Source organism: Mixophyes fleayi, chromosome 5, assembly GCF_038048845.1.
Source record: "Mixophyes fleayi isolate aMixFle1 chromosome 5, aMixFle1.hap1, whole genome shotgun sequence".
In the NCBI taxonomy this organism is placed as follows: domain Eukaryota; kingdom Metazoa; phylum Chordata; class Amphibia; order Anura; family Limnodynastidae; genus Mixophyes; species Mixophyes fleayi.
In genome coordinates this window covers 36,605,215-36,677,303 of record NC_134406.1, presented here as the reverse complement: position 1 = coordinate 36,677,303, position 72,089 = coordinate 36,605,215, and the positions used below count along the sequence as shown (strand labels likewise).

Sequence of the window (72,089 nt, the reverse complement as noted above, 5' to 3'; positions counted from 1 at the left end):
AGAGAAAAGGAATTCAAGTTCAGCTTTAGTCCTGCGGAGGGCTGTCAGGGAGGCGGGCTCAGGGGTCGCTTTGTGTTTTGTTTTTAGGGCTTGAAGTTTAATAGATAGCTCATTAGTCTTGGTGACAGATTCTCTTTTTTTTCTAGAGGCTTAGCTGAACAGGTGTCAACTCAGGACTGCTTTGTGCACCATTCAAAGTGTGGTTTTGGAGACTTCCGGGCAATCGTTCAGCTCAAAGTTACACCCACATTGTGGAGTAAGGAATCATTAAGGCGCCAAGTCATAGAGTGAGGTCGGGCTAGAAGGACAATAAGGTTGATGAAGACAGGTGGCGTGGACAGACCAGATCAATGGGTGGACCCTGGCCACCTGGAGGTTCAAGGCCAGATCATGACTGAGCAGGAGCATATTGATGTGAGAATATGTGTGGTGAGGTGGGGTTGAATGTGTACTTGTGGGTGGACGGTTTCTTCAGTCTCCAAGAATCATAGAGAAGCTGAGATTTCATGAGACCAAGGAGGGATTTGGAAGATTGTGAGTCCAGCGGATTTGGGGCAACACCCACAGGGGCAGAGTGGTCCATAGAGCTGTTCAGAACAGTACTAAAGTCTCTTGCTACAATGAGCTCTCACTGTCTGACTCAAGTCAGCAGAGTGCACAATTTAGCAAAGAACAGCTTTTGGCGTTGGTTCAAGGCATATACATTAGCGAATGTGCAAAGTTTATTATTAAACCTGCCCACTAGGATAAGATAGCGTTCATCTCTGTCTATGGGAGTCTATGGATTTGAAGGTGAGGTGCCGCACAACCAGGATCGTGAATCCCTGTTTCTTTATTAAGTGGTCGCATGCATGGTGTATGTCAGGATACAGTTTGGAGCAGAGCTCAGGGTGGCAGTTATGTATAAAGTGTGTCTCTTGTAAGAAGATCAGGTCACCTGCATGAAGTTTGAGAGTAGTGAAAAGGTAGGGCAGTACAGTGGCTTAGTGGTTAGCACTTCTGCCTCACAGCACTGAGGTCATGAGTTTGATTCCCAACCATGGCCTTATCTTTGTGGAGTTTGTATGTTCTCCCCCTGTTTAAGTGGGTTTCCTCCGGGTACTCCAGTTTCCTCCCACACTCCAAAAACATATTAGTACGATAATTGGCTGCTATCAAAAATTGACCCTAGTATGTTAGGGAATTTAGACTGTAAGCTCCAATGGAGCAGGAACTGATGTGAGTGAGTTCTCTGTACAGCGCTGCGGAATTAGTGGTGCTATATAAATAGCTGCTGATGTTGATGATGATGAAAAGTTTTCCTCGCCTCTGGGAGCTATTTAGTTCCTTTACATTAATAGATAGGACTTGGAGACCCATGTGCGGTGAACAGGGGAAAGATGGTAAGAAAACGCAGGGGAAACAGAGGGTGCTGAGAGTAGATCTGAGGCGATGTTGGAGGGGTACTCGAAGCTTGTTAGGGGGCAAATAAGTAACCAAGATATGTTGCGGTCAGTTGGGGCAAGGGAGGTAAATTGGCGAGAGACCGAGAGGGGAGGGGAGGTAGGTTGGTCACATGGCAGAGTAGGCAAGGACCTGTGGTGCCGACAGTGGGGAAGGTTACTATATGCCAGGAAGGTACATAGATCAGCTGGGGAGCTAAGAGATGCAAGGGGGCGTGGTGAGGCATCAGGAGGATGCATTCGAGTGGTTGATGGAGGATTGAGGTGGTGCCTCTCTCTCTCTCTCTCGAGGTACCTGAGGTAGTGGTCTGGGCATGAGAGTTGTTATGGGTAGTGAGCGGAGCAGTTGGGTGGAAGGGAGGGGAGAGGGGCTGTGGAGAAGCAATGAGTGGGAGAGTGGTTCGCGATGGATGTAAGTGGAAGTGAGATTGTAGTGGTAGGGAACAGTAGTGTAGTGTACCCACAACAATGCAACAGTTCAGCTGAGCTAGGCAATAGAGAATGTACACAGTAACATATATAGCAGACTAGCCATATTTTGTAATATGGTGCTCTTATGTGACACCCCACAGGTGGCAAGAAGAAAGTGGCAGGAGGGTGCAGGGGGACAAAGCGAATACCACATTGGCCGTCTGGGCGGCAAATATAGTGGGGTGGTGTGAGCAGAGAGCACCCAGCGAAGACAAGGGACATAAGGTAGAGCATCATGAACCTGGAGGGTGACCCTTCAATGGAGGGTGACAACCTACATGGTCCAGTGCTTTGGGGACAGCAACAATTACCAACAACAGAACAATGTTGGAAAATTGCACAAAACAGGTGTGACAAGAATGGTTTAAACAAAGGATGATGCTCCCATGTGTCACATCTAGGCGGTACAAAGAGCACCAACTGGAGGCGGAAGTGGTCATTTGGGTATAAAAATGGCAGCCTAGAGAGGTGTGAGAAAGACAGTAACCCAGAGAATAAGTGAAACCAAAAGTATAATGTAAGTTAGGGCATCAAGAACCTAAAGTGTGGCCCCTCGGTAGAGGAAAACAACCGACAGTAAGGTAAGGGGAGTCAACTGCTCTGTCGGTTGTATCTCAGGACCAGGTGAGACGGGAGAGCATGTTCAGGCCAGGTTCATCCCTGGTTGTTGTGACATAGTCGCGGGAAGGGGACACAAGGGGTCCAAGTGTGTGGGTTTTGTAGCTTCAAAGGTTGCACCAGAAGATTGAACTCCGTCTCAGATGGTCCAGTGTCAGAGTAAAGGTGAGGGATTCACAGGCAAAGTAGAAATAGTCAGGAGAAGGAAATGGTGACAGGCACCCAAGGGGTTGACAGCGCAGTACTCTGAAGCAGCCACCGGGTTACAACAGCACAATGGGCCAGTGTGTGGATCTAGATTGGCGAACAGTGATATTTTAGTGTCAGGTCGGGGCCTGGTGGTGCCGTCGGGCTGTAGAGGGTGTAGAAGTATCTACTCTGTTGAAGTAGCCCTGAGGTCATGGTGTAGCAAGTCCTTGCTCAGATTTGTGGCACCTTGCTTAATCCTACGGTCAGAAGGAAGCCAAGTGGTGAATGAGATTAGTGCCCGTGGGTGTCTGCTTACTGGGCTGCCCGAGAGTCTGATTTGAGGGTTCATGGGTCACTGGCACAATTGCGAGTGCTGTGGATGTGTGTCAGGTCTCGGTGCTTGGATCTCTCAATAGCAGTGTGTTTGGTAGAATAGCTGGTAGAGTAAGTGGCACCCACCTCCAGATGGTTGCAGCTGTGTTCAGGCTGGGGCAGGAACAGTGTCCCCTCCGCACACCGGGTCCTTCTTGTTAATGATCCCTGTTAGGCTACTGATACATACTTACCAACTTTCTGTTGGTGAAATCCGGGAGCCTGCAGAGGAGGTGGGCGTGACGGGGGGGGGGGGGGGGCTCCAAGTGACGTCATTTTGGACCTGCCCCCATGACGTGATGATGCAAAATGCGTCATTTGACAGCGGGGGGCGGGGCCAAACGCCGCGATTCACCGGGAATCGCGGCGTTTGGGACTTAATTCTGCCCACTTCACTAGGAAGTGGGCAGAATTATCCAGATGCGGGGGATTGCCACACTCGCCCGGGAGCCCGGGAGACTCTCGCAAAATGCGGGAGTCTCCCGGATATTTCGGGAGAGTTGGCAAGTCTGCTGATAGGCACCAAGAGACACTCAGAGCTCCTGAGTATTTGTGCAGCACTGTGAGAACGGGGCTGTGAGAGAACTGCTGTCCTGAGGCACTGCGACCTCACACAGGGCAGGATAACTGGGTAGGTGCAGGGGTAACGTCATGGAGGAGGCAGCTGCTGGGAAACTGTGTGGCTGTGTGCAGCAGTCCTCGGGTGACGAACCGGAGGTAGGTCGTGTCAGTGGGTAGATATACTACAGGCCAGGGATTCTGGCCCACAGGATGAAAATTGGACCAGGGGAAGCAAGGGTGAGGGTCCCGGGTAACACACCCCTGGTAGGCCGCAGGCAGCGGTGTGGTACAGGTTGCATCCTGGAGTTCTGGGGTGAAACAGAGCGGGGCACACCAGTTGAGGGGTGAGCCAACTACTCGGCAGGAACCCGGACAGGTGGAAAGAAAGGCCTCACATTTATAATATTGGGTCTTGAAGAAAAGAACTTGTTGTGAGTGTGCCTTCCCAATATGGCACCCAAGCCATGCCCCCATGTACAGCAGTTTTATACATGATACTAGCATGATGGGATGGTACTTTCTAATTATATCAGAAAACACACCAGTGTAGGAGCACCTGCTTTCAATATACGCTGTTTTACTTACAGAGGTTATGTACATACTGGATAAAGAATAAAAGTTACCTCAGGTGCAGTTGAATCCAGATAATGCGGCCTCCATACTCACTAAGGGCAGGAAGTACCTGAAATGCAGTTTGTATTATTTTTATATGGATTTGGAGGTCTCATTACCAGAGATCAATGATTTTTATAATGCGGTGTTGCAGCATTGTCCACCATGCAGTAATTGTAAAATTCTCATGTTTTATTCACTCGTGTTTTTGTTGTGTACCAGTCCATACTCCAGTGTTTACTTTGCCTGTAGTTCCAGTAGCAGTTGTAGTGTTGGATTTCTATTCTTTTTTTAACAAATTGTGTGTAAGGCTGGGTACACAGTACAGGGTTTTCAGACGATTATTGGGCCAAACACACGATAAACGACCGGTCGGCCCGACCGCATTAGAGTGTACACTGCAACAAGAACTGATTTTCGTTCTAAAGCTTATATTGTTTCATTTTATTTTTAAACTGAACTAAAAATCTTGTTCAGCGATGGAACAATGTTATTACAATCCTGCAGTGTGTATGCATTCATGACTGGTAGAGTCCATAGATCTCTATGGAGTGTGCAGAGTCACCATCTTTTCAGTCGCTGGTTATAACAGATGAAGAGCACAGATCTGAAGGTAAATTGTGTAAAATGTGTTTAGTGTGTACACATGAATCAGCATGCTGTTCAAGACTTTTTTTTTTTTTAATTGTTGGTAAAATCGTTAAGGATATTGCACCAGGAGAAATTTTGTATAGTGTGTACCCAGCCTTAGTCTGGTGTTACAGCTGCCTCAAGGGTTAAAGCTCAGACATTAATGTCTGCTAGACTTTGTAACTTCTTGATTAGATATCCAAGTCAGTATTGTAAGAGGTTATCTGGGTTTTAAGAAAAAAATAAATTGTGTGTGTCTTGATGCTATTTGTCTGCAAGCAAACATTAACTTTACAGTCTGTTGCACTAGATGTCTGTGGTTATTTATTTAGTGAATACAATAAAAAGGAACTTTCATATGGACAGATGATAGAGTCGCTAGAACATAATATTACGTTATACATTTACTAGACACTTTCTTATTTCATTTATGATATTTTTTTTTATATATATTTTTAGGTTTATTAAAAAGAGTGAATTAGAGTAGTCAGGCGATCATCCACAGAACTGCAAATTGAGTAAATCGCCCAAGAAAGACATAACACTTTACATCCCAAGGTTCAATTGTTGCAGACATACAGATCAGAGGGCGCTGGATGATACATAAAGGAGAGTCCAATAGATCAAGTGGTGCTAAATAAAATCGACACTCGCACATTACATGAGGAACTCTCAGCATAAAAGATTTTATAAGGGTCTAGGGCTGCTCTGTCTCACAGCAGTCTAGACTATACTTACCAACTCCCGGAACAAGTTTCCGGGAGAGGGGGCGTGACTGGAGGGCAGGAGGGGGCGGGACGAGGCCAATCGCATCATTTTGGCCCCCCCGCGAAAACATAATTTGCGGGGGCAGGGTCAAAATGACGCGATTGGCCTCGTCCTGCCCCCTCCCGCCCTCTCAAATGTCGCGATTCTCGGTGTGAGATTGGGATGCGGGAGAAATGCCAGCTTGCCCGGGAGACTGACCCGAATTTCGGGAGTCTCCCGGACTTTCCGGGAGAGTTGGCATGTATGGTCTAGACCCGTTCAATCAGGAAGGCAAAGAACAAGCAGTACAATGCGCTGCAAGATATAAAATATCTTCTGCAGGCTCCTTAAGTAATGCAACTTAATTATGTGACAATATGAAAACAGATGTTGAAAAGATCTAGATATCCAGTCATAGACAGCTAATGAGGGGAATAGATACCATCTCCTGGAGTAGATGGTAGCGAACAACAGCAATGAATCATCAGCCAGTTTTATTAAAACCCTCTCTCAAGTCTGAGACCTTGTGCCCCAGACACATACCAAACATAAGGATATTTGCTCACCATTAGCCATTTCTCAGGAGACATTCAGCCTCCTCCCCAGGTCAGAGAGAGCCAGAGTGCACAGTCTAACTGCATTTTAACAGCAGCTCCCCATGTTCAACTCCCGATTAGCCTGCTGTGAGACAGGGAGGCCTTATGTATGGAGCCCACCGTGCCCTCTCCATAAAAAACACCAGGAACCCATACCAACTTTTCCTGAAGCTGAACAAACTCTTTTGAAATCTCCTTTCTCTACAAAACAATCTCCCTGGGTTTAAAAGCATGTAAGACAGATAGCGTGGACATGGATACCTGACATTCAGTATCAACCCAGTGACTCTGGGCCTGATTTATTAAAGAAAGTTATGCAAAAGTAAGTAAATAATGCAAAACCATGTTGCATTGGAGGGGGAGGTAAATTTAAAACGTGATGGCAGATTTATAATTGGGGCAGGGCATATCCTAGATCAACTTTTAAATTTCAGTGTACAAAAGTACTATCAAGTATTTGTGTGATACATGAAAAAACAGCCAGTATTTTCCTTATGTGCAAAATAATAAACTCATTTGCACCCTTTGCATTGCAACATGGTTTTGTCCAGAAAACTTGAGTAAGCAAACTTACTCAATTTTTTGCTTAGCTTTCCTTCATAAGTCAGGCCCTCTGTATATATATATATATATATATATATATATATATATATATATATATATTAAATACCCATAAGGATATATATGCTCAATTACGTGATGGAGCTGTAGCATGATACATGAGTACGGGCAGTACGGTGGCGTGGTGGTTAGCACTTCTGCCTCACAGCACTGGGGTCATGAGTTCAATTCCCGACCATGGCCTTATCTGTGTGGAGTTTATATGTTCTCCCTGTGTTTGTGTGGGTTTCCTCCGGGTGCTCCGGTTTCCTCCCACACTCCAAAATAAAAACATACTAGTAGGTTAATTGGCTGCTATCAAAATTGACCCTAGTCTCTACCTGTCTGTCTCCCTCTTTGTCTGTCTGTATGAGTCTGTCTGTGAGTGTGTGTCTATCTTAGGGAATTTACATTGTAAGCTCCAATGGAGCAGGGACAGATGTGAATGAGTTCTCTGTACAGCGCTGCAGAATCAGTGGTGCTATATAAATAAATGGTGATGATGATGAGTAATGGATTCTGAGATGAATTAAAAGATAATACCCATGGGAATACCATTAACCCTTTCTGACTATGAAAAAAAACTACGAAGCAACATAAATTGGAGGCTTTCCAAGTGCACCATCTTCTCCTGAGCATCATTGGGTCACAGAGAGACAAGGAGTGCATCACATTTCTGCTCAGACCTCCCCAGAACGATAAAGGGACAAGCATTGATGCAAAGAATCCTGGGGGTTTCCAAGTGTACCAACCTTTCCTGAGCATCAATGGGCCACAGAGGGACAAGGGGAAAATCACACTGATGCTCTTGCCTCCCCCAGGGTCACAGTTGGACAAGGAGAGAATCACATTACTGTTAAGTCCTCCTCTAAGGTCTCAGAGGGACAAGGGGAGAATCACATTGATGCTCAGTCTTTCCCCAGAACGATGATTCTTTAGTATGCAGGAGACGCAGTTCTCAGATCTGGGCTAGAGCGTAAAGCATGAAATCTGTTCCGTGTACTGCCATCAAGTATTTCTGTCACCTCCACACGTTAAGGATAAAGGGATACTTTGACTGGGCAACATGGACCCCAGGAGGGCAAAAAATATTTCTTGTCATTAATATGGTACTGATAGCGAATTGCCCTTTGTTTTAAATATTTGTCAAAAGGCAACTATAAATATTATAAATTAAAGATTAGCACTACTATGCATCCCAGATCAATCAAAACGTACAAGACTCTGGTGCAAAAATGACAGCATGATCTCTCCTCAACCAATATGTAAATGACCAGAGATCCGGATCCAGAAGAAGACAGCAGGAGGCCACATAAAAATGGCTGCAAATTATATCACAGTTAAGCATTAGTTAGCTTCCCCTTTTATATGTCTGTCTGTCCTTCAATAAAGCTTCGGACCTGTGATCTCTCCCCTCCCCTCCCCCCTTCACCTACCTCCCCCCTAACATCCATTGCTTATTTGAATCTGTTGTGTTGTGAAAGTGATGCCTGGTTAGTGCAGTACCTAATGTATACTGTAGGATGTCATATCTTGTGCCTTATGTCTTGTATTGTACTGAAAAGTGTGTCCGATTATGTTTCACGGTGTATTGTGCTTACAGCTGCGCTTTGACGCAGTATACTTCAATGTAATGAAGTATGTTTTTTGCACGGGATCGGTAAAGCATGCCGATAATGGGGCCTGCTGCCGCCACCTCCCCGTCCATTAAAAATAAGTAAATATATATATATATATATATATATATATATATATATAATTATCAAATAAGCGGCGCCTGGGATCCGGCATCTTCCTCGCTGCTCACTCTTCCCTGTTCCCTTCTCATTGACTGTCGGGCGTGACATCATCACGTCCAGCATTTTCAGTGAAGAGTGGCGCAGAGAGGAGCCACAAGCATGAAGACAGGAGACAGAAGAGAAAGAGAAGGAAGAAGGCCAAGTAAAAGGTAAGTAAAGGTACAGAGGCAGTGGGCACAGTGTAATAAAAGGGAAACTGTGATGGAGGGCACAGTGTGATACAGAAGGGGTCCAGGGACACAGTGTGATACAGAAAGGTGCCAGGGGCACAGTGTGGTACAGAAGGAGGCCATGAGCACAGTGTGATACAGGCGGGGCACAGAATGATACAGAAGAGGCACAGTGTGATACAGAAAGGTGCCAGGAGCACAGTGTGATACAGAAGGAGGCCATGAGCACAGTGTGATACAGAAGGAGGCCATGAGCACAGTGTGATTCAGAGGGGGCACAGAGTGATACAGAAGGGGTCCAGGGATACAGTGTGATACAGAAAGGTGCCAGGGGCACAGGGTGATACAGAAGGGGGCAGGAGCACAGCGTGATGCAGAAAGGGTCCGGGGCAAAGTGTGATACAGAAGAGGCAAAGTGTGATACAGAATGAGGCGATGAGCACAGTGTGATACAGAAGGGGCAGCAGAGGCACGTTATATATTTATATTTCTTATACTTGAAATTTGAAGTAAACAAAACAAAAAGATACTATAATTTTTTGTGTGTGAGTGTGTGTGTGTTTTGCACCTGGACCCACAATTCGCAAGTTCTGGTTAAGCTCATGCTATGGACTAAAAGTTCTTCTTGCACCGTCCTTGGTAGCTGCCCTTGTGATAAGAGAAGGGTGATGTGTTGGCTAATTCTGACTTCATAGGTGGCCAGTATCCTATTGCATCAAACCCACCCCCTTCAAAAATGGATAGACAAGCAGGGGCGCACGCAAGATTGTCAGGGGGGGGGGGGGTTCCCCCCCACTGACCAAAAAAACAACAAAAAAACACGAGAGAGAGCTGCTGCGCATGCACCCGCGCATGCGCAGCAGCTCCGTTTCAGCAGCGCTGTCCTATACAGCAGCCGCGGCGCTGCCAAAGAAGCATCCGCGGCGGTGCTGTATACAATACAGCACCACCGCGGACGCTTCTTTGACAGCGCCGCGGCTGCTGTATAGGACAGTGCCGATATGGTGGGCACTGAGTTAGCGCATGGGGGTTTTCTGGAGACTCAGAAACCCCCCCTACGTGCGCCACTGACAAGGATGTGTAGAATATGATAAAATGATTATGCTCTGTCTCTAGTCAAATGCAAATTCCAAAGGATGATAGAAGTGTACATCTAAGCCTAAAACATAACTGCAGGGAATTATTTAGTATTTACAAGTGTAAGTTGGTTGACTTTTTTTTGTTTCTAACTTACGGAGTTATGTAATTTGATATTTAGAAATATTTCAAGTTCCAGTCCCAAGTAAGTTAATTGTCCTTAGGATTTGTAGAGCTATTTACAGGCTTGAAATATAGTCGATCTGCAACTGTTTCAGCCACTGGAATTTGAGCCATGATTCATAGCTTCCATTGTAATGCAAAAATACACATCTATTCATAAGTGCAGCTTATGTTTAGAATACTATCTTGAGCTATTAATAAATGCAAAGTTGCAATTTTAATATAAAATGTAATTAAATATGAGCACATATACAAATTAAATTAAATAAAAATTAAATAGCATCTTTTGTTTTCCACTTTATAAAGGAAATAGGATTTTTTCTAAAACTTATTCCATCCAAATAGCGAATGTGTATTTCGCCATCAAAGCCAAAGTTTAAAAATTGTATCTGATGTGTTTCATGTAGACCTGTACACAACTTGTGATTCGCCAAACTTTGCATATTTGTGCAATTGCATTTGTTTGTGAACACATTTGAGGTCTGCATTTTTTTTTAACGCAAATGCGTTAAAATTCAGCATCAGCCCCATAGTATTACTTATTGATGATGCAGTATTCTTCCAATCTGACATTTACCCTGATGCTTCTATCGATCCGGCACTGCTCTACTTTAAGTTTTGGGCCCAGTTCTCCTTGCTTTGCCAATTTGGCGACTCCTCTGGTCCATCAATGCAGCTATCCCACAGCAATAGGGAACACCAGACACACAAGTCCGGCCATCATCCCTTGCAGCATTGAAAGCTGGTTTGTCATTCAAATACATGCATGGTCCTCAAATACAATTTTGTGACTTTATACTTGCAGGGCCTCTGTGATGTCACAGACGAGGGGTTGTTTTATCAAACCTTCTAAAAAGGAAAGGTTGAGGTGCTGCCTATAACAACCAATCAGATTCTAGCTATAATTTATCTAGTATATTCTAGAAGATGAATACTATGGGCCTGATTCATTAAGGATCTTAACTTAAGAAACTTCTTATTTCAGTCATCTGGACAAAACCATATAACAACGCAAGCGGTGCAAATTAGAATTCTATTTTGCACATAAATTAAATACTGACTGTTTTTTCATGTAACACACAAATATCAACTTTAAATTTCAGTGTACAAATAAGCTATCAAGAATTTGTGCGCTACATGAAAAAACAGTCAGTATTTAACTTATGTGCAAAACAGAAATCTAATTTGCACCCATTGCATTGTAACATGGTTTTGTCCAGGAGAGTTAAATAAGAAGTTTCTTAAGTTAAGATTCTTAATGAATCAGGCCCTAGAATCTGATTGGTTGCAATACGCAACTCCTCCACTTTTCCATTTTTGAAGATTTGATAAATCTACACCATGATGTTCTCTTGTGCTACTCATACAATTCATATATGACTTCCACCGAGGCCTAATGGGAGCACCGGTCTGAGTGGTAAACATTGGTTTGCTATATCCACCCTACCTGTAATATGTTGTAAAATAAAAGTGTACATTACTGTTATTTCAACATTTGCATAGTTATCCGTTTATTTTGCTGTTATGCTGTGTATTTATGGAGACTGTTTGTCTGAATCAGTAAAACAGTGGTACCTGTACAATATAAGTAACAGACCAAATAAAGCCACAAGTGTAGGAGCAACACAACAAATCAATAGATATTAAAACAGTGTGTATCTCTCTAACTGTATAAACATTCATGTATATTTAATTTTATGTAATACATTCACATTAAAGGAAATTTACTCTTAAGGAAATATCCCTCTAAAAAATGAATTACTTACTGATGCCTCCCTGCCTTCAATTTTAACCAAATCAACCTAAAATTTTCATAACCTGCGCCCCCCTTCAGCATTGTGCCCTGGGCGGTCGCTCCTCTTATACGGTTACGGTCAGGCCTGTATGTATATTGATGCTGAGCCTTTCAGATCTCATAATATTGGAGCATTAGCATTATGTTTTTGTTTTCTGGGGGGGATGGGGGGATATAGGTGGCCCCACAATGCGCCATGTTGACCTAGGTTCTCCTTTATGGAGTCCCAATTTATTCAAGAGTCCCCTCCAGGGCAGAGGCATGGGTGCCAGGTGCGAGATTACCATCATACTGGTATGGGCATGGTGGAAAGGGGTAATTCATTTTTAAAAGGGACATTTGTGAAAGTAGAACTGTCCTTTAATTATTTAAATATACCATTTATTTTAGTTTGATAACACTGTCTAATAAGACAACATACACGTGTTTATTGCATTCTATTTATTACAAATAGATCACCATCAAACAACAACGTTGTGAACCACATTAAAAGAGAACTGTTCAATATTTTTTTTAATTATTTATGTTCATTACTTTAAAAAACTGCTAACTCAGTTATTCTAATGTCTTTGCATAACTTGGCTTTAAAACCAAATTGATGACAGTTTGAAAATGTGCATTACAGATCATGGAGCTGCTGGCACCTGATTTCCAGTACAAGATCAATACACCTACATCTTTTGTATATAAAAAAGTTCAGTTTCTTTTCATGCCTGCCCGTCTATGGGTAGTGGTACCAAAGTATGTAAATACTGTAATTATATCATCAGTTGCCGACATTCTTTTTCAATTAAATGTAATAGACCAATAGGTTACATTTTTCAAACACAACTGTCTATGTAGATGGAATCATTGGTTAGATACACTCTATAGTGCATTATACGTTTTGTGCTGTACAATTCAAACCTCTTGACGATGGGCTGGTGATGTGACAGTGGGAGCAGAAGGTATACATAACTACACTATATGGACAAAAGTATTCAGACGCTTGACCATTACACCAACAGGGACTGTAATGACACTGAATTCAAATACATATACTTTAATATGAAGTTGGTCCCCCTTTTGCAGCAATAACAGCTCCCACTCTTCTTGGACGGCTTTCCACAAGATCTTGGAGTGTTTCTGTGGCCATTCATTCTATAGAGCATTTATGATATGTTGGATATGCTGATGTTGGACATGAAGGCCTGGCTCGCAATCTCCGTTCCAGTTCATCCCAAAGGTGTTTAATGGGATTGAGGTCAGGGCTCTGTGCAGGCCAGTCAAGTTCTTCCACACCGAACTCATCAATCCATGTCTTTGTAGTCCTTGCTTTGTGCACTGGGGCACAATCATGTTGGAATAGAAAAGGGCCTTCCCCAAACTGTTGCCACAAAATTGGAAGCATAGCATTGTCCAAAATGACTTGGTATGTTGAAGCATTAAATTGCCCTTCACTGGAGATAAGGGGCCTAGCCCAAACCCTGAAAAACAGCCCCATACCATTTTCCCTTCTCCACCAAACTTTACAGTTGGCATAATGCAGTCAGGCAGGATACATTCTCCCGGCATCCGCTAAAGCCAGATTCGCCCATCTGACTGCCAAACAGAGAAACGTGATATGTCATTCCACTGCTCCACTGTCCAGTGGTGGTGTGCTTTACTGTACTCCATCCGATGCTTGGCATTGGTCTTGGTGATGTGAGGCTTGCATGCAGCCCCTCGGCCATGGAAAACCATTCCATTAAGCTCCTGCTGCACAGTTTTTGTGCTTACATTAATGAGAGTGGAAGTTTGGAACTCTCTAGCTATGGAATCAGCAAAGCATTGGCGACTTTTAAGCACCATGCGCCTTAGTAGTCGTTGACCCCGTTCTGTGATGTTACGTGGTCTTCGGCTTCGTGGCTGAGTTGCTGTTCTTCCTAAACGCTTCCACTTTCTACGAACATCAATTACAGTTGACCGTGGAATATCCAGCAAGAATGAAATAACACAAACCTTCTTATTGCAAAGACTGCATAGCTAGGTGCTTGATTTTATATAGGGATGTACACTGGCCACTTTTGGTGTCTCGTGTTTTGTGTTTTGGATTCGGATTTGTTTGAGGTTTTGGGTTCGGATTTGTTTCGCAAAACACCTGACGATAGGTTTTGGTTTGGATTTAAGGTTTTGGATTCGGATTTATTTTGAAAAAAGCATAAAAAGTTCCAAAATCAAGTTTTTTGGTTTATTTTCACTCCTACGCTATTATTAACCTCAATAACATTCAATAACAATCATTCTTTTTTTTATAATTATTATTTTTTTTTTAATTTTCTTATAACTTGGGAATAATGGGGAAATAACAATGCCCTTAGAAGGACAGAGCACAGGACACAGCACCACTGGACTGAGCACAGCACAGCACAGCACGAGATATAGCAGGACAGAGGACCACCTAACACAACCTCCCTCTACCCTGATCAATGCCCGAGTGAAGATGGCGGCGGCTAGCAGGGAATTTATAGAATACGAGTATCGCGAGATCCGACAGCGGGATTATGACTCAGAGCCTCGGTTTCAGTTTTGCAATTGGCGGGAATACCCGGATCTGTCTCGGATCGGCACCGTTCGGGTGGGCTCGGATTTCAGATATCCGAGCCCGCTCATCTCTAATTTTATACACCTCTGGCAACAGGTCTGATTGAAACACCTCTATTCAATAATTAACAGGTGTGGGCAAATACTTTTGTCCATTAGTATACATGAATGGAATTTCTTAGTTTTACAATGAAAGCAGCAAAAGAAGTGACGGTATGGCATACCACCATATCTAAGGCCACTTCAACCACTGTATTGGCTCATACTGAAAATTTGGGTTGTAAACAGACAGATTAGAATGAAAGATGGATGGGGGACTTGGGTAGAAAAGAAAGGCACATCAGTTACCATGCCAATTCCAAGCATACTTCTACTTCCTTGCATCATTTGAATCTGAAATTATATTCTTGTACTCCTATGACATCAGGATTTCAACATTTGTTCCACTTATAGATTATAGAATAAACTGTCATAAAACAGTTGGCAAATATGGTATAAAAAAAGGAAAATAAATAAAAATAACACATTTACACCTAATACATCTTCATAGATACTGCAAGATATATTTTTTACAATTGACATTTCTCCTTGAGCCATGGGCTGCTGGGAGACTGGACTACGTCTTGCATTGGTCCCTAAATCACTTGACTGGCCCATGTGTATACATGGAAAAAATCTGTATACAATCATTGGATTAACATTTTTATTAAGCCTCCACTCACTCCAAGTAACCAACTGCCTCATTCCACTCATAGGTTCATAACAGGAGACATTTTACTGTAGACTTGTATGTTAGCGTTAATGACGTTTGGTCTCCGGAAGAATGGCCTCTAATGCTAATACCTGGGCACTGATATCATCGGTGCTTTCCTTCTGACAGTGCTGTCACTGGAGTTCTACAGTCTCTCATCCTCCGCCCTTTCTAGGCTGGACGTCTAGCCCACTTACGCGCATGCGCGGCACGCTCTAGGGCGATCCTAGTGTGGGCGAAGATTACGTCATTGCCACTAAACAGCCGGCTGGAGGGGAGGAGCCGAGAGCGTCACCACCGGCCTCCGCCATGGCTGCCATATTGAATGGGAAGTGAGTCTCATCCCTCCGCCCACTGAGCTTGGCGGCGCACGGACGGGGGCTGGAGACTGGTGGCGGATCCAGCTCATTGACTCTGTATTACACATCACCCGGCCCCCGCCAGCCCTTGGTATACACGCCGCGGGCCTGAGGCGGAGAAGGAAGCCGACAAGATGGCCGACCCGGCGGAGTGCAGCATCAAAGTAATGTGCCGCTTCAGGCCTCTCAACGACTCCGAGGTGGTGCGAGGGGACAAGTACGTGGCTAAGTTCCAAGGAGAAGACACGGTGATCATCACGGTGAGTGTAGGGGGGGAGTGACCAGACAGCGCCCGCAGTGTAACTTCAAAGCTGCCTGTCAAGTGCCCCTGTGGCCCCCCCATCAGGCGTGACTGGTGCCCCTGTGGCCCCCCATCAGGCGTGACTGTCGCCCCTGTGGCCCCCCATCAGGCGTGACTGTCGCCCCTGTGGCCCCCCATCAGGCGTGACTGTCGCCCCTGTGGCCCCTCATCAGGCGTGACTGGTGCCCCTGTGGGCCCCGGCTGCCGTGACTGGTGCCCCTGTCAGTCTCTGACAGTGTTAGTATAGGTGATGGGGTACACTATAGAATTGTAAGAGTCATGGTAATGACTGGCTCCACCACACTGTCACCAGTCCTGATTGGTGTCATTGTAGCTGCACCAGTCTACTAATACTCTCATATAGTGTCTGCTATACTAATGTTTCTATTAGTTGGATTTTAACTTGGCTCTGAAGGTTTCTAAATGCCCTATTTAAGCAATACTGGGTTTTGTTGTTTTTTTTTTTTTTTTTTTTTATACATATTTTGCTGTACTAAATTATGTATTTTTTCTTCCAAGATCCCACAGTTTACTAAATGTAAGAAATTCTTAGATGGGAGGAAGTGGTCTGTCAACCGTATCAATTGTATGGTTATTGGCATATAATGGGTCAATATTGCAAATATAAAATCTGTGTTTATGGCATTGTTTATTACTGCAAGTATGACAAGCACTAATCAGTTCCAGTTCCACAACAGCTAGAGAGAGGTCTGCTGGTTGTCTGATTGCTCTAAAGAATAAATGCTTATGGAAAACAATTGTATTTCTTATGAGTTTTCTCATCTGGTTAAGCATTACTCTTCTTTTAATGTTAAGTAGTGTTTTAACAAATGTTCTGCTGAAAGCCATTCTTAAACTTCAAAAGGTATCCATTTTCCTCTTACTGAGGCCTACATCTCTTGCAGATGTGTCCTGTGTTTTGGGCTGTAACCAGCTATATTTGATTTAGCTATTGTGTTAACATGAGTAGTCAGTGATGTATTTAACCTTCCCTGATTTATTTTCTAATGATGTGGACTGGTTGTACTGTGGAGGGAGGTATTCAAGTTAGCAATCTATTTTTGTTATGTTGTGATGCATATGATCTTGTGATCAAGCATTTGTTACATTTAAAGTCACTGTTAGGAGATTCACTAACTAACTTGGGGCATAAAAGGAAACCAGACTGCACTCACATGTATCTTAGTACAGTACTATACAGTTGGGGTTTTTCTGCTGTCAGTATATAATATTTATAATATCTATAATTAGGATAAATCTAACTTGACAGTATACAAGGGTGTAACTACCATAGGTGCTGGGTGCAGCTGCAATGGGTCCTTCCCTGGTTTTCACCATTGGGTGGTACACAGGGGCTCTTACAAATGTTTGCCATGGGACCCACAAATGTTTAATTACACCCCTGGCTGGACATACTGCTCTGTAGTGTTAAATAAGACCATGAGGGAGTGAAAAGATGAAAGATTAAAAAATGAACTTTTTTTTTTCTTTTTTAATAGAAAAAACTCAAAATTGACTGAAAACAATGTTATTTTAAACTTGTTAAACAGCAGAAGCAGTTAAAAAATTAATTTTGTAGCTAAAAATTGGTTATGGTTTGTGATGTTTTTTGTACCCTTGTACATTTCCATAGCACCAGGATATTGGTAGAACAGCAGCATTATGCATCCGTCATGTATATTTTCTGTCTGATTTGTGCATCAATGCAAAATTTAATAGGTATGTAGTCAGGTAGAATGTGAGCGTTTATTATGGGTACACTTATTTATTTATTTTTTATGAAAATTCACAATCATGGTGTTTCATTATTTGAAAACCAATAACTGCATAATATAAACAGAAGATGACATGCAGATTTTAACAAATTATTTATCTTCCTTTGGTTAGTGCTATGAAGGAGATTATGTGCTCGGAGGAATAACAAATTGTGCTTTATCTGGTGTGGGCAGGATAGACTGAGGTTTTTAGATAAAGTGTATGTTCCAATAATGTAAAGAAAACAATGAAAACCACTTTATTGCTGTATGATATGTGCACACATGTGTATGAATGTTAATGATGTATGCATCAGTAATGTAGATTGCTAAAGCTTCTACTGAATGTGAAAGTATTGGTTTTTGGAAGCATACAAATTTTTTATTAGTCTAAACTGTAAATATGTAATCCTTTTAATGCTGCTTAACTATAAGTGCTAACATATTTAGTTAGCACTGAGAAACCTTTTAATAAATACCACTTTCTTACTACCGCCCAGGCAATATCCTGGGTAAATGAACCCGGGATATTGCTGAGGAGGAGGGGGGGCAGGCAGAGGCTCCCCCAGAGTCAAAATCCCAGGTAGACCGTGTTCATACTGAACACGGGTCTGCCTGGGGTCTCCATGGCAACATCACAAGAGGAGCTCTGATTGGCTCCTCCTTGTGATGTTGTGTTTTTTGTTTTTTTTTAACTTTGTCTGTTGAGGCCCAGCTTGATAAACCCGGGTCGCACCATTCAAAGTGCAGGCTTCCCAGGGCAGACCCGGGGATTACACCACCAAAATACCTGGGTCTGATGACCCGGGAATTAGATCTGGGACCATTCATATTGCACCTCGACTCGAGTCGTCAGGGCTTGCCCTGGCAAAAAACCCGGATTTTTGGTGCAGTATAAGACATGTCTAGTATATATTACATATTCTTTGTGGGAAGCTTTGTTACTTTATTATTGTTGTTTGAGTCTGTGAATAGCAAGTGTCACCCATGGGATTTTATGATCTCTCTGTATTTTCGCTGTACAGTTCTGAGAGCTGATGAGCTATAGTATCTGGGTGTGTTTGTCTTTGTTAGTCATCTCTCTCATCCTGCTTATTCTTGTGGAGTCAATGTTCAAAAAGCCTTATACTTGGCTGATCTCCTCAAAATGATTCTAGAGCTGATGGTGACTTTAACTTAGTTAAAGCACAATACTTCTAGGTATATTTGTGTTTACAGAGAAAGCTCAGTAATAATTCTGGTAAGGTTTATGGCTCCTTAAGGACCAATATTCTCTTTAAGTAAAGCAGGATTTATATGGATAATTGATTTTGAAAATAGACCATCACAGTGTTTTTTTTTTTATTGCACTGTTCAATTTTAGTTTCCCTGTGATTTTTTTTAAATACAGATCTTGACTGTAGTTTAACATTTAGTTCCTGATATTTGGTCTGTTGCACAACAAATTTGACTGTAGCTCCCCTCCAGTACCATTTGTCTGCGTTCAGCTGTGTGTATTGATTCATGACAGCAGCTTGAATGGATCTGATCATTGATTTAAAGGGTTCTGTCAGTAACTGCTGACATTTGTTTCATACTGTAGCCAAACCTGACTTTTTTTTTCCTAAAAGCACCATCATTATAATGCAAGTTTTATTTTCCATCCTTTACTTGGAAATTGCAGTATTCTCATTTCCTCGCCTTTTCACCACCCTGCAGAGTTTTTCCATATCCTTCCTTAACTTGAGGAATAATGTCACAAGATTGGTTCAGTTGAAATAATTAACTTGTTTTTTTTCCTAAACCAGCTGTGAAAGTAAATGTAAATGCTGTTGACAAGACCTTGTGGAATTGTAAAGGTTTACTTGTAAGCTATAGTCACAAATAATTCTCTTCATCAAACATGCTCTTTTAATGTTTAGGTGTGACATACTTTGATATGGCCTAGTTTATTGGAAATGTCTTTTTGTATTTGTCATGCAGCATTAAAGGGCCATTATAATGAAGTTTTAAGAATAAGTGTGTAATATTAAACAAGTGTTCACCTGTCTTATGTTGCTGTGTTTGTTTAAATCGAATTGCCTGTTAAAAACCAAGAATGTACATCACCACCACCTTTTAATTTTGTATAAGGCAGCATGGTTGCAATTCCCACTAGTTTCAATAAGGACAATATGACCAAATAATGGAATAACCTCTGAACTGGTTTGCAGAAAAGCAAATGGTAATAAACCCTACTTATACTATATATTATCTTTAATATATATATAATGGAGATATTGTATTCCATATCTACCTGGGCTGTCATGCTTTTGTGGAAATTGACCTACTTGTAATGGCATGATGACGCTGCTCTCTGTGGATAGATATAAGTAAAGATTTGAGAGACACATTCTGTTTTATAATGTTATATACCTAGACACATGATAGGTAGGTCCTTATGACAGCTATTGGCCACAGTGTGCATTTGATCTGCATGTGGGAAACGCCTGCATACAAGTAACAAGGCTCTTGAACATAACATTTATGTATCCACCTCTAGCTATAGAAGAAAGTTTACTCTCCTTACTTACCGAACCTGTTATTGGCACCATTACTCAAATTGCATGTTCTACACACAGACTTTTACTTACAGAATATAGCAAGGTGCTTTGATGCAACTGACATTTAGGTCTAGGTAAAATTGCAATTGTAGAAAAATAAAAGACATAGACTTGCTGTAATGGACACCAGATATTTTCAAGTACTTTGCTTCATTTAGACAAGAAGCTAATAGCAATTTGCAGCACAGTGTATAACATACTCAAGTGTTGGAGTGGAGCACACTAACTGCTAACTTCTGTTTTGAGTAATGCCCCTGGTGAACAACTTTGTTTTTGCTTCAGTTAAGCCTGTTTTGTGGACACTGTTACTTTTTGAATATATTGGCTACAGTGTATGACATTCAGATGGCGATATCAGAGGAGTTCACTGGTGATTTCTTATAAGGAGTCCTTAAGTCCTGAGTGTTGCAGTATTTTATGTACCGAAACCCAAATTCACTTTCAATATATAAGCATTTTTCCCTGGTGAGGAAATAACCATGTGTTGTTGTTTGTTTTTTTCCTTGACATAAAGATTACTTTGTCTGCTATTAAAACAGAATTAAATAGCTTGTATAAATATATATGTATTTTTACAAAGCACAGTTAAAATAAAAAAAAATGCAGAAACCCTTTCCCCGGAGATCCTTAAGGTATCTTCCGTTCAGAAAACTTGTTAAGTCTATGGACCTGATTCATTAAGGAAAGTAAGGCAACAAAATTAGTAAGTTTTCTCCTGGACAAAAAACATGTTACAATGCAAGGGGTGCATATTTATTATTTTGCACACAAGGAAAATACTGGATGTTTTTTCATGTTCGGATTCAAATACTTGATAGCTTTATTTTTACACAGACATTAAAAGTTGATCTAGGACATGCCCTACCCCCAATTATAAATATGTCCTCTCATTTTAAATGTAGTTGCCCCTCCAATTCAACATGGGTTTTGCCAAGGTTCAAAGATAATCTTTTTTTTATTTTTTTTTATTTTTATTTGCTTTACTTTCCATAATGAATCAGGCCATATATGTATTACCTGTATTCACCCATGCAAATGTCTATTGCATGGTGTCTAAAAAAGTGTGTCACTCATTCTCAAGTGTTTGTGGCGTATGGGCATCTTTGTTACGTAAAATCAGTTGGCAATATGTACTGTGCCAGCTGCTCTGTGGCAAAGATCTATATACACTTTGTTCACTATAGTCATATGTAAATAGCCTTCTGACAATCCATTTTCTAATAAATTCTTATAACATGTATAAATAGCTGTATAATGTTGCAAATATATTATAAATACCTTATTGGGGGGCCTCTAAACTATTAAAAGGAACCACTGTATAACAGGGGACAGGTTTTAGAAAGTAAAGGAACTTGTGCTGTTTTTTCAGATCTATAAGGTGTATTTTCCCCCTCTCTTCTCCCCTACTGGTCACTTTTCTTATATTCCTGTATAACCTATTTGTTTACTGTTACTTAATCTCTTGTCTATTTCCTACCTCCTCTACAAGATATTTCCGTAATTGACCCCTGCCTTCTAGAAATGCTTGGTGCTATTTTAGGGGAAGGTCGTCTACGAATAAAAAGTTAGTGTGGAGCAATCGGTTTAACCTTCTTTGATTATGGTATTTCTCTTAAGGTAAGGGTGTGCCTTTGAGTTAGAATGTAATTGTCTACTAAATCCTGACTAAGCAAGTTTGTGTGTGTAATATAACTGACTCAAGACTTGGGCGCTGAGAATGATCTTTGTGTGTGATGGCACAATCACCTAGCTTTGTTATCCTTATGGAATTGTTGATTACATGGAGCAAGTTTGTCTGTAAAGGTGAATGTAGATTCTGCCACATGCGAACGCAGATGCGATCTGACAGCCGTCAGTATAATGTCAATTCCATATTTTATAGAAATTGGCTGTGTAGCAATACTCCACATTTACTTCTAAAAGCAGTTGAAAAATCCAGATATTAAATGAGTGACTACTGTTAACACACAATGGTATGCATAGAAAGGAGTGACTGGAAATACTTTTAAATGGATTTTTCTTCTCTATACATATTTGTGTGTGTGTATATATATATATATATATATATATATATATATATATATATATATTTGCCACCTTACAGTATAATTTTTACTGCTTTAACATTATAAAGACACTAATTGAATTATTCATATCTCTGAATTGACTATAGATCAATTTGCTCTTAATGCACTTAGTTTTTGTGATCGTACTTGCAGTACCACTATTTGGCAGAAATGTTTCAGTTTGGCCTAACAAGCCTCTCACAAGTGGAACCTTTCTAGTCCCTGACTTGACTTTGAAACAGCTTAAAACGTATGGCCATAATATCCTATTAAAGATACTGAATATCTTTTGTCATCTCTATAGGTCCTTTAGTCCTTGGAGCATATCACATGAAGCACATTATTAATTGCATGCGTATTTTATACCATCTAGATTAGTGTGTTGATCTATTACAATGATTATATGTATTTTTTTATTATATTAAAGGCTATTTCGCTGAGTGTGTCTGGCACAGCCTGAAGATTAACTTTTGTTTAATTGTTAGGAGGTATTACAGTGCCTCATTCCTCAATCTGCGACCTCGCATCTGATAACTGAAGCTTTTTTAGAGTATTACCTTTTTTAGCGCCATTTCAATTTTCCTCTATAAACATGTTTGCCCTAACTGTGTCACTTTTTAATTTCTGTGAGCAGGAAAGTGACGGGGGACAGCTTTTACTTGCAGTCTTTTGTTTTCATAAATATTACTTCAAGAGGAAGGCTCTGTCTACAAAGGAAAGGGAGGATAGTTGGTTAAACTGTGTAAAGAAAGCATTTTTTATACAGTTGACTGACATGTATTGTAGACTTTAAAGTACATTCAAGAAAGCCAAGTGAGAAAATGTTCCCCCCCCCCCCCCCTTTTTTTTGGACCAGAAATATACCTTCTGATGTACCAATATGACTCATTTTTTCACAGTATTATCAGTATCTGTCTACATAAACCGCATGCTGTCTGTCTGTAAACACTTCATTTTGGATAGCTAGTTTGTCCATTTTTTTATTTGGCTGATCATGGTCTGCTGCCCAGTCCTAACGGATCAAAATTGAGATACTAACAGCATCTGTTGGTGTGTGTGAGATTGCTGGCTAAACCGGAAGTGAAGGTGAGACCAGTGTGTCCAAATACATAGTGCGATCTCGTAGCTCAATGTTAGGCCTGGTCATATGCAACAATATTGGTCATTTGGCCTCATAGTGCAGTGTACGTGTTTGTTCCAAAACAAATCTGTTAAGTCGATCAAAATATATTGGATCATTATTGAGCATGTTGGTAAATGCAGTTGCAAGATGAGTTATTGGCCTATGTGCAATCATTTTTTTCATTACATTAACAAGGCCCATAGATCCTTGAAGGGATTGGACCACTAAGTCATAGAAAGACATCACACAGGGAGACTACAAGGAGGTGAGGTCCCCATACTAAGAACTGTTGTTGCTGTTATTAAACCTTAATGTTAGTTGGTTGTCTGTTAAAAAGTTCTTATTAAAATTCAAATAAATGGATGAAAGTTAACAGACCTTGCCAGACGTACCTTATTTTTTTTATATAATTAGGAATTGGTAAGATGCATTTTCTTGTTTTTTTTTTTTATTGTTTGTTTTACAAATAGCTGGATTAGGCAAAAACACAATTTTAGTATAGATTTTAATAGATATAAACTAAAGAAACTATTCAAAGGCTTTAGATAACTAGAGCTTACTGTTGAAAAAAGCTGACCTAATGTCATAAGGTAGAAACCACTGACAATGCAAAAGTTATACAATGACTACACTGATGTAAGGAGGGAGCCATGCAAGCAAAGGAGATCAGTCAGACACGCAGCATAATCCAGCCACCGCTGCCAGACTTTCATGAGTTTATTTGGACACCACATCTTTGTAAATATGAGTACTAAAATAGAAGGTAAGCATTTACTAATTACAAGTAATTTGTTCAATGTTGGAGTTCCAGGCAGGAGCCATCTAAGAGCTATAGCTGTCCTAGCGAAGTACAAGAGCACCTGGGGTTGGATTTGGGTACCTTTTTAAGGTCTTAGAGATTCCCCACACACACACAAATAAAATGTGAGTGAGCAGGTCCAGAGCAGGGGCCGGGAAAGCAGGTTGTACTGTCGGTAGCACAGCCTCTTGCTAGAAGTAAGCTGCCCATGCCGGAGTAAGGCAAGTGTGGTGGTCGAGCCTGTCTCTAATGCAGTGGGATACTGCATGTGTACCTCAACCACTTCCTGAACTGTCCAATGGAACCACATCTGCTTCACATACTAAATGAGCCAACAGAGACTAGCAGGTATCATCAGGGGAAAGGGTCAGTTTAGATTAGCGCACGTTGAGTGCAAATGGGCCAGAGAGATGGTCATGTAATTTAATACCAGTCTGAGAACACCACATGCCATTTCTAGTGTTGGGCTCATTTAAATGTGTTATACAAATGCCAGTGGGAAATCTTCTGGATAGTGTTTTCGATGGGTGAAAGTGTTAGATTTAACAAAAGGAAATATGTGTACATATTGGATCTGTTTCTGAATGTCTAAAGAGATTTGTGGATCATAAAATAAAATCCATTATCTTTGGTTAGCCCGTCAGAGAAACCCATGATACACTCCTGTTGAAGATTCCTAAAGGGTTACTCCACTCAAAAATGATAAAACATCACTTAATTAAGATCATTATGTTGGGCACCAAACCACAATAGTTGAAATGTCTTCTACCCTAAATCACCATCTGGAGACATGGCTGTTGCTGCTGTTTGGCAAACGTGTCCAATTAGCAACATCTGTATCCCTGTAATAAGTCACTGTATTCCAGTTCTTTCCATGGTTACATATGTTGTCAAGTGGTGTTGGGTATCCACACGGCTGCCAAAAGGCAGCAACAGCTATGTCATAGTCTTTTATAAATATGATTTCCAATTGAAGACCTATCTTGAGTATTAGGAGTGAATAACGTAACAGAAGTTTTAGAGCTACAAATGTCTTGCTAGAACTTGCAAACCAGTTACCTTTTAGTTCTGACAAGGTCCTGAAACTTTTCCACATCTATTTCTGCTTGTTAGGTTTACGTTGCCTAAAAGAGTCTTTCCGATTTTCTCCATCTTCTTCTACACAGGTTACTTATGTCTGTTGTGTCCTTTTGTATAATCACTGTGATATTGATCAGACTATACCTTTAAACTTTTCTGCATTTCACCTAATAACTGAGTGTTTCTGACTAGCCTGCAGACTGAAATCTTACCAGCGTTTTGAAGGATGAAACTGCCTTAAATTAGACTTTTGCATTACATAATTGGTGCCATTGCTGCTTGACATGTCTCTATCCATAGATTGCCAGACTTTAAACACCGCTGCCCAGTGACTAGCACCACATTACTTAGCGCTTATCATTATTATTCCTTGATATGGAACCTCTACATTGACTTATAGCTCTCCTGGGCTGATGGTGCAACTGACTTTTTGGGGGTTATAAAACCCAGATATTTAATGTAATTGTTTGGGACATGCCATCATTTGAAATGTTTGTTGGTGGTCCGTTCCTTTTAATTGTGCTCTTTGTCTAGGATGGGAAGTGTACCTTGGTTGTTGACCACAAGTAGTAACTGTTTATTGGCTGTTGTGAGTTCAAATACAGGTCTCCTTTGCCCCCTTTTCATAAAACACAGTACTGGTGTTAAAATAAATAAAGAAATTGAGAGAATCTTCAAAATTTACCATTTGTTTGTATACAAGAATTATATTTTCTTTTTTCGAGATAGATCAGTAAAGCCTGTTCTGAAAATAAATGTTTAATTTGATATACCAAATGACTAGCTTTGAGAGAAGTAAGATTTCAATATCAGACCCAAACATTTTAAAGCAGAATTTTAAAATCATGACTTTTAAAAAAGTAAATAATTAATTGCAATATTTGATCATTTGGAGCGAAGATGGTATTTTAGGATGACCGTTTAAATCCGAGTGATTATAAAGTACACCAGCACATCCAGCGTGCCATTTAGATGAATATAACTATCTAGGTACTGATCAGCTAAAAGAGCAGCTGATGAACAAATTGGAGATGATGGAATAGGTTACGTACAAACAGTGGATGTATGTTAACAGTAGCAGGTTATGAAACATTTACAAAAAGCGCTTAAAATTTTGTTGACCGTTTCTGTGAAAAACACACTCTGCAGCAATCGGCGTACTACAACTATCTTAAACAATTATAGAGAACGAGGCTGCCAACAGTTTATATTTCTCAGTAATTACACTCTTGCATTGCAGGACGAAGCACAGTCCTTTAATTTGAACAACGATCAAAACTTTTGTATTTTTTTTTTATTTTTTTCCCCACCTGTATTGTTGTAATAAACTTGAAGAGGCATGTGCCACTGCTTGATCATTGCTACAATGAAAGGACTGAGTTTGAGTAAGTGGTCTCTCCCTCTACATGATAACAGAGTAAGGAGGGGGGGGTCGGTGACTCGTGCTGTGAACGGGCATGCGACAAGAGATGGTTTTGCAGCTTTAAAAGCTGTTACAATGTCAGAATAGACACTGCTCTTTTGAGATATTGATGCACTTGTGTTCGGTGCATTTGCACATGTTCTTTTATTCCTATCGTTGCTTCAGTTTTGCTAGGTGCATATTGCATTCATTCTCTGTTATTTCAGCTAAAATATTTCTAAGAGGAACCTGGTTTTGGACACCTGAGTATTATTGAACAGTACTTACAATGACATATATTCCTTCTCAGTGGTTTGCTATTTTTCCAATGCTCAGAACTCTAGGGATCTGTAAGTTACAAAACATCCATAGCAATCATGAGTTTATTTAACGCACTCTCTGCCATCACAAGGCGTTTTTGGGGGGTTTTTGCTTAGAAAAATTAAATACTGCTCTAGATCATAATGTTTTGCATAAATCTGACATAACTACATCCCTTGATTTATTTAGCCACTCTCTAAAACTGAATTTTGTTTAATTGTTTGTGGTTGGGTGATTCACATCATCAAACCATAAAAATGAAATACATTTTGTTTAAACTATTTTCGTGCACAAGCCGGAAATTTATATTAAAGATGGTGTGAAACTGATGTTGGACATATAATTCAGTGTCTCATTACGTGTTTGGAATGGAGGAGTTCATGACATCATCGAATGATCCATTGTGAAAACTTTTAACATCCATGCAAATGGAAATCAGTCACTGGAATGACACACGACTTTGTTGCTGTAAAAACAGCATGGTCTTATGGCTTGGGTGCCACACAGCATGGGATTACCCTGCGGGCACAGTCTCCTCTACTTAACCACAAAGAATGACTTCATTGAAGCTGTGTAGTTACTACTTTATATTATGTAAGTGTATGTTTTGTTAAGGAGCACAGCAATGTGTGACTTGCAGTTATGTAAGCTGCAATTGACATTATTCTGACATTACTTGTTTCTGTATAACATTTCTTCTAAATCTCCTTGCTGAATGTTGAGTTGCATGGTTAAGCTGAACCAAAACTTACTACTTTTCATTGCACTTCTGGTATTGGGTTTGTTTTTCTAATTGTGTCTGGCAGATATTTTTTTTTTATATTGCTTTAGCAAGGAATGACATCTGCCGCTAATAAGGCAGCACAGTTAATGTTGATGCAAATATGAAGAGGAATGACTGCTAGTGTGCTGAATGTTACTGAAATATTTTATTGAAAGTAGAGTAAAAAACGATTTTGACATGACATGTATTTTTCCTTTAGACTGGAACACACAAAAGATATCTGTCTTTGGTAATCCCCTCCTAATATAATGTTCATCCTCCCACGTAGCACCCGGATTTACTGGAACAGCTATCTTAAATCAGTGGTGCACAACCATTTTTTAGTTGGGACCCTAAATGTCAGTGTACAAAATGGGTGATTGATGGGACATATTGCACTGCAGACCATCAGGAGGTGGTCATGTTGAATTGTTCTCCAATGACAAGCTGACATGTTTGCATTCCAGGAATGGCACACCTACTTTTCCTGGCCTAAGCAGATTAACCAGCATTATGGGCAGAGAACACAGCTGTCATCTAAGTGCTACATGTGGAAGTTACTTATACTATAAGGGATAGAGAATGGAAGGCATACCTTTTATAAGACGGGTCTTTGGTCTACAAGGATGTGCTGACTGAAAACTCCCCAGTTTAATACTATTCAGAATCAGAAATAATTATGGTGTTAATTTATAAACACTTCTTATATCACTTCATATTGGTGAATATATTGATAACCTAGAAATCTTGTAAGCTTGCGAGCTAGGCTTTTTTTTTTATCTCTGTCTTTATTATCCAGTATTACTGTGTTTGTTCCCAATTGTAAAGCACTGCAGAGTTTGCTGGTGATATATAAATAAATGTTGACAATTTTTGTATGGTACAGAAGGTCCTGTTTGGTACATGGCAGCACCCAGAGAGCTTATAAGAAATGTACCGAGATCGGTATATGTTCTGAGAACTGAGGAGTATTTCAACTTGTGTGTGTGTGTGTGTGTGTGTTACCGTGGTGGTTTTTAATGTACCTACTGGGTCTAGCATATTGTTATATTCAGTAATGAATTTTTCCTGGCAGTCGTATTTGAAAAGTGATCATGTGTTTTAGTGTGTCTATAAAGTGGCTACAGCCTTCCCCTCCCGCCCTCCATGCACATTGTGGATGATAAAGAATATAACAGACAGTCACGTTAATGACATTGCAATTCTTATTAAGCGCTACAGGTCTAGACTTACTAATAGGTGTTTTGGGTGAGCTCCAGATTTCTGGCGTTCAAGCACCAATGGTACGAAGATTTGTGATTTAACAGAACTTCCAATCCCAAGTCTGGTTTAGTAGTTCAGTGTGTGCTTCTAGAATGTACTTGTTAAACATTTGTCATATGCCTGTGCTTTATATAATGAGTGACTGTATAATTATAGCTCGCCATTTGTCTATGGTGAAAAGAAGTTAATCTATGTGTTCTAATAGTGTTGCTAAGAATACCCTGCAACATGTAATGGGAAAAAAAAAAATGTTCATCCTTTTGAGGCCTAATTGGTTCCTATAAGTATAACAGGCAGTCTTTTTCATAAATAAAATCTACCATATGAGTGTATTTGTATCTATAACTGATTGCTGTTAAAGAGACTTTAATATTCATCCCTTGGCTGTAGGAACTGTGTGTGACTTTTATAAAGGTTGCCTATTGACCCAAAGTAATTTCCTCAAAGCTATTTATTATACTGTTGGCATAACACTGGCACAGTGCACTCCCACGGTCAATGGTTTGGGTGGTATTGTCTTATAACCGTTGGCCAGCCAAACATGGATGAATCGAATGCTTTTGAGTTCATTGTGTAGATGTGCACATAGACTTGTGAGGGTCTGTGAGTAGTGGTAAACCAAGGACTACATGTAAAACCTTTGACTAATGACATTGTATAGTGCACTTGTCGTCTACATACAGTGGAAGTAATCATATTGAGAGTTAAAACCATATATATGAGAATGCATACTCTAAGTTCTTTTACTACTAAATCCCCATGGATATTTGATTTTGACGTATTTGGGAGATGTTGCTGATAGGGAATTGATAGGTTACTCTCACTTTGTGAAAGTGCCAAAGACCCTTTACTGTATAGTAATATAATAGCCTGTTTTTTTTACCTTTGATTGCCATTTCTTGTTAGCCATGCCCCTAAGGAATGCACAGACCCCTAGTTGAATGACCTGTGTTTCTGCCTGTTCTAACCAATTTAATTGCCCACATTACTAAGAAAAGTAACAAAGTGGTAAAGTCATAGTGTGTTCTGAAAGGCAACGAGAGTGCTGTCTCTTGCAGAATTCAAAAGGGAGCAATCAGTTCTTTGTTTTCAGTTCTCCGTGGCAGAAAGATGGACCTTATTCGGAAGCAGCATGCAGTTTAATATTTTATAGTGTTTGCTTTTCTAGTAAATTGCTTATTGTGTGAAAAACGTTGTGTGCTTCCTATTGCGTTTCTCTGAGAATGAATGTGGTTGGCACATCCTGCCCCTGCCTCATTCTCTAAAGACTGCAAAGTTTCCATTTACTCCTTGTGGCTAGTAGCAATCTGGGCACAATCTGAATCTCCTGCATTCTTTTTCCTACACATCATTGAGGCGGCTGAACCTATATTCATGTGAATGCTGCCGTTATCAATTTACTAGTAAGTAGTGACATTACTGGGACATGAGCCACAGTGATGGTAATGTTCCCTAGACATTTATCTTGCATTGCGATATAAAGAAAGTATGATTTTAATTTAAAGGCCAACTCAAAACTTTAATCATTTAGTTTTGAATGTAATTTAAGTGAAATTTAAAGGAAAAATATGAATGATCTGTTTTGCAGAAATCCCACATTTGTCTAAATATTGGCGCGGCCCACAAAGATGGTGCCTCCATTAAAGCACTTTAATATTACTGTAGCAAGCATTGATAACAGTGCTTCACTCATAAGTGTGCACGGTTTGGTGTTTGGCCCATACAAACTTTGGAGTATTTGCCAGTTTTAACCTTTATGGCTAGTGGTAAAACTATGCTGCACATCCTTTGAGTACACTGTTTGTTGCACGTTATCTTTATAGGAGAGCTCACAGTGCAAGAGTTCATACCGTATTTCTCCTCCACTGAGATCATCATGCTCTGAACACATGTAATAGACAAGGGTGAATCTGGGTATGTGGCACGCTCACATGGAGCCTAAGTAGAGATGTATCTTGTATAAATCCTGTGTGTCCAGCGGTCATATATTTTCAGGATATAAGTGGGAACAAGCCTTCTATATAGGTCTTTCCTTTATATTTCTAACTATACATGTTTATGCTGTTTGTAATGTGTGCTGAATTTTTCTTTTTCAGACCAAACCTTATGCCTTTGACCGTGTGTTCCAGTCAAGCACATCACAAGAACAAGTTTACAACGCCTGCGCAAGAGCAATTGTTAAAGGTAATACCTCTCTTTATTTTATTTTATTTACATTTCATTCTTAGAAATGTATCCATATGAGTATTTCCCTGTTTTAAGAGCAGATAATTGGCAGTGTTCTATATACATATCTCTCTATAGAGATCTGCTGGTTGTGAGTGCATACACACTTTCACATGTCCCCAACATCGGTCCATTGTTTGCAATTTTTAGAAAGTTTATAAAATCAAATCCATATGATGTGCTTTGGTGCAATAAAACAGGATAGTGGAGGCGTATACACTAATGCGATCTCTTACCAAATGGACGTTTATCATGTGATTGGCACAATAAATGGATGAAAAACCTGTAGTGTGTAATCAGGTTAAGTGTGTAATTTTACTCATTTATGATTTAGGGGCTTTGCTTGATCTTTCTATTTTACTAGCAACAGAGCTGCTTCAGCATAATCACTGGGCACAGGAAAACACTAACGATGCATGTTTGGTTTGCTACATTATTGTTAGTTTCTCCATTGACTTCAGTGTATGAAGATTACTAAATTACTTTGTTTTTTTTCTTTCTTCATGATAATACAATTACCATTCATCTTCTAGATGTACTTGAAGGATACAATGGTACAATATTTGCTTATGGACAGACCTCCTCTGGAAAGACCCATACTATGGAGGTAAACATTGTACCATTTAATGCCATAGCTGTGATGGTGTGTTGCTGCTGTGATAATAGGAATGTTCGTGTTTATTTATTTTTTTCAGGGGAAATTACATGATCCAGATGGAATGGGAATTATTCCCAGAATAGTGCAAGATATATTTAACTACATTTACTCCATGGATGAAAATTTGGAGTTCCATATAAAGGTAATTCAGCATGCAGCATCTCAGATTCTACCTTGTTGCTCCAACAGATTATTATTATTATTATTATTATAAAAAATATCATCATTCCTTGAGTAAACTATATTCTTTAAATTTTCTCTACTTAATATGATCACAAGGAGATGCAGTGGTAGATGTCAGTGTTATATGGTTACAATATGAATGGCTTTCTCCCTCCTGATAACATGAGATAATGGCCTGCCATGCTGCTTTTCTGCGTTACTGACTGGCTGTGAGCAGGGCGCTCCAGTGATGTCATCAGTGCACTGTGCGTGTTGACAGATGGTCAATGACCCGTTGCAGCAGCATGGTGTGTGATATTGGGGATATCCCTCCACTGCCCATTGCTTGGACAGGGAGGTCTCAATTGCAGGGTGGAGGTGGGGGATGAATGAGAGGCAGGTCATCTATATCAAGGCTGTGGGGGAGAAATTAAGCTAAATGGGAAGGGACTAGTGGTGGCTGATTGGAGGTGAATGTATTACAGGAGGGAGATAATAAATTACAGGTGGAATGGTGGTGGTGGACTGTTATATTGTAGAGAAGGGAGTATGAATCGCAAGGGAATAAATTAATTACATATATGGGTGGTTGGTAATGAATAATAGGAGAGGAGAACTGGTGGAGGATAATGAATTATAGACAAGAGGGTGTTGGGGAAAGTGAGTGACATTATGTATTACACCTAATGTCAGAAGCTGACATCAGTCTAATGACAAACAGAAGTTTCGTTTCTGAGAGGGAAAATCTTGCACTCAATGGAAAATATAACATTTACGTTTTCTGAGATTAAAAAATAATTTGGGAGACTACAATGTAAACCTACCTGACAAGCTTGGGACTGTCTGATCTTTTTGCTACATATTTGGCACATTCTCTGCCCATAGAGTAACCTGACAACTTAAATTATAGCGATTAGTGATCACATCAGACATTTTATGTGCATTATAGTAGCAGCAATGTATTTTACTGTGTTAGCCATTAAAAGCCGTAAAAGTGACACTTTTTTTTAGGTTATGTTCCATTGATTAAAGAAATACACACGTTCAACGTACATTGACTTGTCATAACAACAAGGCTTATGGTCAGATTACATGAGAGGAGTGTGAAATTACAGCAAATGTAGTTATATCAAGCACACATAATGCATACACCTAAGGACATATAAATAGTCCATCATGTGCATTGTACACAATTAGCACAGATATTGCTAGGCATTCAGGTTATGTGAGAGAGGCTATAGACTTCCTCATTTGTTTACTTCTAGAGGCATCCTAATGTGCACATTAATGATGTGAGAGGAGCAATCAAAGATTGTTATCAAGTGCTTCTGTTACACAACACGTGTCTTATGTATATTGTACTAGAAAATGAGAAGAGCTCACAGTTGTAGCTCTTGTTTCCAAGTGGGATGCATGTATTTATACAAACAGTAATAAAACAAGATTGGGTATTAACTAGCAAAGAGGTAAAGGGGGACCCTGCTCACAATCTATAGACAAGCTGACATGTCTGCACACTGGTACATAGGCAGCTGTGCAAAAAGGTGCTGTAATCATTATCAACCAATCATTTGCTGTAATTTTCTACTTAACAATTGTCTTTGGCTGGTATGGGTTAAAGTGCTTATTTATAGTTACCTGTGCACCAGTATAAATGTGTTCCCCAGCATGCTATATGTAAAGGTGGTGTCAGTGTTTTATATGTGAAGTACAATCCCAAGCAATGTACAGATTGATGGAGAGAGGCAGCATAACCTGAGCAGTGCATGAGGCAGGATGGGTCTAATGGACAGCAGCAGTTTGTACTAGATAGGTAGTGACATTAGTTGTTGGCAGATGTATAAGCAGAATTCTTCTATACTGGGAATACCTTCATTTCATTGTTGATTAGAGATTTCCTTTAGTGATGTACTAAAATACACCGCCAAGTAAACAATGACTCAGGGAAAGAGAAGTGAAACATGGTTTAGTATTTGCAGCATTAAGTTCATTAATATGATGTCTGGTGGATGTCTGATCAAATGAGGAGATGTACATGGAGAGAAGTTACACCATGATATTGCATTAAAAGTGTGGTAGAAGAGTAAAGGAGATAATCAGTACAGTTTATAAATGACGGCTGCTGTATGTGTACAGGTGCTTGTGCAGTATATATTGGCTTCCAGAAATGTGTGATTTCCTAGTCTGACACTGATGCACCTAACATAGAATTACCTTCTGATATAGCTCCCTATAACCTTCTTAAATATGTGTAACATTCCCCATATCTTGACAGGACTCTGTTTGATGTTACATTTGTTTTGCAGTTAAGTGCAGGTTATTGCTCCTTATAATTCACCATTTCAAATCAAATGAAGCTGCCACAGGTGTTCATGAACCGGTTAAATTTGTCTTTGTCAATGTTATTAATTGCTCTAATTTAATATAGTGGTCGAAAATAACTGTTTCTTCCCTGTAGTGTCTGTTATCTAGCACAGTGGTTAGCAGTGCTGGTGTAGAGCTGGGGCCCTGTGCTACATTCCAAGTAGGGCCCTATCTGTGTGGAATTGGTATGTTCTCCCTGTGTGTTTGTGGGTTTTCTTGCACAGACCAAAGTCATACTGGTAGGCTAATTGGCTGCTGACAGAAATGGACAGTGTGTGTTCTACAGAATATAGTCTGTAAGCCCCAATAGGGCACAGGCTGAAGTGAACTATTACATGTTCTTATTTTCTTGGTATAGTGCAGCATTATATGGTGTCACTGTACAAATGATCTTTTTTTTTTTTCTTTTTTGTTTAGGTGTCCTATTTTGAAATCTATTTGGACAAGATAAGGGATCTTCTGGATGGTGAGTGATTACGTGCAGATGCAGATCTGTGTGCATGCTATGGACAGACTACATGAGATGATGTGAAGGGTTAATTCAGTTAAACATTACCTCACCAGTCACTTTACCGTTGACACCATGGGACCTCATAGTTATACACACTGGACCTTCTGGATACTTAAAGGAGCTTAATTTCCTGCCACTTTGTTTTGTTTTTTGTTTTTTTATGTAGTTTATTTTCAAATTGTCTGCAACACTGTGAATTTGCATTTTGATATTGAAGATAAAGTTTGCAGAGTTTGGTTTATTTCATGAAAAAATGCTGCTGTTGTAGTGCATGAACTAAAGTATTAACATTTTGATCATTACCATTGATTTGTGTGCGTATATAGAATATTACTGTGCACCCCTCTCCCCACTTTCAGGAGTCTCTACTCACTTCCCCTTTCAGACTGTACCCATTAGCGACCTCATTAGCATGTGTGTACTCCATAAAACTGCCTGCTGAGTTGGGTCATCCCTTGAACTACTTGTTCAGAATAGACACCATGCATTGCTCGCACACTACCTCTCCCTGCCAAACTGCAGACACTTCTCTCCCCCCAATAGCCAGGAAGCTCCCTCCTTAAGTGTAATACACATCAGTATCGGACATAGACAGGAGAAAGCATGCTTGTGATTAGATGCAGAGATTACTTTTTGTGTAAGGGCAGGGGGGCACACTTTGGCCAGAGCATGACTATACGCTCTAACATAACTTGGCTTAGTAGGTTGTTTTAAGGAGTCTCTGTATGTAGATGAGGTTGCTGACAGGCAGAACATAAGGGGGAAAGCATATTTTCCTGAAAAGGGGAGAAGAAACATGATGGATATTTCTCCTTGTTTTATCATTTTGGTTGAGTTGTTCTAAGACCATGTTACGTGTATGCTTTTGCTGCTTGTTTAGGTATGCCAGTATCTGCTCCATATTCAACATTATCCCCCTTATTTTTCCATTAATTGCTGTTCTCTGCTTCTTGTTTTTTATTTATGACATTGTTCTAATGGGTTATATGGAAGATGTCTCTTTTGATTGGCAATAACTGATTCTGGTCCATATTTATTTTTTCCCTCCTTTCGCCCAGATAGGCCATTTAGCGATTAGAATTTTGTTTGCTGCCTAATGCACATGTAACACTGTAATGGGAATCAATGTGCAGCGCTCAACATTCACTAGTTATTTGTCATCTTTCCCCATATTTTTTTTTTTCTCCCAGAGATTTCTGTCCATATCATTGGAAATGTATGGTCTATGGCAAAGGTTGTGACATAACTGGGGGCAGCATATGACATTATTGGTGAAAAGGAAAGGACCGTAAAAATAACACACACACACACACACACACACACACACACACACACACACACACACACACACACACACACACACACACACACACACACACCCCTACACTGGGCACAATTAGGCCTAGCCATGTTTTGGGGTTAGTCATTTTAATCTTCAGAATGTTAATAAATCATATCCGTGTCTTTGTATATTGGGGATGGTGCTATTTCTATATTAGATTAATTCTAATACCACTTCTGTCATTCTCTTTTTGGCTTTACAATGCCATTTTATTTTAGCTGCCCTGAAACTGTCATATGCACTTTCCCTTCAAGCGCTGAGCCCTGTCCGCTGTACACAAGCCCTGGCCCAATACCTGCATATTGGCATTACAGCTGATTTACTCAGACAAGTGTTCACTTCTTGTTCTCATTTATTCCAGTGTCAAAAACAAATCTTTCTGTTCATGAAGACAAAAACAGAGTACCCTATGTAAAGGTGGGTGTTACAGGATTGGATTATATGTACACTGGCTTAGTATTGTCATATTGTTTTACATTCCTTTTTCTCTCTCAAAGGGTTGCACTGAGCGTTTTGTATGTAGTCCTGAAGAAGTTATGGATACTATAGATGAAGGAAAATCTAACAGACATGTAGCTGTGACAAGTAAGTCGTACATGATGGTGGGTGTAATCTGTTATAGTGTAGTGGGTAACAGTACATGTCCATAGCCTGTCCTGGGGTCACACTAACTGTCCTCTAATGATCAGTACTGCCTGTATTTCAGTGCATTCTATCTGCATAAGGCCATAGTGGCATAAGCTGAAACCAAACGTATGAATTGCGTAACTGTTTTATTATAAGGCACAGTCCAATTAAACCACATCAAGTCTATAAAAGTGGGTGAAGCTTCTGCCTTTCTCTCACTGCACTTTGCTACTAATTCTCAGCTTGCCCATCATCTGCAGTAGCTTCATCTCTGAGGCAACTTTAAGTCTCCTCTCTTTATGGTGGCTGCAGGCTCCATGTGCACCACCTATCATTGGTCCTAGGCTAGCAATGTTCCTGTCTCTTAGATTGTCAGCACATTGTGTTCAATTTATTGTAGTGTGCTGAATATTAAAGGTAGAAGCACTTCCACATTTGTTGGTGAGTGTGTGATCACAGGCTGGGTGGTGGTGGGGTGTCACGGTCAGTGTAAAGGAGGTTCAGCTTCCATCCCGGCCTCTAAAACTAACCAAGTGTTACCTGGAGCTAAAGCATCTTGAATGCAGAGCTGCTGTTGTGTCTTGGTAGCACCAGATCTAAAAATATACAGGGAAGATCTATTTGATTCTCCTTTCCCTGTATGGGGCCTTGTAAAATCTTACATACATTTTTTTAAGTAATCGTTTTCAATCTCCATTTTCACAATGAATCCCAGCCTCTTTAAATTTTACCAACCTTGGCCTGCAAATTATACACCGGGGTAAATTGTAAATGGGCACATTAGGCATGTTGCTAAAAACTAACTTGTTCATCTCTGTTCCCGTTAATATGTCGGTCACCTCGACCTAGTACTATTTGATATTCAGAAACTCAAGTACTAGGCAATTACATTTAGATAGAAATATTTGGGGATGCGCAAATTGGTTGACAGCAATTATGGTAAACCGTTTATTTTCCGTTTTGTTTTGTTTGTTTCCTCTATTGCCAATACAATAAAACACTTTAATAAAGCAGTCCACACAGTAAAGAGATGATCAGGAAAGTGTGTTCTCAGTTATGAAGCACAAAGCAACAGTGTTAAATCTTTCTTGCAGACATGAATGAACACAGCTCTAGAAGTCACAGTATCTTTCTAATCAATGTCAAGCAAGAAAATACTCAAACAGAGCAGAAGCTAAGTGGTAAACTTTTCCTGGTTGATTTGGCAGGTAGTGAAAAGGCGAGTACTTTTATATTACGTTACCGTTGTGTTCCTGATATTGAAATGTTTGGAACAATGCTATTCATACAGTGTATCAATACCAGAGCTCAAACTGTATTCAAAATGTCTTATTCAAGAGCATCTGACACCTTCACAGAGCGGGTATAGTTATTTTGTGGTTGTAGCCTATTGGTGCTCCCGGAACCAGTGACCTTGATTATTCAGCATTGGCAGTACAGAGGCACTTTGTGCTATGTTACCTTTTACATCATGGTTAAGCCTAGAAAGTGGATGCTTCCAGTGAGAATAGAGAATTGATGTTCTGCCTTTGTTTCTGTGTTGTGAATAGAGCGGTTTGGTCAAAAATACTTTGCTTTATAAAAAATAAAAAAAAACAAGAAAAAACTCTTCCATGTGATGGAAAACATATCATAGTTGTGCTAATAGAGTTGCAGAAATCTGCAGCCACAGATATTGTGGTGAAACACGAGGTGTCGTTCACTTCTCGGGATACCCAGCCAGGTAGTAGTATATTACTGGCAACTTGGTTCTATCCTAAAATGCAAGCTCATTTAATATGAAGTTCCCTTAATATGGTCACTGTGCTGTATTTTTCCGTAGAGTTGAAGCAGTATAGATGTCAATGGGAACTCCAACAAATGTAGACATGGTCAGGACTTCAGTATTCTATGCTAAAACATTATTCAGTATACTGAGCAGACTGTTTTTCCTTTCATTCTATCAAGTTTGCCGCCTACAACGTCTGAATGTAGAACTTGCCTGTGTGCCTTGTATAGTCTTATTGACAGAATCTGTATGTAGTAAAAACTTATAGGAAGATCTATTCTGAATTGATCTTTAGTTGACAAGTAATAATAGCTGACAATAGTGTCTTATGATGCAGTGTTTGATAGGCGACTATCTGATGTGTCTACGCAAATAAGCTGGTGTCATGGCTGCTTACATTTCTTTATATTTGTTGTGCTTTTTCCCTAATGGTTTTAGGTTAGCAAAACTGGAGCTGAAGGAGCATTGCTGGATGAAGCAAAAAACATTAACAAGTCTTTGTCATCTCTTGGTAATGTCATCTCTGCCCTGGCAGAAGGCAATGTAAGTTATCAGTACATCAGTGTGTTATTACCAGCACTGTGCGCTAGTTTCTCTATTCAGGTGCCACTAAAAATCCCCTATAATCACTAACCTACTTCTCATGCCGTAGCACTTATTTATTTTAGTAAATCCTGATGCACATTGTATACTAACCTAGCTGAATGAATGCTTTATGTAACCTGCTTACCCATGTCGCACTGCTGAACTTTTGCTGCTCTGTCATTTTGCCTGGATAGTGCTGTTGGTAAGCAAGCAGGGATATATAAGGAGCAGTGGGAGTTATGATAGTCACGTCTGCTGCTCCTTGTACAGTTATACCATAGGCCCCTGGACACATAATAAACGCTCCCTGTTTTGTAAGTTTGGAGCTTTTGTAATTTTGCATATAAGGAGCTCTGTACTAACTTGATGTCTTCACACAGGTCTATATTCCATATCGTGATAGTAAAATGACAAGAATCCTCCAGGATTCACTAGGAGGAAATTGCAGAACCACTATTGTAATTTGCTGTTCACCGTCGTCTTATAACGAGGCCGAAACAAAGTCTACTCTTCTGTTTGGACAAAGGTTGGTGATGAAAGTCTCACGATGTTAGAGTAGATGTGAGCCTCTTGCTTACCTGAGCCTACTAATGCAGTATAACAATTAGCCAAGCAAAATAGATTTGTTCACATGTGCCTGGCTAAATCATGAAGAAATGAGGATGTGGTTTTCTACGTTAGGTGCTCAGAAGTACATTTTATCTAGTCTGGCCCAACATAAATCAGAGTGCGAGTGATACGGCACATAAGATAGTGTTATGATGGACAATCCTTTTTTTTTTAGCAAATAACATTTTTGTTGTTATTTAAAACCTCTTATTTCTACTTTTGTTAGAGCAAAGACCATTAAGAATACAGTGTGTGTTAATGTGGAGCTCACTGCCGAGCAGTGGAAGAAGAAATACGAGAAGGAAAAAGAGAAAACAAAGTCTTTGCGGAGTACAGTGCAGTGGCTGGAAAACGAGCTTGCTCGTTGGCGTAAAGGTGAGGGCATAAGACCTGAATGTGATGGGGAAATGGCACTATTTAATGAATCTATATGCTGCTTTCTCTTTGTTGGGTATGGGCACTACTACTTCATAAATCAATAGTCCACAGTTTAACGAAATGTGTTGGCTCAAAATATGTCTGTCTTGTCTCTGTATAGGCAGAGTATATTTTGAAGCATCAATTTACAATGCATTCTTATATAGTGCTTTTATTATTGAGTTGTTTTATAGCATTTGTGCTCCATAACCAAACAACCTTTCTCATTCACTCTATTTGGGCGACACTGCTTATTTGGGAGTGAGGCATCACCTTGCTCCCAGCACAGTGCCCTCTATATCCCCATCCAAAAAGGATTCTGAGAAATGGATATTACGGGGAGTACAAAATCCTCTATCTGGCCACAATATTCTTATTAGTTCAAGTTTTTTTTTCCCTTCATGGAGGGCTTTTGAATAACATTTTGTAGTTGAAGTTACATTATAGTATTTTTTTATAGTTCCTTAAAATGTCAGCTCCTCTTTTTGTGTAATTCATTACGCCTTTGTCAGTTAATTGGAGAGAACCATACAATATTGCCTGAGAGAGCTCCATATTGGTGACGTTTGATGGAGAATGGTATTGTGCATCTTAACTTCTGCTCTACGCCCTGCAGGGGAAACTGTGCCGGTGGACGAACAGTTTGATAAGGAAAAGGCCAACCTGGATGCATTTGTAGTGGATAATGTAGTCGCCAATGACAAGCCAGCTGTTACTCTTGCTGCTAACTTCACGGATGCCGAGAGGAGGAAATGTGAGGATGAGGTTACTAAACTGTACAAACAACTGGACGACAAGGTAAGGTTTACTAATACTCATGGGACAATGTGATTAACAGATGTTCGGGCCATAGAAAATAACCTAGAGCTGTAGTTTCTTTACTTTTCCTGAAAATATTGGTGTAGTTTAGGGGTGGGTAATATACCTGCATTATAGTAATTTAACAGCGATAGAGAAATTCTGGTGAATCGATATGGATGTTTATTTTATCACTCGGTTTAACTAAACTATTCCCATTTTAAAGAGAAGGGAAACTGAAATATAGGGACTCTGAGGTATAATTGTATTGCTTTGCTTGTTTAGCTTGACTGGGTACATCACCATGCCTTTTTTTTATAGAGTTTATTTTTACAAATGCTCTATAATATAGAAAGTAGCAGTATCTTACCTGGTGATAACTTTTTTATTTTTTCATAAATTAGTGCCCATAGTGATTATTCGGTTATTTTAAATATTGTTAGAATTATGTTCAGAACAGTAATCTTTAAGGTATATGTTAATTTAAAAAGTAATTTCACCCCGGGCTGGGTGTGGTGCACTGTTGGTGAATGATGACTGTATTTTAACTGCATGGTTTAATTGTTCCTAGCTATGCTCCATGTATATTCATTAGCAATATCTTTGGTGGTATTTGTGCCTTTCTTACTCCCCTCTTTCCCCCTTTCCCCATTGATAGAACACATAAAACAAAGAGGAGACATCTTGTATATTAATATTCTTAGGTTTAATATGATATTTGTATTCTTTGAGCTGTTTCCTCTTTAAGTAAAGAGTTTTTTTTAAAAAAATCATTTTCCTGGTAAATTGTTTTAAAAAGTCAGTTTATTTGCGTTCTCGTTTTCGAGAAGCCCTTGTCTTCATTTTCAATTTGATGACTTCTGTAGAAGTGGAGAGGCTTTTGGAGTAACGAAAAACCACATCAACTTTTGCAACTTTGCGTTGGATTTAGAGATTGCACTACTAAACTAGGGATAAATTTAATTTTTTTTTCTTTTAATAAAGATTGACATTTACTACCATTCCATACCAATCAGAAAGGGGTTTTCACCCTAAGATGGTTTGTCGGTTGTAGTCTGATGGGAATCACTTTCCTAACACCTAGCCCTCCCCTACCAGCCTGCAATGAAAATACTGTAGACTGTTACATGCTTGGATACTTATTTTGGTGGTAAACTCAAATTTGAGCTAAATTTACTTTAAATTGCACCTCTAGTCAATTTCTCACTTTTATTTTATAGAATATGCTCTATGAATACTTTCTGGGATTTATCTCTATTTTCAATTCTAGCTGTGTGACATGAGAAGAAGCCAAGTGATTATCCTATTATACAAATTTTGAGTACTGTAAATTAGTGATGGGCACACATCAATATTTTAAGAACTGGAAAGCCTTTCTAAAACACTCTAGGCTGGCATTTCTGGGTCATAACGACTTGAGAGGATGTTAAATCTTTACAAGTGCTGGCATACTGTGTCTAGTGTATTCAAACTGGGCATCAATGTTCTAGGTAGATGAGTGCACATATACATAACTAGACCTTTCTTTTGTAAAAGAGAGAACCTAGTTAGTGGCGTAATTTAATTATTGGTTTCTTAAGCTCAATGTAATCACTTTATTTCTTCATCAGGATGAAGAGATCAATCAGCAGAGTCAGCTAGTAGAAAAATTAAAACAGCAAATGTTGGATCAAGAAGAAGTAAGTGTAATACGTGTATATGTATACAGAGATGTGAATCACTCTAATCATTGTAAAACCTGTTTATTAAGTGTTACTCTTTTAAGAAGCTTTTGTATAGAGCTTGAAACACTGAACCTTAGGATTTACTGTTTCATGTACTGTGTGTGAGTAATGAATATAACCTGAAAAAAGTAATAATTGATTCTCTTTAATGTTCATCCTGACAGATGTATGTGTTAGGACTGTCAGTTTAACATAGAGGCAATATTTTCTGCTGCACAAGTTACTTTTATTTAGTCTTATTTTTTTATTTTTTTTACTGTAAGACCTTGTCTTTAGCAGTTGTATTATTACTGAAATGAACTGATTTCATATTTTCTGATCTTTCCATGTTCAGCCATAAAAGAATCGTTTACTAAATACAAATGGTACGAGCGTCCATTCTAAGCTCCACATAGGTGGACATTTTCTTTAGTACAAAGAGTCTATTTTTTTAAAAAATAATCCCTCTCCTATCTGTAACCAGTTGCTACATACACTCTTTATAGCGTGCATATAGGTCTTTACCTCCAGCTTCTGCCAACCGTAGTGTTTATGGTCTGTTCCCACCACCACGTCATCAGACAGAACCGTATGAAAAACCATTTGTGTAACCTGGGTCAAACCTGATGGCGTCTGGTGTGTGACATGGCAGAGGGCTGACTGCAGACAGCGGTCTCAGTACAGGCAGCCTCCTGAACACTGTATATGCTGTCAGAGATCTAAGGACTAGGGACTGTACAAGATTAATATTATGTTTGCAAAATTGACCATAAAACCGCTGTTGCTTGTCAACTTACTTTTAATGCATTTTCCAAAACTTTCAGCTATTGGCTTCCACAAGACGGGACCAAGACAACATGCAGGCAGAGTTAAACCGCCTGCAGGCTGAAAATGATGCCTCTAAGGAGGAGGTGAAAGAAGTACTGCAAGCCCTGGAGGAACTGGCTGTCAATTACGATCAGAAGTCACAGGAAGTAGAGGACAAAGCTAAAGAATATGAGCTTCTGAGTGAAGAGCTCAGTCAGAAATCGGTGAGAAAGATGCAATCTCTATAAACTCTTAATAAACATGAGCAGTCTTATAAAATAGAGAATTCTTAATGGACTATGTGTAGCTCTGGCGATCTTATTTAAACAGACCTGTGGAGATGACGCCTGATTTCTTATGAAAATGCAGTGACAATAATAGAAGTCCTTGAATCGAGTTTATATTGGTTACATTAGATCTATAAGTTGGAGATTTGTGCTCTGCGAACCATTAACAAAATGTTACCAACAGCAAAACATGTCCGTATACCAAAATACCTAAATATGAGTCATGATATTTTTTCTATTGAAATTAATTGCCATGTTCAGTTTTTAATTTTACATGTTTAGTATTAAGTTTTGACCTTTTTTAAAACACACTTCTTGTGAGGTATAAATATTCTTGTCCACTGACGTGTTCAGGAATTTTGAGGTGCTTGGCAATCTATTCAGCGTCGAGCTTCGTTGGTTTTACTATGTCTTACAAGGTCTTTTCTTTGCTTGTGGTTTACTCTTTAGGCATATTTATCCAGCATAGACTCTGAACTTCAAAAACTGAAAGAAATGAACAACCATCAAAAGAAAAGAACCACTGAGATGATGACTTCATTACTGAAAGATCTCACTGAGATCGGTATTGCAGTAGGAAATAACGATTCAAAGGTAATGTCTGTTTTAAATCAGTCGTTTTATTTGTACAAATAAGTATTAATAATGCAAGCCTTATACTTTCCATCTGCAATCTCCTGTCTGCATTTAACTAATGCTCCTTCGTTCTGCTATTACAGGCAGTCTGCAGCAATTGCGGCTGTCATTTTTCTAAAGGGCTTTAAAATTATTGTATACTTGTTTATCTTTGAAAACAATGATTTTGTAAAGGATTAATATTTTTATTCTTTCTAAGCACATTTAACCATGAATGAATGCATTGGTTTGATGCATGGGTATAGACTTTTGATCTTAATCTTTACTAGATGCATCTCTATCTCTGCGTGTTTTGTCTTGCAACTTGACCACCAATGTCCTCCTTATCTGCACATATCTTGTGTGGATGGGAAAAGTGTATGTATGTATGTATGTGTGTATGTCTGTCTGTCTGTCTATCTCTATATCCATCTCTATATCTATGTCCTCCTTATCTGCACATATCTTGTGTGGATGGAAAAAGTCTGTCTGTCTGTCTGTCTGTCTCTATATCTCTATATCCATCTCTATATCTATGTTCTCCTGTAATATGCGCAGTATGTCTTGCACTTTATTAATAAACGTTGCAGTTGGAGTGTGACTTATGCTAGTGACAAGCTGCCATACACGTTCTAATGCAGCAAGAATTTTTTCAAAAAATAACCTTAACTTTTTTTTTTCTTCTGAAAATCTTTAAATGTAGAGATACTTATGACCTGAGATCTAAACAATGTATTTTGCCTTCTTCTAGCATAGTCCAGAGGTAGTGTCTCCTAAGGGCCAACTAACACTAGCAGTGTGGTTTTTATCCATGCAGCAGTAAGATACAGCAAATATTGACTATTAAAAGGACCGCATTGGGTATTGAGTTTGTCTTGAAGATAAATCTTGGGAGTGAGTGTGCTCTATCAGTGGTTCTTGTGCTCAGTCCTAATTATGCTGCTGCACATAAACCACACAGCCTTGTCTTTAGTATCGGCCACGTACATGTGGGTATGGTCAGCCAATGTGATTTTCACGGTGAGCAAAATAATGCATTCCATTTAATTTTCTCACCCGATGGCAGCTTGAAGTCAGTGGCCTGATCGATGAGGAATTCACAGTTGCTAGACTGTACATCAGTAAAATGAAATCTGAGGTGAAGTCCGTGGTGAAGCGTTGCAAACAGCTGGAGAGTACCCAGACTGAGAGTAGTAAGAAAATGGATGAAAACGAGAAGGAACTTGCTGCATGCCAGCTTCGTATCTCTCAGGTAAATCCTGCAAGTCAAAGCTTGTATTGTCTGTGGCTGCTCGATGCATCCTGATATGGGGAACCCTAATGCATCGCATAGAATTTGGGGTTTTTTGTATTGTTTTTCAAAATTATTTTTATTTGGCTTTCTATAAATGGGAAGGGAGTCTGGATGGGTACTGAAAAAAAAAGAAGGTCCAAGAGCAGTGTGTATAGAAATTGAACCATTAATTAACATAGTACGTTAAGTTTGTACAAGAAAAGTGTTTCAATACTTAATAAGGGGTCAAGTTGGAGGGTGGAGATAGGGGTATGTTGTGTAGGTTGCTTGTGAGGTTTCATTGAATTAGATCTATGCAGTCCAAGTACTGGTAATTTGGATTCCGGTGATCACAGGTTATACTGATTTATATGCTCAAGTTTAAGTATTTGCCAGACTTTATTTTAAATGCAATCAGGGCAGGAAGTCGGTCATCTTTTAGTTTGTCACTATTGGGCATCTATCGGCATTGGATCTTGGCATATGCCCTATGGGTCTTGGCGTATGCCTAGCTACATCTGGGATTGGGTATGAAAGAAGTGCGAGAAGCCAGGAGGTAGTTGGTCTAAAGTTACCTTTTTAATAAGCTGATGCATGTCATGCCTGAAGCTAACTAATTCTAGAATAGCTTCACTATATGTGAGACAGGTTGTCCTCCCAGCTGCAGTCCCTCCAACAACCTTTGTTGAGTTTGGATAAATAGACCGAAGTAGGGAAGACACTAAATACCATATAAACATTAGTTAATAGCCATTTTCTTTAATTGGTGTTCATATCGAACTCTGCCCGGCTTTCTTTTATTCAAGATCAATGTTCTTCCCATCTAAGTTGGTGGAGTTCTTCTGGAGGTTGATCTACTTAGACAAAAGGCCTCTAGCATAGAGGATTGGGTTTTGAGACTGGACCTTAGTGTTAAATAGGTGACGGTTATAAGATATTTGTAGAAACTGCTGCTGGAGAGGCTGAAATGTTTACATATTTCAGTGAACTCTGGGAAGGATTGTAAAGGCGCAATGTGTAGGAGAAATTTGCTGCACTTTCACTTACTGAAAGCTCTCTGATCAAGGCCAACTCTATGTGGAAAGGCAGGATCGTTCCATAGCGGGATCATACTATCAAAATTGGCTTTTGGGTTTATACGCTCAGCACAAAATTGCTGTACAGACAGAGAATAGCAGAGTTGGTAACTGTATTATATTTTGGCTATGTCATCTATGTCTGCCCTAGTGTTGGCGAACCAAAATTACAGTTGTTTTGCATAATCTTCTTGCAGCAAGTTGTTTTAAAGCAATTGTCATTTGTACATTTAATTTACTTTAAAAAGGCCATAGCATTTAAAATTTAATTTTTATATTAAACCACTTACTGATCATGTTCACAAGCATATGTTTAAAAGCCCAAGATGTTTGTGATGATGATTATCATGTCCGATGCTACAATAGCTTGCAGTGAGGTTGTTTAAATATCAAAAATATTAAGTCCAGACATATGTTCTTTTGTGAGTGTTACAAATTGAGCAGATGTGAATATGTATGCTGTACTTTAGTTTGAATGCAACTGTTACCAGTGTTGGATTCTAGAATAATTAGAAAAATAAACTGGTACGGAAATGTTTATAAATCTTGTACCATCCAAACTTTTGTCTCTTTAAAGTATGAAGCAAAGATCAAGTCGCTGACGGAGTATGTTCAGAATTTGGAACAGAAGAAGAGGCAGATGGAGGAGTCTGCGGATTCTCTGAATGAAGAGCTTGTCAAGCTGCGGGCGCAAGGTGGGACTCTATACTATTACATTTTATAATCCAACTGTGACAGTCATCACCAACTAAACAGACCAGATATTCTAGAAAACCTGTCATGTATTTGATGTAAACAAGGAGGGGCATCTTGTCATTTCTGAAGGGATGGTAAATCGGCGGCCACCTACGTTATTTGGGTGCATTTTATCTGCATTCTTAACTATAAAACTTGTCCCAATTTTGTAAATGGGGATGAGTTTTGTTTAACTAATCCAAGTGTATTCATTGCACACGTGTACTTTCTGTGCTCAACATTTATCAGCCACAGGAACATTGTTGTTAAGATGCCACTGTATTATGTGTCTTGTTGACCTGGCTAAGATATATATCTGGCTGTAATGGTGGCCTCAGTCTGATATTACTGGACCCTGGCTGACAGCTACGGATTCATCATCCTTTCCTAACCTCCACATCAGTCATTTTGTGTGATTCCTGCATTCTACAAAATCGTGGGACTCTTGCACAGAATTAAAGTCAGAGATGCTTCGGGCCGTCTGACACTTGTCCTCCCAGCCTCCATACTATCCCATTTACTTTCACTGAAGGATCTCTGCTCATAGACACATTGCACTTATGTATTGTGGCAGGTTTCCCGAGGATGAGAACAAATACAACTAAATAGCTTACTTTTGTTCCTCCTGGAACCTATTACTGCCACTGTTTTAAAAAATGACTTCTCTCTATTTTAGTAATTATGGCCTTAATAAAGGTCATGTGAGATTATTATGGTAAAATTAAAGTATTTTTAGTTTATTTATAAACATGTTTATTTTTTCTTTTCACAGAGAAAGTACATGAAATGGAAAAGGAGCATTTAAATAAAGTACAAACTGCAAATGAAGTTAAGGTATGTACTGATGAGATTTGCATATTTATCTTTAAAAAAATTGTGGAACACTTTTATTTGACACTCATGATACACTAAAAATACATCACACTTGTAAAACTATGTCGGTAACACCAAAAGAATGAATACATCCCGTTTTGGGCAAGACATTTGTAGTAAACTAGGCAATCTAGCATTAATATGCCTGGCAGCCCACCCATTAAATTAGTTTCCCAACTCCAGTCCTCAGGGACCCCTAACAGAGCAGGTTTTCCAGGTCACAAGTGAAATAACTAGCACAACCTGTGGATCTTTCAAAATGTGTCAGTCAGTAATGAATACACCTGTGCTCCAGCAAAGAGATATGGAAAACATGCACTGTTAGGGGTCCCTAAGGACTGGAGTTGGGTAACACTGCATTAAATCAAAGCTCCTACTTGGGTTTTCTTAGAACAGCACGGAGAGGGTCATAGATTCAGTAATACAGAAGTTCTTTTTGCTGTTCTGGAGTGTTTTGTTTTTTTTCTTTAGTTTGTTTTTTTCTTTTCTAAAATGGGCAGAACCACTCCTTTGCACAACTTACCACAGTCTCACACGTGTGTGTATACATACACATATGCGCACACACATAAAATGACTAATAATTATTGTTTCTGAGATAAACCTGTCCTTTAACAGTACGAAAAGTGTTTGTTGGTTAATAAAAGCAAAACGTTCTTGTTTTGTAGCATGCCGTTGAACAGCAGATTCAGAGTCATCGGGAAACCCATCAGAAGCAGCTGAGCAGTCTGAGGGATGAGATTGATGCTAAGGAGAAGCTGATCACAGAGCTCCAAGAGTAAGTTCATCAACTGTAGTGCAATGCATGTAATGCTTCTACTGCATGTTTAAATGCTGCAAGTCAAATTTCTATCCCTTACATAATATGTGCATGAACAGCACCATGAGCTTTTACGTAGTATTGTCATTGATCTGTAAGGCGCCATAGTGCTCCTTGGTGCTGTACGTTAGGGTAAACAGGACATACATAAAATAGGGACATGAAAACATTGGGTAGGTATGACTCTGTTTATATGAGAGCTTACAGTCTGGTGGGAAGATGTTAGAGCAGAAACGAGTAACAGTTGTCACTCAGAGTGCAGCTCTATTAGGATGAGCTTTTATTACCCCTAACAGATTTACATTTGTTACTTATCTATATACTGCCAATCATTCACATTGCTTTAGGTCCCATAACCCCACATATAGCATAGATATTCCCTGATTTACAGTTTGTATTAAGCTATTGGGCAGCTGTGTTTGGTCAGGTAATATATAAACACCTGCACAGTTCTGAAATGTTGTTGCTTCTTGCAGTCTAAGTCAGAAGATGATGCTTGAGCAAGAACGGCTGAGAGTGGAGCATGAAAAGTTAAAATTTGCTGATCAGGAAAAAAGCAAAAAACTGCACGACCTCACGTAAGTACATGGTAATATGTAACAGTAAATGTGGTTCTGTAGTTCCTAAATTGAGAAAATGTGTTGGGGAAAGAATAAAAAGCCAAATCTCTGTGGTGAAATGGGGAGACTGTAGGCCAGGCATTTAGTAGCATGAACTGTTATTGGCTGGAATCAGACTGTCACAGAGGCCTTTATAAGCGGTTTATAAGCTCAATTTGCATTCAGACCTGTCCTGCTGTGATTGTCACATTCTCTAATGGTTTGCTATATTTCTCCAGGGTGATGCAGGATAGAAGAGAACAAGCACGACAGGATCTGAAGGGTCTCGAAGAGACAGTGGTAAGCAAAGCATTGCTGATGTATAGTATGGCATTCTCTTACAGCTTCAGTTTACTTTTATATTCATATTAAACCACTCTAATTATAGGCTAAGGAGCTCCAGACGTTGCACAATCTCAGGAAGCTGTTTGTTCAAGATTTGACGACCAGAGTTAAAAAGGTAATCCATGTCCTGTTACTTTATGTCTTACTCTTGCTCTTTGGCCATCCCTATGACTAAGCAGGGTGTTTTCTCTAGAGTGCAGAAATGGATTCAGATGACACTGGGGGCAGTGCGGCTCAGAAGCAGAAGATAAACTTTCTGGAGAATAACCTTGAGCAGCTCACAAAGGTCCATAAACAGGTATGTATGGAGTCCCATCTATAATTGTATCCATTGCGTATGCAAGATGAAGAAGACGACACATAAATGGACCTATAATCTAATTTTCCTCTATAGTTGGTACGTGATAATGCAGATCTGCGGTGCGAGCTTCCAAAGCTGGAAAAACGACTTAGAGCTACAGCAGAGCGAGTTAAAGCCTTGGAGTCTGCTCTAAAAGAAGCCAAAGAAAACGCATCACGTGATCGGAAACGGTATCAGCAGGAGGTTGATCGCATTAAAGAAGCTGTGAGATCCAAGAATATGGCTAGGAGAGGACATTCTGCACAGATTGGTAAATCTATAGTCGATATCTGTAACTCCGTTATGTTTTTCAACTACTGAGAAAGTAGGCATCAGTTAAGATGCCCCAACAGCTTTTGAATGATACCGGTCTCCCTGTTTACAAAAACCTTTAGTGCTCAAGGTTGCTTCTTTTAAAGAACACAGCACATGGAAGTTAAACAACACTACAGGAAATGTAATATTTCAATTCAAAGTTGCAACCCTATGAAAGTGTTTTGAGTTTTTGAACATGTGGTCACTATGGCAACCACAGTCATGACAACGATGTAGTGAGCAGTGTCCTTGGATGCCACTTTTCTTAGCATGTCACAGCTTAAAAACCTCCATATTTGAAGGGGTTAATTTAAGCTGCCAAGAATTGGTTCCTATTCTCAGCACACACATTACAGTTGTCTTTACAACGAAGTTGTTGGTGTCGGATTTGATAAGTGACATGGTATAGTGGGCATGCTGGTTATTAACAGCGTTCTTAACAAATTTCTAGACAGCAATGCTGTGTTTGCTAAGAGGAAGTTGCAAAGTCCAATATATCCGTAAAGTAGAATGTTGTAACAAACCTGTACATTATTGTAATTGTATAGAAGGTATGCAATCTTAAATTAAAACAGCATATCACATAATTTACATTTTTTTCCCTTCTATTTAATAGCTAAACCTATCCGTCCTGGTCAGCACCCAGCTGCCTCTCCAACGCACCCAAATGCAATCCGTGGGGGAACTGTATTCCCTCAGAATAGTCAGCCAGTTCCTATTCGTGGAGGAAGCGTTAAACAAGACAAGATGTAAGCTTTATTTTTTTATCACTCCTATAGTTATGAAATATTTTAAAATTAATATTTGCTTGTAAATTTTAATGCTTTATTAAGAACAGCATATTCTTTCTCTGTATCGCATTCAAAATATCTACATGTATATCTAGGGATTATGTAGGGCCCTCTTACCTCTGTCTGTATTATCCAGTATTGTGTATTACTATGCTTGTTCCCAATTGTAAAGCACTTCGGAATTTGCCGGCGCTATATAAATGATTATTTGCTTGTTTAAGTTAAATCATGAGAACATAATGGTAATGTATACTGTACCACAGTGAGGGATGAAGTGAAATAGCTGGTGGGCTGCGTGCAGCCTTCAGTGGGGCCACACAGAGGAAAGCGGGAGAGCTCAGAGCACTCCCTCCCTCCTCCGGGTACGCTGTGTAACCTCCCTGCACTGTGCAGCGGAGGCCATGTGACACGGAAGTTGGCTGCTCTCCTCCTGCTGAGTCGCAGGTGATTGCTCTGCTGCCTCTGTTGCCCACTGCTGCTATATCGTGTCCAGAAGGCAAGTAAGAGCTTTTTGTACTGGTGTGAAAATTGTTCATTTCAAAGCATCAGATGAAAAAAGTCACTAAAGGCTAATTTTGAATAATCATTATGCAAAGTGCGCATGTAGGTACACAAAAACAGGAGGGCAGTGATACTGAAAACAAAAATAAAGCACTCTAACTAATTGTCTCTGTCTGTGTCTTCCAAACTCCCCAGTGTAACCTACTATTGTAACACAAGGTTGTGTTTGTTTTTGAAAAGAAGCGGTTATAGTGTACCTAGGGCACTCCACACACGCTGTCTCCATTTAATGGTGACTTTTTACATTTTTTGAAAGTTCTTGGAGACTGGGTTGCTCAGGATGCAGCCAGTTACCAGCTAAAGCTGATCTTGCTACCAAGAGCATTTAACTCTTCAATATAAGTGAGGAATCTTTCTTATTCTGCAAAACAAGGCCAAGGAGAGGCAATAATGTCCAAAACAATATGGAGGAAATTGTGCCACCATTTGCAAAATGTGGATGATATGGGTACTGCCACCAAATGTAGAAAAGGGTGACCCACATCCTTACACAACCTGCATCTGCAGCTGTCAAAGATCTTGTGAAGCTTCACTGAAATGAACTAAACATTAATGTATCTCTCCTTATGGACAACAGAAGAAGAGCTACGGGAATCCTACATCCAGGTTGTAGATCATTCCCCATTGAAGTCTCTTTTTGTAGATCTTCCCAAGCTCTTTGTATGGGCATTAATGAAAGTTTGGACATCACTTAGTATCAGTTTTGCTAGAATAATAATTTAAATGGTGTTATACCAGTGTTATACCATTCATTGTTTTTAGGGGTATTTTCTATAAAAAAAAAAAAGTTCCATATTCCTCTCTGATGGCTGCTGTCAAAGTAATGATGAAATCTGGGTACTGGGTAATCTAAAATAGTTACTTTAGATTACTTTGGTGTTCATCCATGGCTTTTAGTTGGGCAAACATTGATGGGTGTATGTGTGTGTGTATGTATAATATATTAATATAAATATATCTATCTATCTATAATATAAATGTCTAGTGGCGTGTGTTAGTCTGTCTGTGTGTGGAAAAAATAAAACCAAGCTGCAGCGCCACCTGCTGGGCAGAGTTATACACTGACCTACTAAATTCTTAGTGTGTGTGGAAAAAAAATTTCAGAAAGGGCTGAAATTTGGTATACTAAGATGTTCTTAATTTGTTAATTGTTAAAAGTGTTTATAAAGATTTAAAAAAAAATATATATATATTTCTTGAAGGAGAAGTGACAGTTGGGAGTGGTTGGTGGTTGCCGGGGGTGACAGTGGGGAGTGGTTGGTGGTTGCCGGGGGTGACAGTGGGGAGTGGTTGGTGGTTGCCGGGGGTGACAGTGGGGAGTGGTTGGTGGTTGAGGACTGGGCTATGGCCCAAATGCATGACAAGAACCTTTTTAACACCTTAAGTAGCTTGATTTGACTAGAATGCATGAGTATCATGCACGGGTTAACTTGTATGTATGTGTGTGTGTATATGTGTGTATATATATATATATATATATATATATATATATATATATATATATATATATATATATATCTCCTCTCTCTCATTAACATTACAATGTTTCTTTTTTTTAATTTTTTTTCTCTCAATTTTGTTCTCTATTTCAGATGCTGAAGGACCTTTGAAGCACTGCTCAGAATGAGGAACGTCAAGTGGTGGTCATTATTGGGATTCACTTACCTTTTGGGGATTGTAGGATTGTTTTTTCAAATTGTAATTTATATCTGGCCTGTACAGCTTCATTATGCCCTTCAATTTTATTTTTTTTGGCAAATTCTTAATGATTTGCAGCAAAACTAGAGTTCACTTTTGATGTATTTGCATATGAAATGTAATTTAAGAACTAGCGCCATCTATTGCACAGTTTGTTATCCATGTCTTACATTTAGTCTGCACTGTGCCAAGTTTGAATGTACGTTGCTGGTCCAGTAGAACCTAGTTACATTTATGTAAATCTTTGTCTTGGGGACATGAAACAAACTTTAACAGTTTAATACACTTCCAGGTTAACCTTTTTAAAGACGGTAACGGACTACTGCTTCGTTATACAAGGGCAGTAGGATGATCTCTTGAAGTGACTTCATTTAACGTCAATGCTAAGCTGAAATACTGTAGTCTGTACAGTGTCTAGCTACTAAAGTGTGCTTTATGATACCTGCCACTGGTCTGGAGTCTTTCTTACCAAATAGAAGGTTTCAGTACATCGGAGGCTACTCTATACCTGCTGCCAAGTGGCTGCCAGTTTAAATAATGTATAGTAACAATATACAGGAGTAAAACTTTTATATATGATAATATGAGTTCTCTGTTTAGAAACATTGAGACTGTCCTGTTCACAAGCACTGATGTATCACAACTTTTACTGGTGTGAAAACATTCTGCTTCATTCTGTTAATAAATGTGTATGGCATCGTCATTGCCTGTTTAGTCATTTTACTGTAAAACAGAGCTTGCACTGGCCGTAGTGTAGCATTTTTTCTTTTTTGTTTTTCTCCTTTGTTTCAATTGCCGTTACCATACCACTTCTACATGTCCGTTTGAACTAAAGAATATACATTCCTTGAAATGACGGTTAATGGAATGATCACATATTTATCTGCACTGGAAAGCAGTCTTTAATGAACATATTAACGCCTTTTCCCTAATTCACATCTGAGACCTTAGAATTGTAGAGCAAGTACGAGTAAACTGGCTTTTTCATGACCTTTTTAAGGCATTTTGTCAGTATGCGTTTTTAGTCTCGTTGGCTGCCTGGAAAGTGTGACTAAGCCTTCAAAAGATTCAAATGTTTGTTGTTTAAGTTGTCATTTTGCACTCTACCTCCTCCTACACGATTAGGCAGTCTCATGCATTTATTATGGAGATTATCCTGTATGCTTTTGATTGTGATGGTTTTCTTTTCATGTAATTATTTGTTTAAATGCACAAGCATATAAAGTAAAAACTATCTAGAGGACTGAAACATACTTGTAACCACTCGCTCTTGTTGAAGTATACCTGTCGCTTACACATTGTGTTGGCCGGACCAATGTTTATAAGAATGTGCCTCATTGGTGTCACTAATTCCCAAGTTAATTGATAGACTGGAGTCTTGTTAATATTGGTCTATCCCACAATATGTAAAGGAGATGGGTGCACTTACAAGGGGGTTAATTTATAAAGATTGCAATCATCAATTTGTGGTGTACACTACTCTTTAAATGCAAGAGGAGCCTTTATCCTACATGTAATGTAAGCCGCAGATGGTCACGTCAAGTAATTGCATGAACTAGTCTATATTGCAGTAAATTAATTGAAATGAGGCTTAATGGTCCATACCTACGTTTACTTGGCTTCTAAGTGGTTTGGAATGGTCATATCTCTCAAATGTCTGTGTTCCATCAGTGTTGCAGTTATCTGCTTTGAATCATATAAGGATGCCTCTAGTTCACATATATACACTCCAGAACTGCAGTTTACTACATAACTTCTACCCAAGAGGCACAAGGAATGACATGTTAACCACTTTAGTGATAATACTGACCTGCTGTAAAACACCGTTAACACAACACTAATCCCCTTGCTGTTTGTTTTTCCTTACACCAGTCTCTGTCCAGCTGCTTGTCTCGGACAGTGTGTAAATGGTCAGATAGGTTTAAAGTACAAAAGCCGACATTTTGTTGACTTGAACCAATATTCATAAAGTTGCAATCATTCAATGTAATAGGAAGCAGTGATAGCCTGGAGAATGCAGCCTGTGTATTCAGTGAGAACCAATAACATCACAAAGTGCCTCAGTGATGTATGTCACTGGTTCCTAGTGAATTGATGGGCTGAATTCATCCCATGTGACGGTCGATGGATGCACTTTAACACAGAGACCTGCCAATGCACATCACACTAACAGGAAGCAGAATATTTTCCTTTGTGCCTCTGTCATCTACATTTGTATTTTTTTTTGTTCGTTATGTTTAGACAAACTTCGTGATATCAGGATTTCTGTTTTGCTCTGTCATGAAATTGAATGGTTGAAATAAACATTATACTAAAGCCTACACTATGGAATAGCAGAATTGTTTTTTTCCCAAGCATAAATGGTAACTGCTTTTAGTTATTTTAGAATATTCTTTTGGGCAACCTTATTTTCTACATGAGAACCTCTTTTTAGTTTGTCTCTTATGTCCATGTATTTTCTTGCCACTTTTGTATGGGAAATGGTAAAACAGTACAACCATGGTATGTTAAACTCTATTTATTCATGGTGATCAACTAAATTATTTGCATTATTTAAAAACTATGGACTATTACTGAACATCTGTCATTAATACAGTTTACCAGTAAAAGGTCTCAGCGGGTTAATTCCAATACATTTATCCACCTCAACATTGGGACGGTTAAAATGCCATTAAAGTCAAACTTTCTGCATGCTGTAAATGTATCTGTGTTTAAAATAAAAACTTCAAATCAAGTATACTTTGTTTTCTGGGTAATTAGTTGTTCTGATCATGTTAGTGTCATGCATACTGTGTAGGATTTCTCTGCGGAGAATGGTTTGCCAAGGTGAAATATGGTGGCTCAGAAAGGGTTAATGGCTCATGACAGTACAGGGTCTCTTAGGGAGAATGCGGTCTGATATGCCGCTGTACCAATGTAGCATCTGATGGCTGTGAAAGAATTGGTGGCTAAACACAATTTTGCAAATTCCAATACATCACGGTGGCTTAGTGGTTAGCACTTCTGCCTCACATCACTGGGGTCATGAGTTCGATTCCCGACCATGGCCTTATCTGTGATGGAGTTTGTATGTTCTCCCCGGGTTTCCTCACACTCCAAAAACATGCTAGTAGGTTAATTGGCTGCTATTAAATTGACCTTAGTGTGTGTGTGTGTGTGTGTGTGTGTGTGTGTGTGTGTGTGTGTGTGTGTGGGAGATTTAGACTGTAAGCTCCAATGAGGCAGGGACTGATGTGAGTGAGTTTTCTGTACATCGCTGCGGAATTAGTGGCGTTATAGAAATAAATAGATGAAAATGATAGGGGTGCCTTTTTAAACATGACAACATTTAATATGAATGGTGATATGGTGGCAGTGTCTCTCATTGGCATTGTATAGGAGCAATTTTTTCTTGTATGTGAGAATTTCCAGGTTCCTCATTACTAATATCAGCATGTTTGATAATACAGTCTAAATTCCCTAGAACGCACACACTATTGTCCGTTAAGAAGCCAATTAAACAACCAGTATGGTTTATTGACCTCGGGAGGAAACCCACGCAAACACGGGGAGAACATACAAACTCCACACAGATAGGGCCCTGGTTGGAATCGAACCCATGACCCCAGTGCTGTGAGGCAGAAGTGCTAACCATTGGGGAGTAAAACAAACAAGTATTAAAATAAATGCAAAAAATAAACAAACAATGAACAAAAAACACAAGAGTTTCAGAATATATTTAGGGGTAATAATCGTGGCATAGGAGTTAAGGTCCAGTTCCTTTGTTAAGTTATCCTCCCCACACAGCCATCTATCATTATATAATCAAAAGTAAAGTAAATAAACATCAAACAAGAATGTGAAATTGAATTGGGTACCCAAAATAATTATTCCCTGTTAAAGTGACGTATTGCAAAGTTTGTAAAATTTGTTATGATCACATAGGTATAAAAGACACTCCTTTCATTAAGAAGAATTAGAATTGTGTGTGGGGGTTGTTATTGGTTTAAGTATATTTTTCCTATAACTATGTGGGTATAGTGATATCCGTTTACAAGAAATATCTGACAGGCAAAATCTCCTAAATGTTACACTGGATGAAGAAAACACTTCAAGCTTTGTACCCACTGGTGTTTTCCTTTTTTTTTTTTTTAATCAGGTGAATGTCTTTTTCAACTGTGTTGTAACATGCCAAACACACTGAACGGAACAAGTAGCATTCAAAAACATCAAAATATTGTCCTCATCACACCTTTGAGTGCATAATTCAGATCACTAGTGAATGTTCCATAAGTTGACATAACAAGGTTTATCAATAATACTGGCAATATTTTTATTAAATTTGTGCAAATAATCTTAGACTACATCACACTTGGATAGTAACAAGCAGGGCAGCCATCTAATGTCAGACCACAATCGGAAATCAGACCCAATGTTATAAATTTACCTATAATATCCTGTTATTTGTATTATTGAGTTATAACTTGGTCACCAGTGTGTACACAAATAAATTAAAGCTCACCCAGCTGCTAACAATGCATTGCACTATTAAGTATCCAGAGCCAACTCTGCATATTAAAGTATTGGAACACAAGTTGGGATGACAGCATGTCTCCAGTATGTAATGGAACAGATAAGCAGCAAGTAGTTATTCTACACTCCCATCCTCTTGCAGGCTCCAAGGACAGGAAACTAGCATGGCATGTTCAGACTTCCCCTTCAGCTGTTGGTGACTAGTGTGTAATAGAGAGCTTTGTTTGGGAAGATTTAAGAATTTGTGAGTCACCTAAAAAAAATTTATACAAGGAAAGTTTATAACTATGTTTTCATGGAATATTAGCTCCCAGTCATTCTCCTTTCTGTACCTGGTTTTATTTAAACATGAGAAAAACAACTTGTTTATTTTTCACTTGATGCACTTTATGATTCTTAAACAAAAAGTGCAATTTTGAGGGAGGTATAAGTCTAAGGGGCATATTCAATTGTTTTGAATCCCTCCGGCGTTAAAACTATTACAGTTATTACGGTAATAAGCTGATTTCAGCTCCGGGAGCTGCGAGCTGAAATCCAGCGAGAAAACTACCGTAATAAAGGTATTTACGCGCACTATTATCGTAATAACGGTAATAGTGCGTGGAGCGCGGGATTTTTGCCATTTCCGCCAATAATTGAATATGCCCCTAACTTTGTGTTAAACTAGTGAATCTGTACCACTGAAGGCAGCCAGCTGAGAAGCATTGTTTTCAGCCGTTAAGCATACAGCCATTGGGGACCATCATGGAAATTGGTCGCAGGTAAAACAAAAACCAAAAAAACACCAAAACAATCCTAGTTAAATGCACTAATCGGATTACTCTGATTATTTGGATCATCAATTCCTTTCACACCAGTGTTACTGTAGACATAGGTTGCAAATGGCTGTTACAGATATAAATGTCTAGATTGTGCAGATGAGGATTGTAGGAGACGTTATAGTTTGTAAGTGTGCATTGCAAAAATAATGTTCCTCAAACCATTCCTGAGCAATATTCGTGTGGCAGGGCGCTTTATCCTGCTCAAAGAGGACACTGCCTCCCATAGTGCATCCTGTGGCCATCTCTGTCCCAGGTAAACGACACACATGCACCTTCCGTCCACAGGATGTATAAGAACATGTGATTAATCAGGCCAGGTCACCTTCTTCCATTGCTCCATGGTCCAGTTCTGGCGCTCACATGCCCATTGTAGGCACTTTTGGCAGTGGACAGTGGTCAGCATGGGCACTCTGACTGATCTGCATCTACGCAGCAAGTTGCTATGCGCTCTGTGTTCTGACACCTTTCTATGATTGGCAATTTGTGCTACAGTAGCTCTTCTGTGGGATTGGACCAGACAGATTAGCCTTTACTCCACACGCGCATCAATGATCCTTGGGCTCCAATGACCCTGTCACTGGTTGTCCTTCCTTGTACTACTGGGTACCGGGAGCACCCCACAAGACCTGCCATTTTGGAGATGCTCTGACCCAGTGGACTATCACAATTTAGCCCTTGTAAAAAATGCTCATATCCTTCCGTTTGCCCATTTTTCCTGCTTCCAACACATCAACGTCAAAAATGGCTGTTCACTTGCTGCCTAATATATCCCCACCCCATGGTAGGTGCCGTTGTAACTAGATAATCAATGTTATTTACTTCACTTGTCAGTGGTTTTAATGTTGTTCCTGATCAGTGTATGTATACATTAAAGTTAAAATAAGAATTGTATAATGAAGGTGAATATTTGCTGCTGGGAAATAGAGATGCTCGGTGACCCCAGTTATATTGTTAGAGCATTACAGCGGGGGGGATTCCATCACATTCCCTGTTTTGCTCACACAATCAACTTGGTGGTACAGAACTGTTTAAAAAAATGACAATGACATGCAGGAGATGCTGTCTGTGTCCTGAAAAATTTTGGGTCATTTTCAGGACTGTGCAACAGCATGTAGGAGAATGCAGCAGCTGCAAGAAGACTAGACTTTGAGGGGGAATGTACTTGTCCAGCGAAGTATTCACCTATGAAGAAAGTGCAGACACGGTTAGCTTGAGTCAAGTGATTGCCTTAATTATACTTTTGAGAAGGAGCTAGAGAAATTGAAAGAGGGAATTAAACTAAACAAATCCGCTAACTATATTGTAATTGTAGATTGAGTACTTCATTCGCTTTGCCAGGATCAAAGAGCTATTAACATCTTGTAATGACGTCTCCTCCTTCAATTTCTCTGGCAACTGGTTCTAGGAAAAAACCGTGACAGCTCTGTCATAAAATGAACTACAAATTCAATGAAGAAGGCCGTTACCTGCAATTACATCAAAGTATACAGACTTCTGTGATGATAGATTCCAGCGGGGATGAATTAGTATTGTTTGAGGAAGATGTACACAATGATGAGGGTGAATATGATGGCAGTGTACATTGCAGGTGCTGAAATCTAGCTAAAAGAAGGGAGCTGCCTGGTAATATTTTGGGTAGAATGGCATCTTGGCAATTTTATCTCTTTTTTTTTTTACAGTAAACTTTCATCTTTTTTAGAGAGGTTGTTTTTTTTTTTATATAAAAAGGTACAAGTTTTTTTTATTTAATTTTTTTTCCCCTGACTTAAAACCACTATGCACTTGAACATAGGTTTTAGCACATGAGGTAGAGGGATTAGTATCATGACTGAGACTGGAGAGTGATGACAACAAGGTCACCCCTCCTTGTTTCTGTATGAGCTATGGCACAGTACAATGTCACTGGAGACTTTAAAGAACACTGACCGCCCTATTACAATTTCTGTTTCAGCACTGAACCCTGCCACCTCTCCTGTTTCTGAGTGAGCTATGGTACAGTAAAATGTAACTGCAGATTTAGACCAAGCCAGCCAGCCCTATAATTTCTATTTCAGCACTGACTCTTAGCAATGGAGCACTCCTCTGTCTGTTACCTATATAACACAGTAGAATTTGACTGCAGAATTACACCAACCCTGACAGCACTAGTATTTGTGTTTTCCCGCAATGCGAATTGACACTGGAGCTCTCCTTTCTGTGTGTTACCTATATAACACAGTAGAATTGGACTGCAGAATTACATCAACCCTGTAAGCACTAATATTTGTATTTTACTGCAATGAGAATTAGCAATGGAGCTCTCCTGAATGTCACTGATTACTTTGTTGAACACTGCTACCACCCTCCTCTTTCAATTCTATAACTTTGCCTACCCAACTGCTCTACACTCTGCGCTATACCTTCTGTGTCCCTCTCTCAAATGGCGCTAGATCGCTGTGGAGTGTGGTATTTATAGATTCCAAAACTCCCGAGATCCGACGACGTAATAATGAAGTTTTGCCTCGTCTGTTGGTTGTTTGTGAATTCTGTGATAGTTCTTTTAGAGTTCCTTTTGGTGGTTCTGCAGAATGTGCATCTGTTGCAATGGTAGAAGATTGTATGCTGGCACCATAAATTGGTATCACATAGTACAAGCCATTAGAGAAAACAATGGAATTGCGCACTGTGAATTTGGGCACGATTAAAAAATCTAAAGCTTCTTTTCTTTTTTTTCTTTTTTTTTTTGCCGTAAAAGGCATTACACTATATCTAAAAACATTTTTGGGAGCTTACAGATTTCTTAGGTTAAAGGGAAAACTCTGCACTCAAATCTATATTCCTATTAGAGATGGGCGGGTCCGGTTCTCCGAGAACCGAACCCACCCGAACTTTGGGTATCCGAGTACCGAGCTGAGCAGCTCGGTACTCTCCCGCCCATTCCGAATCCAAATCGAGGCCGAACGTCATTGTGACGTCGTCGGATCTCGGGGCTCGGTTCTCGCGATACTTCAACTTTATAAATACACGCCTCCACAGCAATCCATCGCCATTTGACAGAGGGAGAGAGCAGGGTGTAGTCATAGGCTAATTAGAGCAGGGACAGAGAATACAATATTGTTCTTGCAATTGCTCTAACCAAAATCGCTAGTGCAGAGAGGAGGATAGAGGTTTATTATTTTTTCTTCATATTTGGCACTCCCCAGCGCTTTTGGGGTGTCCCCCATAATTGTGCATAAATATTTCTGGCTGTCAAAAGTCATATCTGTCAGCAGTATCTACTAAATAATTTTTAGCACTCCTCAGTGCTTTTGGGGTGTCCTCCCTAATTGTGCATTAATATTTCTGGCTGTCAAAAGTCATATCTGTCAGCAGTATCTACTAAATAATTTTTAGCACTCCTCAGTGCTTTTGGGGTGTCCTCCCTAATTGTGCATTAATATTTCTGGCTGTCAAAAGTCATATCTGTCAGCAGTATCTACTAAATAATTTTTAGCACTCCTCAGTGCTTTTGGGGTGTCCTCCCTAATTGTGCATTAAGATTTCTGGCTGTCAAAAGTCATATCTGTCAGCAGTATCTACTAAATAATTTTTAGCACTCCTCAGTGCTTTTGGGGTGTCCTCCCTAATTGTGCATTAATATTTCTGGCTGTCAAAAGTCATATCTGTCAGCAGTATCTACCAAATAATTTTTAGCACTCCTCAGTGCTTTTGGGGTGTCCTCCCTAATTGTGCATTAATATTTCTGGCTGTCACAAGTCATATCTGTCAGCAGTATCTACTAAATAATTTTTAGCACTCCTCAGTGCTTTTGGGGTGTCCTCCCTAATTGTGCATTAATATTTCTGGCTGTCAAAAGTCATATCTGTCAGCAGTATCTACTAAATAATTTTTAGCACTCCTCAGTGCTTTTGGGGTGTCCTCCCTAATTGTGCATTAATATTTCTGGCTGTCAAAAGTCATATCTGTCAGCAGTATCTACTAAATAATTTTTAGCACTCCTCAGTGCTTTTGGGGTGTCCTCCCTAATTGTGCATTAATATTTCTGGCTGTCAAAAGTCATAACTGTCAGCAGAATCTACTAAATAATTTTTAGCACTCCCCAGTGGTTTGCGCTCAGAATGGATTCAAAGCAGTCCACATATGATCTGAATGAGCAACCAGGTTCTGTCACCAGTCCTGATGTTAGTGTTCCCAGTACGTCATCTGGCCAAGGCGATGTCAAACAACAGAGTGTTTTCAAATTAGTGCAAAAAACAAAAAACAAAAAAAAATTTACTGTATTGAAGCGAAAAAGAAGTGTAACTGAGCAAAAGTTAAGTGACGATAAAAGAAAAATTGCAAGCATGCCATTCTACACACGCAGTGGCAAAGAGAGAATGAGGCCTTCACCTTTGGCTATTAGTAGCAGATCCCAAAAAGTTACCCAGCCTACAATTGGTGCACAACTACTGTTACGCGTCAAAGCCGAGCTGCAAGATAACAGTGAGGCATTACAGGAGAATATTTGCTCTGATTCACAAATGACAACAATCCCTGTGGAGAGTCCATCCAACAGTGGGATGTCTAATCGTGAGCATTCTGCTGATGTGTGCCTTAATAGCCCGAGTGTAGCCGGTGATACCCAAATTGAGGATGCCACTTTGGAATTAGAAGAGGATGAGGGGGAGATTTGTGTAGGCGACGAGGGCGCTAATGATGATGTTGATGAGGATGAGGTTGTTTGTGTAAGTCCTGCACCAGTGGCAGCAGTTCTGGCACGTGACAAGAAAAAGGCCATTGTCATGCCTAGGCATAAAACAAAAAAATCCACTTCTTATGTGTGGAATTATTTCTACCCAAATCCAGACAACAATTGTATAGCCATTTGTAGTGTATGTGAAGCCACAGTCAGTCGAGGGAGGGACCTTAACCATCTTGGAACCTCGTCTATGTTACGCCATTTAACGAGAGTTCATGGCAAAGTGTTGGGAAAAGCTGAAAGTTCTTCCCAAAAGAATACAAGCACTCCCTCATCAGCTAAGACCCTCCGCTCACCGACATACCGACGGCTACAAAATACACCCACCACACCATCCTCATCAATATCCTCAGTAGCGCTCGGAGTTAGCCCGGCATCCCACTTAAGGCTGGATGACTCCGGCACTATTATTGATTCCTCTGAAGAAAGCGTTAGTCGTGCTGCTGCTGTTGCTGCTGCTGGGGGTGAATCGTCATCCCAGAGGCAGGTTAATAAAATGAGCAGTCCTACATTTCAGCAATTAACTGTGAAACAATCATTTGCGAGGGGAAGCAAATATGACAGCAGTCACCCAGTCGCCAAGCGAATCACAGACGCCATGGCTGCAATGTTAGTGTTAGATCTGCATCCAATCTCCACAATAAACGCAGCTGGTTTTTTTACAGTTAATTGAGGTTTTGTGTCCGCGTTACAGAATTCCATCGCGACACCATTTCTCCCGTAAAGCTATTCCACAACTATACCAAAAAGTGTGTAAAAATGTAGAGATTGCGCTGAAAAATGCCATTCTGCCCACTGTTCACTTAACCACAGATATGTGGACAAGTGGAAGTGGCCAAACCAAAGACTATATGACTGTGACAGCCCACTGGGTTGGTCATTCACCTTCACCAGCAGGAACAGCAGCAGCATGTACACCACTACGTAACATTTGTCACAGGCAGGCCACTCTTTGTATCACCGGCTTCACTAACAGGCATACGGCTGACAATTTGTTACGCAAACTGAGAGATGTGATTGATGCATGGCTTATACCACTCGGACTCTCCCCAGGGTATGTAATTTCAGATAACGCCAACAATATAGTGCGAGCATTACAGCTGGGTGATTTCCAATATATTCCCTGTTTTGCTCACACCATCAACTTGGTGGTGCAGAGCTTCCTACGAAATAACCGTGAGGTGCAGGAGATGCTTTCGGTGGCCCGTAAAATTTCAGGCATTCAGCCACAGCATGTAGGAGATTACAGCAGCTCCAAGAGCAGTTTAACTTGCCCTGCCACCAACTTAAGCAAGAGGTGGTAACTCGGTGGAATTCCACCCTGTACATGCTTCAGAGGATGGAGGAACAGCGCAAAGCCATCCAAGCATATTGCACAAGTCATGACATTGGGAAAGGAGGGGGGATGTATTTCACTCTTGCACAGGGGGGTGCTGTGCAAGGTGCTGAAACCATTTGAAGTTGTGACATGTGAGGTCAGTGCAGACTCTGCTAGTTTGAGCCAAGTCATTCCTTTAATTAGACTATTGGAAAAGCAGCTTGAGAAAATGAAGGAGGAGCTGAAAGCAAGCAATTCAGCAAAGTATGTTGGCCTTGTCGATCAAGTTCTTAATTCGCTTCACAATGATCCTCGAGTTATTAAGATCTTGAACTCTGATCAGTACGTTTTGGCCACTGTGCTTGATCCAAGGTTTAAAACCTACATTGAGTCTTTACTTGTAAATGAGCGAGATGTGAACTTTTGCAAGGAGCTATTGCTCAGCAAGTTGGCCGCTGAACTGGGCCTCGGCTTGACGACGTGTCCTCCTTCACTTTCTCAAGCTGTTGCTCGTAAAAAATTAAATTTCCAAAAAAGAAGCAGGGAAGACACAGGGGGCAGACCAGAACAATTTAACATCTGGGCTGGTTTGAAGGATTTTTCAAAAAAATGTGTCACTTTGCCCATAACTCCATCCAATATGAGTATAAACATGCAAAGGATGGTGGAGGATTACTTTTAAGAGGTAGTTGATATGGAAATGTCAGACAGTCCCTTTCCTTACTGGGAAGAAAAGCAGGCCATTTGGAAACCCATGTACAAACTTGCTTTGCAATACCTAAGCTGCCCACCCTCCAGTGTGTACTCTGAACGAGTGTTCAGCACAGCAGGGAACTTAGTCAGTGATCGCCGTAGAAGGTTACTTCCCAAAAATGTGGAGAAAATGATGTTTATAAAAATGAACTACATCTTCCACGAGGAAGGCCTTCACCATCCAAGACATCCAAGCACTGACTGTTCTCTAATGGCGGATTCAAGCGGCGATGAATTGATAGTCTGTGATGATGACGTACACACTGATGAGGGTGAGGATTAAGCTGAAGATGATGCCGATAACATCTTTTTAAAACTTTCTATGTAAGTGTAGGGTGCAATCTACCCCCAAAGAGGAAAGGGACTTGTGGCATTTCCATATACCATCTTGAAAGGCTGCTGTTAGGGCAATTTATCCTTAAGGGTAGGGTGTCATAGACAGAGTGACCCTAAACTGGCTTTGTCCATTTTTCATAATATTGTACAGTCTATAATGGCTGAATTTTTGGGTATTTTATACAAGTGGAGGGGGGCCTAGAGAGACCGAAACCAAACTGGCTTTTTCCATGTCAATTAATATTGTACAGTCTATAATGACTGAATTTTTTGGTATTTTATACAAGTGGAGGGGGGCCTAGAGAGACAGAGTGACCCCAAACTGTCTTTCTCCATGTCAATTAATATTGTACAGTCTATAATGGCTGAATTTTTTAGTATTTTATACAAGTGGAGGGGGGCCTAGAGAGACAGAAACCAAACTGGCTTTCTCCATGTCAATTAATATTGTACAGTCTATAATGGCTGAATTTTTTGGTATTTTATACAAGTGGAGGGGGGCCTTGAGAGACAGAAACCAAACTGGCTTTTTCCATTTCTTTACATATTTAACTATAAGTGTAGGGTGTAATATACATTCAAAGACGATGGCTGCATTGCCAATATGCATAGATGGAGAGGAAGACAATCTGTTTTGTGTGTAGAATAGGCCTACCAACGAAGAATTAAACTGTTTTTTTTGGATGATTTATTACCTCAACAATTAGATTACTTGTCTCTAAAACAGTTGGAGCACTAAATTGGGTTAATTTAGGCCCAAAAACATGGATTTTCCAAAAAAATAGCAAAACAAAACCAAACAAAACCAAAACCAAAACCAAAACACGCAATGGCGGTTTTGCAAAACCAAAACCAAAACACGACGGTAATCCAGATCCAAAACCGAATCCAAAACCAAAACACGGGGGTCAGTGACCATCTCTAATTCCTATAGCCATGCACTGATATTCTGTTTTGCCACCTTTGTCCTGCAGATGGCAGCATCTTGCTATAAAACTGTAGTTCTCAACATTGGAATGTGCAAAAAAATATTCTGAAGGGCGTTGACACTAAGTCAATGTTGATTTTCATTGTATTCTGCTAAAAAGAAATAAACAATGAGCAGCATAAAAACATTGTACCGAAGAGATCATAAGCCTATACAAGCTGCTATTAGTTACAATTTCTGACTGCGCAGACTATTTACTTTTAATTAACCTTTTTTCTATTTGCACTGTACAGCTGCTCTGGAGTGAATCTTGAACTCTTCTTTGACAGCATGTTTACCATCTACAAAGTACAAGTATTCGCCGCTGCCACACATGAGCTTAATGACTATTTAATAGCTTTGCATATTTTATGCTTTGGAAGTTATAATTCAACAGTTTTGTGTCTTTTATTTTAAAAAGAACATGAACATCGAAATATTTTTGTTTACACAAGCAATAAAGTTAGATAAATGACACCGTTTAATGTGACATGATTTTAGGTTTTGCTACACTGGCGAACGAATTAGTAACAGATCCTGCACAGTTCTGCTGAACTTCAATGCCAGGTGTCACTGGGCAAAGGTCCCTAGAGGGTAATATCAGCAATAATTAGAGAAATCCCCCACACACACCGGACTTTCCAACGAAAACAACTTTTTATTAAAGTGTCACTTCCACACACCTGCTGTTGGGGGAAAAGGCCATGTGCGGTTTTGAAACCTCACATTGATGAAAGTTATTGCATTGAGAAGTTTGTTGTGGACTACTGAGAACTCTGAGATCGGTCACAAGCAGCTTGTCTGCCCATCTATATTTAATGGTGCATTATGGGACTGACTATTTTTGCTGCTGAATGGCACACTGTGAAGCAGGCAACTTTGGGAGAAAAGTGCAGCACTCGGAGGCAGGTATAACACATCCCATAGGGGACCAGGCTACACAAGCCGTTTGCAACCAAACACAGAGCACTGTTGTCATTTTAGTCCTAGCTTAAATGAAACATTTCTTCTGGTACTTTGGGGAACATGGGAAAAGTATTCCACAGGCAATGGGGCAGAAAAGGTGGTGTTGGCCATAGCAACAGCATTCTGTCATTTGTCTACTATTGTTTAGAAAAAACAAGCAAACGACTGCTTGCTATAGCTTACTGCACTGTTATCTATAGAACAGTTTTCATAATAGTCCCCAACAGGGTACGTAGTGGCATCCTGTGCTGGGTTCACCAGAAGTGAATGTAGCATTAGTAGGCCTCAATATTTACTTATCTATTGATAACTATGTAGCCTACATTGTCAGTACTTGTGGTACTGATATAAAATACCAAATTGGCCAAGCGTACATCCAGCTGCACCCAGCATTTGAACTGCGAGTAGTGATCGCACATCCTCACAGCAAACAATGGTTCAATATTTTCAGATCTCTAGTGTTGTATTCATCATCTAGTGGAGCTAGGGCAACGGTGGGTTAGTGGTTAGCACTTCTGCCTCACACCACTGGGATCATGAGTTCAATTCCCGGCCATGGCCTTAGCTGTGTGGAGTTTGTATGTTCTCCATGTGTTTGTGTGGGTTTCCTCCAGGTGCTCCGGTTTCCTCCCACACTGCAAAAACATACTAGTAGGTTAATTGGCTGCCATCAAAATTGACCCTAGCCTCTCTGTCTGTGTGTGTGTGTGTGTGTGTGTCTATGTCTGTCTATATTAGGGAATTTAGACTGTAAGCTCCAATGGGGCAGGGACTGATGTGAGTGTGTTTTCACATCAGTCACTCTGTACAGAGAGGACAATCCTGCGGAATTAGTGGCGCTATATAAATAGCTGCTGCTGATGAGCTGTCTATGTTTAGGTGAACAACTCTTAACAGTGCTGTCATTCATTCCATAATCAACATTGCATACAATATATATTTATGTCTAAAAGCAAACTCCGTTGGATTAGTTTTCTGTTTTTATGTGGATGAAAGTTGCACAGAAAACAAATTGTAAATTGTTAATTGTAAAATCAGAGCTGTCACCTCATCACCAGCTGGACTTTTCTTACAACCAAGTACTACTGGAAATGTGTAAGACATAAGTCACACTGTACACACCTTAAAGTGACTCTATCACATAGTTGCCAACTCCTGGTAACTTGTTTCCGGGAGAGGGGACGGGACGAGGCCAATCGCGTCATTTTGGCCCCGCCCCCGCAAAAAAACGTAATTTGCGTCGCGGGGGGCGGGGCCAAAATGACGCGATTGGCCTCGTCTCGCCCCCTCCCGCCCCCCAAAATGGCGTGATTCACCGATAATCGCATCAAATGACGCGATTCTCGGTGAAATCCGGGATGCGGGAGAAATGCCATCTCCCCCGGGAGACTGACTCGAATTTCGGGAGTCTCCCGGACTTTCCGGGAGAGTTGGCAAGTATGCTCTATCACTATGTTCTTTATATTCCCTCTTGTATTTGTCTAATGTAAATAGTAGATGACTGTCAAAAAATATTCTTGTCATATGGCTTTAGTTTCCCTGATGGTGCTAGTAAAACTCACTATTCCGTGTTCACTGACTGTTTCATTACTCTTCCCCATAAGCTCTTTATGTGCTCCTAGAGCTCTTCTGTCAATATGACTGAGGTGTGATAATCCTCTTAAAGGACAATATCTTGGGGGCATGGCCTAGTGGCGTGGGTGGGGGGGAGGGAGGGGTCGTGTGACATCATTGGGTACAGGGTCTGATGTCATTAAGGGTCTTGGTCACTTCCTACTGCTATATATTTTCATAGGTTTTCTGTGCGGCATTTTTTATATATTGTTTCCTATTGTAAATAGTTTGCACCTATATGACTAATGGCTCCGCTGTAGATGTATTGTATAAAGTGTAGTCCTATTATTATTCAAATTTTCATAGTTCTATACTGGATGGATATTTGGAGACGGTGTTTAATAAAAATTCACATGTCAAAAGAGAATGCTGTATATAAAAGCTTGCTATTTATAATGGCTCATAAATGATTACTGTTGCTGTTTTATGTGACCAGGCTCTGTGTGTTACTGTGGTGCAAATTTCTATGCTTCTAATTGGTAATTTGCTTCCCCCCCACAACAAAGCAGCTGCACTGTGAATGGAGCTCTAGAGAACTTCCATTCGTACAGCTTGGCAAACACATTGCTCAGATCAAAATCCGCCAGGAACCACAGAAATCTGTCACAGAGTCCGGATTTCATACGGGTCACTTGTTTTTGTTCTACGACTCTGAGAATCAGTGTCTCTGAGACGAAACGTTCTATGAACGGTACACTGAAGGATTGCTGTGGTTAATACAAAAGAAAATATTAACTTTAGGTCAAAATACTGACCTGTTTCATAAGGCTTTATTGTCAACATAATACTCGCATCTATAAATTAAACTGAAATTCTTTCAAAGGGCTAATTCTCATATATATGCTTTTAGATATTTTTAATTTGTGGAATCTGTAATTGCTTACCACGTTTTTAGATAAATACATAGGCAGTGAGAAGGACACCCATGCTTGGAGTTTAATATTCTGCTTAAATCGCATGATTTTATTGATTGATGGTCAAACTTGTTGCAATTCAATCCAACTGGATTTGCGAGTTGAACACACAAGCGTATAGGGGTTTGCCGTCAACCTGATTTTTATTCTGCATCCAATCCAATACAATCAGATTTATATTGTTTATTATAGAGCAATACACTGTACAATGGTTGAACAAGTCGGTTAAATTGACCAAATTGATCATCCAAAATCTTACTGTGTCTTACAAGTTTTATAAATCTAATGCTGCTGTTGTGGTGGTGTTTCAGATTGGCCCATGATCATGGATTGTGTGGATCCAAACAACCCTTTCTGTCCAATAAAATTGTGGTCAGGTTTGAAAATCTGTTTTGTGGGCAACCACATCAGATCGTGTGAGTGTGTGGTCATTGCAGTTAAACTTTCCAGATGTGGACCCACCATAGTGCTGGAGATTTGTGCTGGCTTACCTGGGGAATGGAGTCTAATTGGAACTGTTATTCATTACCAGGGACCCCAACGAGAGGGTGTTAGACATCACTGCAGAGAACCCACAGGTTGTGGCCCCAGTATAGTGTTGATAGGCTGACACTAAACAGAAGCGTGTGCAAGAACAGGAGGAAGTCTGGTAGCAGGCAGAGCATATTCACAAATTGTAAGTAAGCCAAGGTCAGGGTTGCAACCATACAAATAAGCTCAGAGCAAGTCTGTACAGCATAAGGTATGGAGCCTGTTACTCAGGCTCCAGTAAAGGAGCTGAGTAGACTTAATGTAAAGTTCCAAGAGATATCACAAACCTGCAAACACACAGTCATGGCACTAGGCGCGTCTAGGCGGAAGCATTAATAAAGCTGCTGCCCATACAGCAGTGATACAGGCGGGATGCAAAGCGTTGGGAACAGATGCACCATGTTGTGTAATCATTTACTGGTGATAATGCACAGGTCCCTTTTGTAGAAGGCGGAATTAAGCAGCTCCAGTTATGGACTAGGTCAAATGACCTAATCACAGTGTGAGACTAACAGTTATTATTCATGGCCTGGCTGGGATAGGCAGCCATAGTGGGCCTATTTGCAGCCAATTTGGTCTAAAACTACCAAGTTATCTATCAGAATTTGTGTGTGTATGGGCTAACTAATTGCAATCAATATATTAGATTTATCTATAATCCATAATCCTAATACTAACTCTAGCACTAGTCTGTTGTCTCTATCAGGATGATCCAAGTCTACCAGCCAAGTGCTGTCATAGTTACCT

General features: G+C 39.8%; 1 protein-coding gene across 1 annotated transcript; it reads left to right on the top strand.

Annotated features, from left to right (window-relative positions):
- The first annotated feature begins 15,459 nt into the window (after window positions 1-15,459).
- Window positions 15,460-56,627, top strand: KIF5B (kinesin family member 5B). The gene is made up of 26 exons (XM_075212046.1): window positions 15,460-15,794; window positions 31,085-31,172; window positions 31,748-31,821; window positions 31,910-32,014; window positions 34,816-34,864; window positions 36,613-36,668; window positions 36,749-36,836; window positions 37,973-38,097; window positions 39,085-39,189; window positions 39,612-39,757; window positions 40,067-40,215; window positions 40,874-41,055; window positions 42,666-42,734; window positions 43,583-43,789; window positions 44,303-44,446; window positions 45,534-45,719; window positions 47,394-47,511; window positions 48,324-48,385; window positions 49,093-49,202; window positions 49,721-49,822; window positions 50,083-50,143; window positions 50,232-50,303; window positions 50,382-50,486; window positions 50,583-50,799; window positions 51,460-51,592; window positions 53,788-56,627. Exons 1-26 carry the CDS (start codon window positions 15,669-15,671, stop codon window positions 53,792-53,794), a joined length of 2,886 nt encoding a protein of 961 aa, XP_075068147.1. The 5' UTR covers window positions 15,460-15,668; the 3' UTR covers window positions 53,795-56,627.
- Window positions 56,628-72,089: the final 15,462 nt, after the last annotated feature.

What these genes read in the sequence shown, in the direction of transcription:
- KIF5B (XM_075212046.1), top strand. Translation starts at nt 15,669, where the DNA reads ATGGCCGACCCGGCGGAGTGCAGCATCAAAGTAATGTGCCGCTTCAGG. An exon ending in ACAGAGTACCCTATGTAAAG is followed by an intron (nt 36,669 to 36,748) that starts GTGGGTGTTACA and finishes TCTCTCTCAAAG; the next exon opens with GGTTGCACTGAGCGTTTTGT. An exon ending in ACAAACAACTGGACGACAAG is followed by an intron (nt 41,056 to 42,665) that starts GTAAGGTTTACT and finishes TTTCTTCATCAG; the next exon opens with GATGAAGAGATCAATCAGCA.